Here is a 72,089-nt window from a genome sequence, read left to right as displayed (position 1 = left end):
GGCCACCAAATTTCTCCTTAGAGTCCAAAACTTTATTAAAATCACCTCCTAATAATCAAGGCATACCAAAAGTATTTTGTAAATTAATCAAGTTGTCCCAAAGCATATTTCTTAAATTATAGTGGTTACTAGCATACATGGCAGAGAACATCCAAGAGGGTTTATTGGAACATACTTGGACCATGCAGTGTATCTCTTGCTCAAAAATTCTCATCTCTGTCACCTTGATACCCTCCTCATTCCATAATACCACTAATCCATCTATCAGCCCCTTGGCAGCTACTTGCCACATGTTGGTAAAGTTGAAATCATCACGGAGTCTTGTGTGGTCATTCATGTGTGTTTCAAGTAGAATTGCTAACACAGGTCTGTGATTATCTAACAAAGACCTAAAGTGACGCCTAAACTCAGGATTATGTGATCCCCGACAATTCCAAACTAAGAAATTCATGTAGGAATTAGGATTATAGATCTGACCTATTGGAACTGGAGTCATCGGAGTGACAAGAGATGTCATCTGCTCCAGACTCCCTAACTGAGTAGTCTGATGAAGTGTGGGTATAATGACCATGGCATATTTCCCCACTTCTAGGTTTGTTGTTTGACGAAAGTTGAGGCTGCATGCTTCTAGATCGGGTGGACATTTCAGAACAAACTTTTTTTCGTACTGCTCTTTTAGATCGTAAAGTAAAATCCCCTTTAGCCACCAGAACTCTGTTCTTGTTTCCCTCATCTCCGCTAGTATTTCTAACAACTCTTGCCTTGTTGGACTGTCTAGTACATGTAGTGATGGTGGTGGTGTTTGTGGGTGACTCTCATGTAAGTTGAAGCTGTCTAGTGGACTTAGTGGGCTTGCATATGGGGAGAGTGGATTGAAAGAGTGGAGTTACTGAAACTAAGGAGCAAACACCCGGCCCATATCGTGTGGAGGGTAAAAGGGCAGCATGTTGATTACTGGGTTCCCATGCAGATTTGATGGGTTCATAGGATAGGCCCAGTGTTGAGTCGAAGATGAGGCTTGATTCTCTAACACTAGAGGTGTTTGGGTGGTGAATCACTGGTTCTGAGTATAGGCTTCCATTCCTAGACACATTCCCTCTATTACAATCTCTTCTAGGTGTATAGGATTCTGTATTAGGAGAACAACCTCCTGATCGTTCATCTCCATAGTGAAAATTAATGCATAGCCCTGTAAACCCATCTCCAACCCAGACTGAAGTGGCTGGTCCATTGTCATGATTTGAGAAGTGTAAATCATAGGGGTTGAGATGTGTGGCATTTGTGGCCCCTCTATCATTAGCCTGGGTAGATGAAAGAGCTGACTGTTGGTTTGAATGTTCTCCTGCAGAGACATATAGTGGATGGTGTTTGGAAAGAATGGCCTCTGTATCTTTGGAAATATTAAGAGTATTTTGTGGGTGATCCTGTATTTGAGAGGGAGTATGATATTGATCTAAAAAGGATTGAGTAGAAGTAGATTGTGAGGAAGATATCAACGTGTGAGTAGGGTGAGTGGAGTCATGTTGGTCCTCACATGGTTTGTAATGATTATGTTTGCATGGAGGTTGAGTGTGTTCTTGGTCTAAGATATCTGAGGCTACTGTAGCATGCATGATTGTTTGGTTTTGGCTTACTACTAGTAGGGACGTGTCCATTAGGGGTGAAGACAAGGAGGATTTGTCTAATAAGGATTGGTCTTGGGCGGTGACTAGAATACCACGTGGAAGAAGCTGCTGATATGGTTGTGTTGGGTTAAGTAACGTGTTAGTATTATCTAGACATGGTAAAGGGTGGTGTGGTAAATCTAAGTTAGTAATTATTTGTGTAGCAACTTGCTTATTTGAAATAGAAGGTGGTGAGCCTATGGTTGGCATGGATTGGTCATGAGGGTGTTTGCATTGGAGGTGGGGTTAGCTGTGAAATACTGACCATTTTTTGGTCCTTGTTGTTTGGGCTTGCACCAAATCTAGCTGGCCCTTCCCTACTTGGGTCCAAGTCAGTTAGACAAGCAAACTTATTTTGGCCGTCCTTATTGGGCTTACAACAACAACAACAACAACAACCTAGGAAAATCTCACAAGTGGGGTCTGGGGAGGGTAGTATGTACGCAGACCTTACCCCTACCCCAAAGGGGTAGAGAAGCTATTTCCGAAAGACTCTCGGCTCAAGATAATAAGAAAAACAAGAAAAACAAAAGGGGAGAATATTAGTTTCACCCTAGAGATCATAGGAAAAATAGGAACCTAAAATGCATAAGAAAAATACAAGGCAGAAATGATGGCTAGTAAATAGATCTAGCACCGAAATGAAAAAATATTAATACACGACAATGCCCCTAGTAATTTTCGATTAAAACCTTACCAAACTAGGCTCACAATGGAACAAAGTAACCCAAAACTCAACTAGCTCCTAGCCTACAACTGTAGTACTCGACCTCCATAAATTTCTATCATTGGCTTAGTAGGTAAGAATTTATCAATAGTCATCCAGCCCAAATGTGGCCTAGTAGGGTTAGGGTACGTACCTAGGCCAAGCTGCTGACGTGGTGGTGCTGCTACTGCAACCGCCTTGTCAATGGAGGCTGTGGAGTTCCTGGTAGTGTAGTTGTATTTTCTTGCAAAGTCGACGATTTTCCACTCACTTTCCTGTGTCCCATCTTTATGGAGTTTAGGAGATGATGGTGTTGCCTCCATAGATGAAGAAGCAACAAACATATGTTTTGCATGTCCAAAACGTCCGCAAATCATACAGAGTAGGTTTAGGCCCTCATATTGAATTGTTTGCCTATGGTGACCTATATTCACATGAGTTTTCAAAGGCTTTTCCAGAGGTACCTCAATATATATTCATGCATATCTTTTCCTAGTAGTAGACGAAGTGCATGAATCTATCTTTAGTAATTTTCCCAATTTGGAGAATTTCCAAATCATAAAATTCAGTCGAAAGTTCAGGAAGTCTCACCCATAAAGCCGAGTACGTAAGTTGTGTAGATGATGCTATGAATTTTGGTTCCCATCGACGAACAGACAGAAAATGGCTCAGTATGAACCGTGGACCACCATGAAGAGCCTTTATCATATTCTCTTCCTTTTGATATTTTATAAGAAAGAAATCTCATCCTAAATCAATAATAGGAAGTTCCTCAGTTGGCTTCCAAAGATCTAGGAGCATGGTTCTCAGAATATGATGGGCAATCTTTCTTCCAAACAACTTTATTATAACAGAATATTTCCAAGGTTCATATAAACGTGATTTGTCATTCGCACTAATTGGAATAAAATGTTCCTCATTGTCAGCATATAGGATGAGTTCATCAGTTAACTCAGTTGTAGGGATTGTGTTACTATGATTTTCTAGACTTGGTGAAAGGTGTTTATCAAGTAAAAAGGTTTGAAGGAAGGTTTTTGTTTGAGTAGATGTATTGGTATATCTATTTGCATAGATCCTATGTCAGGTGGTTCAGTGCTTTGTTGTTGATTTTGCAGTTGGGATTGAATTTGATTCATGTTGTGTTTAAGTATTTGATGCGCAGAAGGATGGTATCTAGGTATGGCAAGACAGTGAAACAAACGAAAACGAGAGTGTTTTTACATTACGAGAATTGTCTTTTTAATCTTCACATCTCGAATACCTTTGGCTATTGATTTGATGAAGTTGTGTTTGAAAAATAATTTTTAAAAGCTTGAAGTTGTTTTTGGACATATATTTTATCTGAAGAAAGTTAGAAATTTTGTTAGTGGGATAAAAATTTCCACCGAAAAATTGTCCTAAACCAGTTTTTGGGAACTTGAAAATTTTTGAAAATTTTCTCCCAAAATAGAATCATATTTCATAAACAAACATTGTTTTTAATTTTTTCTTTTGAAAAAAATGAAACCAAAATCTATGGCCAAATGGGAGCTAAATGTTTCAAGTTGAGCAAGATTAAAATAAAATACTTGAATTGCAAGTTTAGTGACATAATTCTAGAGGCTCACATGATAATGATACTGGATTTAAAAATTATCTCCAAGAGAGGAAGTTTTAGGTACCTTGAGTCAGTAATTCAAGGCAATGGGGAGATTGTGGGTGAATAAAATAGATGCTAGCATCTGGTGTCTTGTGTGATAAGAACGTGCCACCAAGACCTAAAAATAAGTTCTATAGAGTAGTGATTAGACTGACTATATTGTATAAGTAGAGTGTTGTCCAGTCAAGAACTCTCATCTTGGAGATGAAGATGCTGAGATGGATATGTAGGCATACTAGGAGAGATATGGTCAAGAATAGAGGTATTCGGGATAAGGTAGGCGTGGCCTCCGTGGTGGATAAGATACGCGAAGAAAAATTGAGATGGTTCATGCATGTGAAGCCCCAATGAGGAGGTATGAGAGATTGACCATGATGGATCTGAGGAGAGGTAAAGGTAGGCCGAAGAAGTACTAGAGAGAGTGATTATGCAAGACATGGTACATCTTCATATTACCAGGAAGATGACCCTTGATAGAAGGGTGTGGAGTAGGAATGTTCAAAACAGAACCATAGCCGATAACCGAACCGCAAAATTGGCTTATTAGCTTGTTGGTATCGTATTATTGAATCAACGGTTGGTGAATGGATTGAAATTTTATAATTAATGACTTATGGGCGAATTATTCAATTTTCTTATCGAATAAACTGTTAACCCATCAAGAATTATTATATTTACACCATTGAGTTTGCATCTTGATGCTGAATCCAAGACTTTGAAGTCATTTATTGAGGCAACTTCTAACATTGTTTTGAATTTTTTATATTGTTATATTTTTCTCCAACTACGAGGTTGAAGAGGTAGTCTCCTCCAATTGCTTTTAATAAATCAAATAGGCAGTCTTCAATTGCTTTTTATGAATCATATCATCCTGTTTCAAGTCTCCATCGAGATGGAGTACTAACCTTTGTCAATTGTCATTGTTTACATCTTATCTATATTTAATCTTTTTGATATTATCAATTATAAAATGTTTACATCTTGTCGCAAAAGGACTTGGCAGTTGGCACAAGCAGTTGTGCTAGTTATTAGTCTGCTGGTTGCTTTTTGACTTTTTCTATACAACATACAAAAGTTTTGTTGTTTCATCTTTGCAAAAGCAGTTGCGCAAAGAAGTGGAAGTTGCCTTGATTTTAATTCCACCGGTGGAAGTTGGACTACAAGTTGTGATTTTAATTTTTATTTCTCTTGCTTGATAATTGTTAATTTGATACCGAACCGACCGATTTCTTATAGATTGGCACACATTAGTATTTAATCAAAAAATAGGAATTTCGGTCAAAGTCTATTTTTAGAAGTACTTGGGTTACTGATAATCAAGAAAAGGAATATTTTTGCAATAAGAAAGGAAAATTAAAATATGAAATAGCAAAGTAATCGATATAAAGCAAAAGTAAATAATTGTATTTCAGTAATAAACAGAACGTGTCCATACAAATGACATTTCTATTCCTTATATAGTCATCTCTAAGTACAACGTCTTTCCCCTTTATGATTAATTCATTATGAGCATTTAATGATATTTGTTTGCAACAAATTTATGCAGAGAAAAATAAAACTGCAATGACAAACAAATATAAAGAAAAAAGGATTTTATTGATAAATATTGCAGGTTACAACTCTGTTTATCCCTTGATTCTTCTCTCCTGATTATCTCCGTGATTCGAGGGCTTAACCAGCATATTTCTCGAACGTAGGATGATGCGAACTTCCTTAGAATGTATTTAATCTCCATGAAAAGGAAGAACATCCATTGATCACTTTGGTGGCTTTGAGAAAGACAATATTTGATATCTTTGATCTCTTTGTGAATATTTCATGATTTTTAATGGAATTTCGAGATGCCTCTTCAAGGGAATATGTATCCCTTTATATAGGTGTACGTTAGGGTTTAGGGTAGAGTAACCTCCAAGAAACCCTGATAGACTCCTAGGATATCAAGAGTCTTGTAGTATCTTGATTTTAGGATTTAACTTAATCCTTTAAAATTTTGATGTCTACAAATGCCCCCTACTTCAACGCTTGTCGGCATGGACTTGCCGAAATGAGAGACAAGACTTGAAGTACCAGGGTGGTAAACTTCTTTTCATTGCGTCACTTCTTGTTCACGTAGACTTTTGTTGTCTTTGTGTTCAATGAAGAAGTTGTCTTTCTCCAAAATTGTATTTCAGTAATAACTCCATGATACAAATAATTTCCTTCCACGTAACACTAAATTGTAGGAACTTAATTCCTTGTTGTACATGGACTTTGCAAAATTCCTTATTGTACATGGACATTGCTACTTCCATCCATTTTGTTCCATGCAATAGAACTGCTCAATTTTATAATTTGGAAAATTAATGTGGCCAAGCACACATTAGAGCCCAATGATAATTGCACTGGAATTTTGACTCCAACAAAGTGAGGTTTCTAACCACCAATTTTACGTGGTAATTCTCACAAGACAGTACTTGACTTGCTTGGAACATCATTGCTCTTTCGGAAGGCGATCGTAGCAGTTGATTTTGAAACATATAGTTTTCGATTTGTAGGAGAAAGAGATGAAAGGTAGAAGTGGTCCCACTGGGCGTGCCAATTTGTTTGCAATAAATTTATGCATAGAAAAATAAAACTGCAATCACAAACAACTATAAAGAAAAAAAGGATTTTATTGATAAACATTGCAAGTGACAACTCTGTTTATCCCTTGATTCTTCTCTCCTGATTATCTCCGTGATTCGAGGGCTTAACCAGCATATTTCTCGAACGTAGGATGATGCGAACTTCCTTAGAATGTATTTAATCTCCATGAAAAGGAAGAACATCCATTGATCACTTCGGTGGCTTTGAGAAAGACAATATTTGATATCTTTGATCTCTTTGTGAATATTTCATGATTTTTAATGGAATTTCGAGATGCCTCTTCAAGGGAATATGTATCCCTTTATATAGGTGTACGTTAGGGTTTAGGGTAGAGTAACCTCCAAGAAACCCTGATAGACTCCTAGGATATCAAGAGTCTTGTAGTATCTTGATTTTAGGATTTAGCTTAATCCTTTAAAATTATGTCTACAACATTAATAAAACATTATAATTGGCAATCATAACTATTTCGTGAAGATTCTGTAACGTTTGTAATCATTCATGCTCATTAATTGAAGACCAATGAATCTATCCTTTTTACTGTCTTGGTTCATGCCACCAGTGTCTCTTCAAATTATTAAAGAGACTCGAGCAACTGTTTCTTCTCGTCTCTTAGACGTTTTGCTTGTACCTATTAAGACTCACGTCTTTTTAAGTACTCTTCTCCAGTTGTCACTTTTCTAATGATCCACGTGTCTTGCTTTGTCAGCCACATAATTAGTTCCATGTGTAATATTTATTTTTTCCAATACAGATAGTCCCCTCACTTGCCAATTATTCAACAATTGAATATTTGGGAAGTGGAACTCACTTAAAATGGGAATTTTTACCGTCGTTTCTCACATACCATTATACCTTCGTCAGACCCTAATCCTCGAAAAGTTCTTATTGTAGACGAATTCCCCCTTGCTCCTACTAGAAGTAGGAGAGGTGGTAGGTTGCGTAGTTTAGGGTCAGTTTCTATACGGGGTTCTTCTTCTCAACGTAATTCTACTCCTTCATCGTCTTTTAGAACTAGGGCTTCTTTTTCACATAGATCTTCTACTAGAAATAAAGATTCTAGTGAACCAATTCGTGAACCTTCGGTTGATGAGATCATCCCTGCTGAACTTTCCTTCTATTATGATAGAGAATCGATTAGGAATCAAGTCACTTCTATGACTTCTCATGATCGTGCTAATGTTTACCCTTCCCAAATTATTTAGGATTTGATTTCTATTATACATAGAGATTGTCATTGGAAATTTGATTTCCCAATTCTGGTCCCCAATGAAAACCAAAGGAGCACTTCCTTTAAAGCTGGTTTTTCTTTTGTGTATACATATCCCTTCACATTAGGTTTTAGTCCTCCTATTTACCCAGTCATCATTGAATTTTGCCGTTTCTTTGATGTGTGTTTAGGATAGATTGGCCCTATTGTATGGAGGGCTGTGGCATGCCTTAGGTATTTCGAAAATCTGGCTCAGTTACCCTTCACCTTTTACCATCTAATCCATATCTACTCTCCCAAGTTATTCCATCATGGGATTTTTACTCTCGTGGCGAGAAGTAAGAGAGTTTTGATTAACCCTAAGGATGATAAAGATCGTGGCTGGTATGTCCGATTCATTGCCGCTACCACAAGTGGGTTAGTAGGTGAAGAGAACATGCCCTTCCCTGAGAAGTGGAACTTTGCACGTAAGTTTTTTTTTCAATCTTTATTTATCCTCCTTTTTGTGAAGAGCTTATACTTCTCGTAACTGTTTTACTTTTCTCTTTCAACAACCATGGGAACTGTTGAGGAGATTCCTGATTTCCGTGGTTGGGTAGAAAAATTATTAACAATTGCTCTTATGGAAGTAAGGTCTTGGAAATACCTTTCAAATTGATTTGGATGGAAAGTTAAGACTCACGGTAACTTTCTCTTTCACTTTCTTCTTTATTTTCGTTCTTATCTTAGTACTTGTTAACCCTTTTCTTTATTAGGGTTTCCCATTCAGGGTGTGAGTGTTGAATCAATTACTGCTTCAAGGCTCTCTCTAGCAAAATATTAGGAAATAATTTTGAGTTCTTCATCAAAAAGAAAAGTTGATAGGCTACAAGATTCCGAAGATGAAGAGGAGGGAGATGAAGGCTCATTGGTTCGTAATCCATGGGCCAGAAGACCGGTCATTTCAGATGATGAAGCTACTTCTCCTCCCCGTCCTGTTTCTATGTTCGAGCCTGAAAGTGCTACTTTAGTGAGTTTTGATGAAGAGACACCTACATCACTTTGTGACTCTATTGAATGCCTCTTTTCTTATGGATTTGATGATGAAACTTTGGCTTAATTTCTGAGGAGGCGCCTCTTGCCTCTTTTCCTATGTTTGCTCCAATAGAACCTCAGTTGCTTGTTCCTACTGTTGCCGCTACTACTCCGCCCGTGGCTATTTTGTCTTCTTCGACTGTTCCTACTGTCACAACTTCTCGTGCTGAAATTGGTTCTTCTAATGGAGGTAGGGCAATGAAACAAGTTACCAATGAGATTCCTGCAGATGGTAACCTTTTGAAGAAATCAAGCTAGGCTGATGTGTGGTTGAAACCACTGATAGGCCTAGTTGAGAAGTCTAAACTGGAAAGCCATAACTCTCCAACTTGGATGAACGATATTGTGTATTCATCCTTGAAGGTATAAACCATGCCTTTTTATCTTATGTGATTTTTCTTTTATTAGGATCACATTCCTTTTTCTCACTATGTAGATCAATCTCATCGGTACGGAGATGATGAAAAGGATTGTCCATACAGAGCAGCTAATGCATGACTATCATACTGAGATAGATAATTGGAAAGAGTGGTACGAGAGTCTTCAACTTGAAATGGAGGTTTTAGAGGAAAACAAGTGTACCTTGGAGCAGCAAGTAAAGGTTATGGTAGCAAAACTAGCGGTTGAGAGGGCCTCTTCTAACCATGTGGGCAAAGACAAGAACCTTCTTGAGTCTTCATTTGCTGAACAACTTTCTAAAGACACTGAAGAGATCAGAGGTTTGAAGGACCTATTGAATCAGAAAGAAGTTTATGCTAGTGAGCTTGTTCAAATGCTCACCCAAGCTCAAGAAGATTTCCGAGTGTCTTCCGATAGAGTTCAATTTTTGGAGAACTCACTTGCCCCCTTACAGGCTTCTTATGATGTTGCCTTAACCGAGAAGGAAGAACTTAGGAATGAGGTTGAGCATTAGGAAAGAGATTACGAAGCTCTTGAAGATAAGACTTTCATTGAAGTAAGTTGGGCTTTCCTGAACACACGCCATGATACTTTAATGGAATCAAGCTGGGAAAGCTTTGACTTAGTTGCTGAGATTGCAAAGATCAAAGAAACCATTGAGAAAACCCAACAAAGTCAAACCTTTTCTTCACCCCGTGATTGATATTCCCGAGGGTGATAAAATTACTCCTGGTGAGGCTGCTATTCAATCTCCTTCATCTCATGTTACTCTTCCTGCTTCTGATGATGTCGTTATTCACTTTACTGGTTCAGATTCTGCCTCTTAGTAAAAGTTTAAGAAAATTTGAAGTGTTGTTTTGTTTTTTTTATTGGTGGAACATTTGGAGGTTTATCCCAGGTTCCATTTGGGATGATGTTTTGGAAGATCTTGCCCCTAGCCCGTTTCGAGGTTTTTTGTAAAGACAATTAGGTTGAAACTAAGTTCATACTTAGTTTTAACCAAGTTACTATGATATTATAAAGTTTTTGTCCAACTTTTATGACAACTTTATTTCGAGTTTCTGTTTTATTCTCTTAGTAACCCTTGCCTTTTTCTTTATAAGTTTGGGGCTTTATTTTTCACTTAACTTTAATGTTTGGGTTTTTATTTTACCCTTTTTACTTTAACTTTTGCATTTAAAAATGCTTTGTTAACTTCGTGATTTTTTGAACAAGCACGAATTATAAAAGAGGGCCATTTTATATACGACACTTAATGAAGAAGACGTCTCAACTTCATAATGGAGTAAAAATACGAAAGAAAAAATAGGAACACGCATGTTTCTTTGAACAACTTTGAGGAAAGTTTGATCTCATTTGAACTTTCAATAATATTTTACATATATTTAAGTATCATCTATAACTTTTTCGTTACTGTTTTCTTTACAAAAGATTTGTAAAAAATTCGAGGGTATATCTTGGCAACCCATGACTAAATATTGCCTTTAACCTATACATTCGTAAAATTTTGGAATTTGCATCCACGAGTGGATTCTTCATAGGTTTTTTGAATCAGGTTTGCATTTTTGGCTCATGACTTTGCTCTAAACTTTCGATTTGTTGGGTAGACTTTTAGGCTTGACTTGAATTCTGATTGTTCTAGTCTTCTTTGCCTTCCTTATATATATATAGTCCCCCAAGTGTTTGAGCTTTGAAGTATAAAATCTTGAGCACTTGATTATTCCTTCCATGCGGTCCTTTTTCTGAAAAGGAAAAACATACGGGACTTGGAGGTATAATTTAGATGATGACTGCTTAACCCTTTATATTCCCATCAGAAAGGTTATAACCCTAGACTGGGAATTATGTTACTTCCGCATGTCTTTCAGGTCTAATATCATCATTTGGTGTGGGCTAGCTTTTTGTTTATCATCTAAAATTGTTAGTATAATTTTAACTGTTCAAAAATAAAAATCATAATTAAGGGATACCTAACCGTGGGTATTTCCTTTCCTTAGAAATAATACTTTTTCAGATGAGCAACATTCCAACTCGAGGGTAGAACCTTGCCATCCATGGTTTCCAATTCATATGCACCTTTTCCAGCGATACCTCGAACCTTGTAAGGTCCTTCCCAATTTGGACTCAACTTTCCTGCATTGGCTGCTCTTGTGGATTGAAAAACTTTCTTGAGTACGTAGTCCCCAATCTTGAAGTAAATAAGATGAGATTTCTAATTGTAATATTGCTCAATAATTTGTTTCTGCACAGTCATCCTTATTAAAGTTGTTTCTATCATTTTTTCAAGCAATTCGAGATTTACTCGCATCTCCTCCTCATTTGACTCTTTGATTGCTTGGGTGTATCTCGTACTTAGCTCTCCTATTTCAACCGGAATTAAGGCTTCAGCACCGTACACAAGTGAAATGGTGTCTCTCCCGTACTTATTTTTGCTGTTGTTCGGTAAGCCCACAAGACTCTAGGTAGCACTTCCGTCCACTTACCTTTTGACTCCTCTAGTCTTTTCTTCAAGTTATTAATAATAAATTTATTTGTTGATTTAGGTTGTCCATCAGCCACAGGATGATAAGGTGTTGAAGTAATCCTTTTAATTTGCCAACTCTGAAAGAATTCTGTGATTTGCACACCTACGAACTATGGGCCATTATCACACACGATTTCTTTTGGAACCCCAAACTGACATATGATGTTTCACCAAATGAAGTCTCTGACCTCTTTTTCTCGTACCTATTTGAAGGCACTTGCTTCTACCCACTTAGTAAAATGATCAGTGAGTACCAATAAAAATTGTACATTTCCTTTGGCTTGTGGTAGTAGACCCACGATATCCATCTCCCACTTTATTAAAGGCCACGGTGCAACAACCGGAAGTAATAACTCTGCTGATCGATGCATGTTATTACCATATCTTTGGCACTTGTCACATTTGGCCACAAAAAATGTTCTGCCTCTTCTTCCACTTTTGGCCAATAATACCCTGCTATAATTAGAGTTTTTACCAGGGATCTTCCTCCGCCATGATTTCCACAATGTCCTTCATGTGCTTCTCTTATCACATACTCCATTGGAGAAGGTCCGAGACACCTTGATAAAGTACCACCGAATATTTTTTGATATAAATTACCTAAATCCAAACAATAACGAGCAGCCTTTCGACGAAGTGCCTAAGCCTTTTTCTTATATTCAGGTAGTATTTCGTACTGCAAAAAATTGACGATCTCGTTTCTCCAATCCTAGGTTAAATTATTGAAATTTACCTCGTTTTTATCTTGGTCGAGTACCAAATGAAACAAATGTATTACAGAATCATTCTCTTTATTTGTCACTTCTACAGCGGATGCAAGATTAGCCAACGTGTCTGCTTCGACATTCTCGTCTCTCGGTATCTGCACGATTTTCCATATTTGGAATTATCTAATCAAATCTCGTGCCTTTTCTAAATACTGCTGCATCCTCGCCTCTCTAGCTATATAAGTCCCCTGCATTTGATTAACTATGAGCTGCGAGTCGCTTTTGATTATGACTTGATCTATTTCGAGCTCTCGTGCCAATTCTAAACTTGCAATCACAACTTCATATTCTGCTTCATTATTAGTAATAGGATGACATTTTATGGCATGCCATATAGTCTCTCCCGCAGGTGGGATTAGGACAATGCCTAAACCCGCTCCTTTTACATTTGAAGAGCCATCGGTTAAACAGGGTCCAAGTACCTGGATTAGACATGTTAAATACCTGCAGTTCTTTTTCTACTTCTGTTACCATACCTGGGCTAAAGTCTGCCACGAAATCTGCTAAAACCTGTGATTTTATTGCAGTTCTAGGTTGATATGTGATGTTCTATTCAGTTAGTTCTATAGCCCATTTGGCTAACCTACATGATAACTCTTGCTTATGTAATATATTACGTAAGGGGTAGGCAGTCACTACAGAGATAGGGTGACATTGAAGTAAGGCCTTAATTTTCTAGATGCCATAATTAACACTAAAGCAAATTTTTCTAAATGAGGATATCGAGTTTCAGCATCCAATAAAGACTTGCTAACATAATAAATCAGAGATTGTTTACCTTTGTCCTCCTGAACTAATACGACGCTCACCGACACTTCTGAAACAGCAAGGTAGATGAGTAGCTTTTCTCTGTCCTTTGGTTTAGCCATCAACGGTGGGTTTGACAAGTATGCTTTTAAAATTTTGGGCGCTTGTTGACATTCTTCAGTCCATTCAAATTGACTTTGCTTTTTCAAAACTGAAAAGAACTTAAAGCTTTTCTCCGAGAATTTAGAAATAAATCTTCCTAATACTGCTATCCTACATGTTAACCCATGCACTTCTTTTTTGCTCATAAGTATATCCGGTATTTCTTCAATAGCTTTAATCTGCACAGGATTTATTTCAATTCCACGGTTAGAAACAAGAAAACCTAAGAACTTACCTAATGACACGCCAAATGCACATTTCTCGGGATTTAACTTCATATTGAATTTGTGGAGAATCCGAAACATATCTGACAGATGTTGAATATGATCCCCCGCCTGTTGTGATTTGACTAGCATATCATCGATAGAAACCTCCATGATTTTTCCTAGATGTTCTTGAAACATCTTAGTTACTAACCTCTGGTACGTGGCTCCATCATTCTTTAGGCCGAAAGGCATAACTTTATAACAATAATTCCCCGTGTCTATAATAAAGAAAGTTTTTTCTTCATCTGAAGGATCCATTTTTATTTGATTATATCCTAAATAGGCATTTAAAAAACTTAATAGTTGGTGTCCTGCAGTAGCATCAATTAGTTGATCTATGTGTGGTAATGGAGAAGAATCTTTAGGGCAAGCTTTCTTCAAATCGGTATAGTCTACACAAACTCACCACTTACCATTCTTTTTTGGCACCACTATAGAATTAGCTAGCCAATTAGGATACTTTACCTTGTGGATAGACCTCATTCTTAAGAGCTTTTGTACCTCATCCTGAATCACCTGGTTATTAAAAGATCCCTGCTTCCTTTTCTTCTGTTTGACAGGCGGATGCGTTGGATCTTCATTCAGCTTATGGGTCATCACCTCCAGTGCTATACCTATCATATCTGAATGCGACCAAGCAAAGCAATCTGCGTTAGCTTTTAAAAATTCAATTAACTTACATTCATCTCTGGGCTGAGGTTGGTTCCGATGTAGACTTTTTTGTCCGGCCAATGTACAAACAACACCACCGCTTCCAGTTCCTCAATTGTTGTTTTGATATTTTCATTCTCTTCTGGTTCTTGAATAGTATCAGGCCTTGAGTCTACATCTGTTTGTCCATCTACAGTTGAGGTTTGTGTTGCTAAATCCTCAACTAAATTTTGTAATTGCTATTTTTCATCTGCAGCATCATTTTTCACGCTTGAATCTACCACTGAGTTAATGCTTCGGGAAGCCTATTAATCACCACAGATTTGTCTTATTTCCCATTATGCAGGGAACTTGATAGCCTGATGTAAGGTAGATAGAACAACATCCATCTCGTGAATCCACGGTCTGCCAAGAATCATATTGTACGCCATGTCTATATCTATCACTTGAAATTTGGTATCTTTGACTACTCCTTCTGTGAATGTGGTGAGTATTATCTCCCCTTTTGTAACAACGCTCGAGTTTTCAAAACCAGATAAGGTACGTGCTTTGGGTACCAATTTATCATCGGCTTGCATCTCGTTTACCACTCTTAGAAGAATGATATTTACAAAGCTACCTGAATCGATTAAAACTCATTTTACATTAGTATCATGTACAAGTAAAGATATTACCAGGGCGTCATTGTGTGGGATCAATACGCCATCTGCGTCTGCATCATCAAATATTATACTGCCTTCTTCCAAAACTTGGCGAACTCGCTTCCCGTGGGTAACTGTGATTTTTGACACCTTCTTTGTTGTTGTATATGTTACGCCGTTGACCTCCTTCCCTCTGCTTATGACATTAACTGTTCTTTTTGGTGATGGAGGTTTTGGTGGCTCCTACCTATTCTTCATATATGCTTGCTTACCCTTCTCACTAAACAATTCGGTTAAGTAACCTTGTTTTAATAAGTGCTTTACTTCACCTTGTAGCAGTCTGCAATCTGCTATTTTGTGACCGTGATCGTTGTGAAACTCGCACCATAAATCAAGGTTTCTCCTATTTGGGTTCGTCTCATTTCTTTTAGCCACCGCACTTTATCTCCCATGCTTCTTAAAACATCTACCAACTCATACGTGCTAACATTGAAACTATAACCACCAATCTTTACTTTTGAACTTTTGTCGTTGTCTGGCGTTTCTCGCGTGTCTCACTCCTTTCCAAACCTGGACAACGAACCTGAATCTCTGTCCCTTGATCTAGAATCATACCTCAGGTTTTCTTGTTTTGAACGTGAATCCCTTCTTGTTGGTCCCATATAAGGTTCGTACCTGTTCTTGCCGGACCTTTTTTCAGTTTCTGGCCGCCTTGAACTTACCCTTTCATCTCTCCAGGACTGAGTGATAATGTCTTCTTCTATCCACAACTTTGTACTATACCTGTTGTAAACATCATTCCAAGTTGTTGCAAGGAATTCTCATAAGATTTTTTTGAGTCTCCTTGTGGCTTCTGAGCTTTTTTTTATTTAAATTACTGGCAAATGCCATAGACGCCCAATTGTCGGGTACATGTGGCAACATCATTCGTTCATGTTGGAATCTGTTTGCAAATTCCCTGAGTAGCTCCGTATCTCCCTGTTTTATTTTGAAAATGTATTCCATCCTTTTTCAACTTTTTGAGCTCCCGAGTATGCTTTTATAAATGAATCTGCAAGTTCAGCAAAAGAATCAATGGAGTTTTCAGGTAAAAGAAAATAACATGTTAGTGCTCCCTTCGTGAGTGTTTCACCGAACTTTTTGACTAGCACTGATTCAATCTCTTGCTTGGTCAAGTCGTTGCCCTTTACGCCAGTTGTAAATGCAGTTACATGATCTCATGGATCGTTTGTCCCATTGTACTTTGGGATATCGGGCATCTTAAACCTTTTTGGAATAGGCAAAGGAGCGACACTTGGCTTCCAAGGTTGTTAAGAGTATTTGTCTATAACCACTCCTTTGATTATAGGTGGAATACCAGGTATCTTTTCTATGCGATCGTTCTGCTCCTTGAGTTGTTTCTGCAAAGTTAGTACTAAACTTTGTAAATCAGAATTAACTAGGATACCTGACCCTGCATCACGAGATTCGCTGGGAGTTCCTCCGCTGCCTGAATTAGCGAGTCCTGAGCGTGGATTCTCTATAGTTGCGGTGTTGTTTAGAGGCGGAGTTGGTGGTACAGTTGGAAACCCACTAACAAAAGCTTGAAGAGCATCGTTGACCTATTCTGCGATTAATTGCTTCAATGCTGCATCAATAGCTCGATCGTCCTCATGTTGGTCATTCATATGCGATTCAAATCTGTCAGGTGTCCCTTCTCGAGATTGTCGAGGAGAGTTTCGTGGTGAGGGAATTGAAGTTAACTGATGTTGCTGATTTTGTTGGTTGTTGTCATTGACGTACGACATGATTTTTTGGCAGAAGAATGGATTTGGAATGTGAAAAGATTATCAGATTCCTGGCAACAGAACCAATTTATTTAACCAAAAAATAGGAATCTCGGTCAAAGCCTATTTTTAGAAGTACTCGGGTTGCTGATAATAAAGAAAAAGAATATTTTTGCAATAAGAAAGAAAAATTAAAATATGAAATAGCAAAGTAATCAATATAAAGCAAAAGTAAATAATTGTATTCCAGTAATAAACAGAACATTTCCATACAAATGACATTTCTATTATTTATATAGTCATCTCTAAGTACAACGTCTTCCCTTTATGATTAAGTCATTATGAGCATTTAATGACATTAATGAAACGTTATAATTGGCAATCGTAATTGTTTCGTGAAGATTCTGTAACGTTTGTAATCATTCATGCTCATTAATTGAAGACCAATGAATCTATTCTTTTTACGGTCTTGGTTCATTCCACCGGTGTCTCTTCAAATTATTAAAGAGACTCAAGCAACCGTTTCTTCTCGTCTCTTAGACGTTTTGCTCGTACCTATTAAGACTCACGTCTTTTTAAGTACTCTTCTCCAGCTGTCATTTTTCTAATGACACGTGTCTTGCCATGTCAGCCATATAATTAATTTCACGCGTAATATTTATTTTTTCCAGTACAATTAATATATTTAAAGTCGATAACCGATAAACCGAATAGTTAAGAGTAATTATCCGCGTGTTCCGCATGATAAGCAGCCCTAGTGTGGAGGTCGAAAATTAGGGTAGTAGGTAGCCAAACCTCTTTTCTTTCATTCCAGTAGTGGTAGTGTTTCTCTTGTATTTCCATATTTTTGGATTTCTGTTACGACCTGACGTTGCTTTTGTTTCAGTTTTACTCTTATCTTATTGTTGTTACTGTTTCTCTCCTTTCTCCGGTACTGCATTTCTTGCTCTATACTATTGTGGTTATGCATGGTTGCTTTGAGCCGAGGGTCTATCGGAAATAGCCTCTTTACCTACACAAGGTAGGGCTAAGGCTATATACTCTCTACCCTCTTCAGACCCCACTCTTTGAACTATTTTGAATATATTGTTGTTGTTGTTGTTTGTATTTTTGTGATATATTTTAGTTTGATTTGTAAGAAACAAAACTATGTTCTATAAATAATTTAGGTAGCATGATTTCACTTTGGTTTTACTTTTGTACTAGGTATTGAAAAATAAATTTGGAAAAAATCGTGGGTTTAGAGTACCTTTTTCAGAAAATGAAAGGACTTTTGTGTTAGTGTTTATAACAATCTACCTGTGGATTATTCTTAGTTTTATAAAATAAAATCTGCTTCTACAAACAGACAATGCTGTTTTCAATTTTCGAAAACTTTTCTAAACTATCCCTTCTTAGTGTTTCTCGTTGATGGCCAAAAATTTCTCCTTTTAAACATAGGCCTGAGTTCAATTATCACTGAGAGAATTCTATACAAATGTTTTTTTCAGTTTCTGCAATATATTTTCTAATTTGTCCTGGAAAGAGCTTGAGTGCATTACTATTAGTTTCAGATACGAATAAAAATCATCATCAATTGGTCATTCTCTATGACAACAAAAAACCCAGTGAAAATTTTAGAAGTGGGGTCTTGGAGGGTAGAGTGTACACAGATCTTACCTCTATCTTTGTGAAGAAAGAGAGGTTGTTTCAGATAGACCACCGGCACAAGAAAATATGAGAAAGAAGCAATAGCAGCAAGCCGTACCAACAACGATACTAGATAAACTAAAGCGAAAGAGACTATGAACTAGAAATTCATATATGTAAGTATAAGGAGCCTCTTTTGAATGAAGTAACAAGACATGGAAAAGACTAATATTAGTGACTGATCTTAGCTTAAAAGGATAATTTGAGGCTCTAGCACAAATACTGCTGATATTCATAATAGGAAGATTGCTGTAACGTCAACAGAATGATGTATAATTTCATTATGATGAATAAAAAGAACAAAACAAAAAGAAAAATTTAGGTTATCAGATTTTACACATGAGAGAAGGCCTATTGCTTATGAAGGAAACAACCAAACAAAACAGTCAAGGCATTTTTTTTTGACTAATAAGGTGGGAAGAACCTATTAAGTTTGCATGGTAATTTATAGAACTCATCACTTCTAACATCTTTAGCATATAACACAAACTTGTCCCACCAATGCGAACCATTATCTTTTCGAGCTTCATCGTTACTAAATGGGAGGGTTCTGTCCAAAAATACAGCAACTACAGCAGCTACCGTGGCGTGTGACATGACGATGACAGACATTATGTCATTAAACTGCAGTTCAACAAGAAGATCATTAGTACGAGGTTGTTTTGTAACGATAAGTCTTAATAGTAATCGTATTTAATTAATGGATATGATTACCCATCTTGAATGTGTATGAAGAGGACCAGATCCAGAACAAAGGTGATGCTCTCTGAAGTACTGAGGTAAGGAAAATCCAAGGAAAAGAGAGAATCCCAGTATGAACTTTGTTCTAAAGCTGTTAAGGTTACAGAATTGGAGAAATCCAATACCAGCAGATGCTGCATTTGTACAAATGATATTTGTCATTGGAGAAAGTTGCATTAGCAAAATAGTAAAAAATTTAGAGATACATACAGACATATCCAAAGAAAATACAATATATGGCAGCCATGATTGATGCAGGTATTGAAGCAAAAATTGCTCCAAATTTTCCTGTAAACAAAAAGGTAGGTCAGTCATTGAATCAATACACCAGTATTAGTATATAGAGAAAAGAGTTTACTTTTGGTAGAGTAAAAGAGTTCACTAGCTAGTGCTTGAATCAATACATTAGCATTAGCATACCTAAAATGGAGAAGAAAATCATAAAAGCAGCAGATATTTGTGCGACTCTTCGGCTTCCAACTCTTGTCATTGCCAAGAGACCAGCATTTTCCCTGTAAATACAGCCTAAGCTCAATTGAAGCAGCTTAGTTCTATGTGAATCATAGCTAATGGATTGCATGACACATAAAATGTTAAGCACGGACGAGACTGTTTGTAGCCATCCGTGCCTAAGTCATAAGTAGAAGGAAATTTAGATTGAAAAAACAGTAAAGAGATAAGAGATTGTTACGCTGTAGCAGTGCAACCAGTGACACAACCAAAAGCAGCATTTAGCAAAGTCCCTATCCCCTGCCAAGAATTTGAAGTTCACAATGTAAATAAAATTCGATACAGAGAGGATATATAGAAGAGAACATTTGATCTCACCAGCCAACCAACACCCCGACTAATGACAGAAGGTGGCACTGGTGTAGCGCTTCCATATCTTGCTGATGCAAGGAATACACCAGTTGACTACACAACAACAGGATTCAAATTTGAATCAAGACTAGATTTTACTATGAAAATAAAAGCTCAGTGCACCAAAATCAATTTAGAACATCATTTCTTGCATCCTATTTTTTCAACAACGTTAACTGTGAAGACTGTGTTACATATCAATAGCAAAGAGATAAGTAGAGGATCAGAGAGCAGACCTCAACTGAAGCAACAAAAGAAGCGAACATCATGGTTAAAGCATCTCCAAAGTTGAAGGTAGGAACCCCCCCATTGAAACGGATATGGTATATCTATCCTGCATAAAGTGATGCGAGTTGCATGATAAAAGTCTCCAGAATCCAAATTCAATAAACGAATTTTGAACAAATTTCCTGAACCCCCAATAGTTCAATGAACAAAATTTTCTTCAAACCAAACTCAGTAAGGTTACATCTAAACAAAGAAAATATAGGAATTTCCAACTTCATAACGTGAATATAAGTGAAAGAAATCTCACCAAGGAGATCCAGAAATGAGTCCAGAGCTATCAGTGCGACAAGTTGCTTCCTTTGCATTCTTGTATGCACCACTCCAGGTCAAGATTGCTGCATAAAACCATATAATTGCTATAGAGAAGAGCATTGCAAACCGGTCACATATGGGCCTCTTTAATTTGAGATATGTTGGTAGATACTGCAAGAACATTATTACGTTCAGGGAATCAATTCGAGTAGGAAGAGGATAAACGATATGAAGAATGCTATAAGTTAGAAGAAACTTATTTTTTAAACCTTGGACTCAATGCACAAAAATGAATTCATTAAAAGTGTTAGTTTTTCCAACAATTATGGTGATGTAGGGGAGAGGTAAGCAATGATGCAACTCTCCTTAGTGAGATAAGCAATGATGCAATGAGTGGTAGGTGAGATGAGAATATTGCAAATTGATCCTTCTTGGTAGGTGAGATTTGCACTTTTGGTCCCTATCTCAAAACTATAAATACCCCCTTCCATTTCATTGTATAACACACCAAAAAATATATCAAAACTCAAGAAGAAAGAGTTTGAGAGGGAGAGAGATATAGTTCCTTTAGGAATGTTTCCTAACAGGGGAGTGACAAAATAGTGAGTAGAAATACTAGTCGGGTATTTTTCGGGAAACACTTTTGTGTGCGCCACTATTTTGGGTAGAGCTCAGGAATTGTTGTACCTCCAAATTATTGAGGAAGTCTCTCTTTGTATGCCTGCTAAATGTTTTAGTGGAAGTTGGTGTCGGATTTGTGGACGTAGCCTAAACGTTTTAGGTGAACCACGTTAAATATTGTGTCATTTATTTTTGGTTTCGTTGATCATTTATTTTATTCCGCTGTGCAGTAGTGTTTAGTGCCACCGGGTCCTAACAAGTGGCATCAGAGCTTTGGTTAGAGTACTATTCATAAGTACGAGTACTATTCATCCATACGGGCACTATTCATATCCACGGTTACTATTCACCGTCGGATTTTTTTTAGATTGCAAAAGTCTGTCAAATTCTGATCTAAATGGAGGCGAGGACAAGCAAGATGGTCAACCTGAATGGCACAAATTATCACTTATGGAGAAACAAGATGAAGGATCTCCTGTTCGTGACAAAGATGCACCTGCCGGTGTTCAGTTCTCAGAAACCTGAAGATAAGTCAGACGAGGACTGGGAATTTGAGCACAACCAAGTGTGCGGCTACATACGGCAATTTGTTGAAGACAATGTGTACAACCACATTTCTGGTGTGACACATGCAAGGTCGTTATGGGACAAGCTCGAAGAGTTGTATGCCTCTAAAACAGGTAACAACAAATTATTTTACTTGACAAAATTAATGCAAGTAAAATATGTAGAAGGGACAACTGTGGCAGATCACCTTAATGAAATACAAGGGATTGTCGACCAGTTGTCGGGAATGGGCATAAAGTTCGATGACGAGGTACTTGCTCTTATGGTGCTGGCAACACTCCCAGAGTCATGGGAAACCTTGAAGGTTTCAATCACCAATTCTGCACCCAACGGTGTGGTAAACATGGAGACAGTCAAGAGTGGCATTTTGAATGAAGAAATGAGACGCCGATCACAAGGAACATCTTCTTCACAGTCAGAGGTGTTGGCTGTTACGACCAGGGGGAGAAGTCAAAATAAGAGCCAGAGTAACAGAGATAAGAGCAGAGGTAAATCCAACAAATTTGCAAATGTTGAGTGCCATTACTGCAAAAAGAAGGGGCATATCAAAAGATTTTGCCGACAGTTCCAGAATGACCAGAAGAAGAACAAAGGCAAAAAGGTGAAGCCCGAAGAAAGTAGTGATGATGAAACGAACTCCTTTGGTGAGTTCAACGTTGTCTACGATGACGACATTATCAATCTGACAACCCAAGAGATGACCTGGGTGATTGATAGTGGGGCTACCATTCATGCGACGCCACGGAGAGAACTCTTCTCATCTTACACACTTGGAGACTTTGGTCGTGTAAAGATGGGAAATGCCAATTTCTCAACAGTTGTAGGCAAAGGTGATGTTTGCCTAGAGACCATGAATGGGATGAAGCTACTTTTAAGAGATGTCAGGCATGTTCCAGATATGCGCCTGAATCTGATCTCCGTAGACAAGCTCGATGAGGAAGGTTACTGCAATACCTTCCATAATGGCCAATGGAAGCTCACGAAGGGCTCATTGGTGGTGGCGCGGGGCACGAAGCAGTCAAAGTTGTACGTGACCCAGGCGAGCATCTCCCAACAAGTTATAAATGTTGCGGAGAATGATAGCAATATCAAGTTGTGGCATAGACGTCTTGGCCACATGAGTGAGAAGTCAATGGCGCGTTTGGTAAAGAAGAACGCCTTACCAGGTCTAAACCAGATCCAGTTGAAGAAGTGTGCTGACTGTTTAGCTGGGAAACAAAACAGAGTTTCGTTCAAAAGATTCCCTCCTTCCAGAAGGCAAAATGTGTTGGATCTGGTACACTCAGATGTATGTGGACCTTTCAAGAAGTCCCTCGGTGGTGCCCGATATTTCGTGACCTTTATTGATGATCATTCACGAAAGACATGGGTATACACGCTGAAGACCAAGGATCAAGTGTTTCAAGTTTTCAAACAGTTTCTGACCTTGGTGGAAAGAGAGACTAGTAAGAAGTTGAAGTGCATCCGGACAGACAATGGCGGTGAATACCAGGGTCAATTTTATGCTTACTGTAAAGAGCATGGTATTCGACATCAGTTCACACCTCCTAAAACTCCCCAGTTGAATGGCTTGGCTGAAAGGATGAACAGAACTTTGATCGAGAGAACCAGATGTTTACTCTCTCATTCAAAGTTACCAAAGGCTTTCTGGGGTGAAGCTCTAGTTACAGCAGCCTATGTGCTGAACCATTCACCCTGTGTCCCTCTTCAGTACGAGGCTCCAGAAAAGATTTGGTCAGGAAGAGATATCTCTTATGATCAATTACGGGTATTTGGATGCAAAGCCTATGTCCATGTTCCGAAAGATGAAAGGAGCAAACTTGATGTCAAGACAAGGGAGTGTGGATTCATCGGCTATGGTCAAGACATGCTTGGCTATAAGTTCTATGATCCGGTGCAGAAGAAGCTCGTCAGGAGTCGAGATGTCGTGTTCGTTGAGGACCAAACAATTGAAGACATTGACAAAGTAGAGAAGTCCACTGATGATTCTGCTGAGTTTGAGTTGCCTCCAACAGTGGTGCCGAGACAAGTTGGAGATGATGTTCAGGATAATCAACCTGAAGCCCCTGATCTTCCTAATGAAGATGAACCAGCAGATACTGAAGGTAACGAGGACAATGGTGATGATGATGCAGACGAGGAGGATCAACCTCAACCACCAATCCTCAATAACCCTCCTTATCACACAAGATCTGGAAGAGTTGTGCAACAGTCTACCAGATATTCTCCACATGAGTATGTGTTACTCACTGACGGGGGAGAACCCGACAGCTTTGAAGAAGCTATTGATGATGAACATAAGGAGAAGTGGATAGAAGCCATGCAAGACGAGATGAAATCCTTGCATGAGAACAAGACGTTTGAGCTGGTGAAGTTGCCGAAAGGCAAGAGAGCTTTGAAGAATAAGTGGGTGTTCAAGATGAAGCATGATGAACACAATTCCCTTCCGAGATTCAAAGCAAGATTGGTCGTCAAAGGTTTCAATCAAAGGAAAGGCATTGACTTTGATGAAATATTCTCACCAGTTGTGAAAATGACCTCAATACGCACGGTGCTGGGATTAGCAGCAAGCCTCAACCTGGAGGTTGAGCAGATGGATGTAAAAACCGCCTTCCTACATGGTGATTTGGAAGAGGAGATATACATGGAGCAACCAGACGGTTTCTAGCAAAAGGGGAAAGAGGACTGCGTTTGTAGATTGAGGAAAAGCCTCTATGGCTTAAAACAGGCACCAAGGCAGTGGTACAAGAAGTTCGAGTCGGTGATGGGGCAACACGGCTACAAGAAGACAACTTCAGACCATTGTGTGTTCGCTCAGAAGTTTTCTGACGATGATTTCATCATCCTATTGCTCTATGTGGATGATATGTTGATTGTTGGCCGGAATGTTTCCAGAATTAATAGCTTAAAAGAACAGCTAAGCAAGTTCTTCGCCATGAAAGACTTGGGGCCAGCAAAACAGATCCTTGGGATGAGGATTATGCGAGACCGAGAAGCCAAGAAGTTATGGTTGTCTCAGGAGAAGTACATCGAGAAGGTACTTCAACGGTTCAACATGGAGAAAACTAAAGCAGTTAGCTGTCCTCTTGCTAACCACTTTAGATTGAGCACCAAGCAAAGCCCGTCAACAGATGATGAGAGAAGAAAGATGGAGCGGATTCCATATGCTTCAGCAGTAGGAAGTTTGATGTATGCCATGGTTTGTACACGGCCAGATATCGCTCACGCTGTAGGAGTGGTAAGTAGATTTCTTTCTAATCCAGGAAAGGAACATTGGGATGTTGTTAAGTGGATTCTCAGGTATCTTCGAGGAACCTCCAAACTATGCTTATGTTTTGGAGAAGACAACCCTGTGTTGGTTGGCTATACTGATGCAGATATGGCCGGAGATGTTGATTCTAGAAAATCAACTTCAGGATACTTGATTAACTTTTCAGGGGGAGCTGTGTCATGGCAATCAAAGTTGCAAAAATGTGTTGCATTATCAACTACTGAAGCTGAATTCATCGCAGCAACGGAGGCTTGCAAAGAATTGATATGGATGAAGAAGTTCTTAACTGAACTTGGATTTTCGCAAGACGGTTATCAGTTATTTTGTGATAGTCAAAGTGCTATCCACCTTGCGAAGAATGCCTCATTCCATTCCAGATCCAAACATATTGATGTGAGATATAATTGGATCAGGGATGTGTTGGAGAAGAGGATGTTGCGGCTTGAAAAGATCCATACAGACGAAAATGGATCGGACATGTTGACCAAGACTTTACCGAAAGGGAAGTTTGAGTTCTGTAGAGAAGTTGCAGGGATAGTGGATCCACCATATAGTTGGAAGGGGGAGAATTGTTAGTTTTTCCAACAATTATGGTGATGTAGGGGAGAGGTAAGCAATGATGCAACTCTCCTTAGTGAGATAAGCAATGATGCAATGAGTGGTAGGTGAGATGGGAATATTGCAAATTGATCCTTCTTGGTAGGTGAGATTTGCACTTTTGGTCCCTATCTCAAAACTATAAATACCCCCTTCCATTTCATTGTATAACACACCAAAAAATATATCAAAACTCAAGAAGAAAGAGTTTGAGAGAGAGAGAGATATAGTTCCTTTAGGAATGTTTCCTAACAGGGGAGTGACAAAATAGTGAGTAGAAATACTAGTCGGGTATTTTTCGGGAAACACTTTTGTGTGCGCCACTATTTTGGGTAGAGCTCAGGAATTGTTGTACCTCCAAATTATTGGGGAAGTCTCTCTTTGTATGCCTGCTAAATGTTTTAGTGGAAGTTGGTGTCGGATTTGTGGACGTAGCCTAAACGTTTTAGGTGAACCACGTTAAATATTGTGTCATTTATTTTTGGTTTCATTGATCATTTATTTTATTCCGCTGTGCAGTAGTGTTTAGTGCCACCGGGTCCTAACAAAAAGGACATAAATCCTCTTCGACAACTCCATGAAAGAGAACAAGGTACTCATAAAAAAGGACATAAATCCAAACTTAGATTCATTTAAAAGTGAATGGCATTACTTGCCTGTGTGATGACAACCATGAAAATCAACTGTGGTATCCCAACTTCGATACATTCTGCAATCTACAAAATAAAGTTTACAAAAAAGTAATTAGTGAACGTGTTTTCAGCAATCTGATGTTCTCATCTTTCCAGAGAGCATATTTTAATCCAAAGCATATATTATACGAGAAATCTAGGAAATTCTCACCAATGGGAAACCGAGATGGTAGAGCCCTAGTCCAGTCAAAGTAACAAGTGGTGTCACAGATAGAGGGCTAAGTAGCCTAAATTACAGAAGAAAAAGTAAGAAATGCAGAAGTTATGCAGCAAATAAAGTTGATGACCTAAAGTTGAATATTCCACATGCTCAAGCCTGATCAGATTACACACACCTTACAAGATTTCTCCACAGGCCAAGGAAGCCCATTATAATTTGGAAACCAGAAGTAACAATAAGAGCTCCCTGTATGCCTCTCATTGTATGCATAAAACTCTGTGAAAATCAGTCACAAAAACAAATTCAAGAAACATCAGCTGAATTGACAACCTTCCCACCAACCTCCCCCCAAAAAACCAAAACAATTCAAAATTCCATGCAGAGGCGGATGCAGCTTATAAGTAATAAGTATAATAAGTTCAACTGAACCAATATTTTTGACACGGAGCGTTTCAGCGTGTCAACAAATATCCAATTCAGATCCTCATAATGTGTTCAGTGCGAATAACCTTAAAGATTGAACCCAGCTAGTATAAATCTTGGATCCGCCTCTGGTCCCACACCCCTCCTACCCGAAAAGAGAGGAAGAGATGAAAATATTATACTACCAGCTCAGGATCCTGAAGAACTGAGGACCTATTAGCCTGGATAATTGAGGTAATTGGTATCAAGTATGCATATGAACCACCTATTACCAATGGCAATCTGGTCCCAAATAAGGATTGTAGTAATGTATTCACTCCTGAAATGAACAGCATTGTCTGTACTACTTTTGCCTTCTCATCCTACAATATAAAATCACTGACTTAAAATCAATTGAATCAATAAAAGGATAATACACAAGATCAATTAGCTAGCGTCAGCAATCCAAAAAAAAAATAAAAAAATAGTCATAATGTTAAGGAATTGAAGAAATTCTTACATTGCCACCTCCCATTTGAGGAACTAGGATGCTTGGAATTAAGACAATATTACCAAGACTCAATATGTAATGTTGAAACCCCAAGAATAATGCTTCTGCTGCATTTTTCCATAAAATAATCATAGTCAGTAAAATATCTTTTTTCGACGAAATTAACAATAATTGACAAAATGGTCTTGACTTAATTTTCACGTACACAAAGGTGGTGGGCTGTTAACACAGTATTGTACATTCTTAAGTTGCTCCATAACTGGATGAGCATGTAATTCCTCTGCTTTTTTAGCTCCACTCTCACCACCTCCACTAGACATTGTTGAAATTTAGAGATTGTTTGGTTTTAGAGAAAGTTCAAATTGGCGCTAAAGATTTTTTTCCTTTGTAGCAAAAAGGTGAACGTTACAAATTATTTGTTATAATTAGATATTGATATGGAACTAATGAGTACATTGCCGTTACTAATATTATGCCTTAGTTTTAAATAGTGAAATATATGTATTTAATATCTGATACCAAAATAACTCATCCTCATGGATGAAAAAATCCCTGTGCTTCAGTATCTTGTGCTGTGCCTCCTACAAAATAGTGGAGTAATAGTAATTTCAATGTTAAGTCCTCAAAATTCTCTGAAAAGGTTAAATGAGATCATTAATTGGATACGTATTCTTTCAGCCCTGATATCTGGAATCCAGATTCATTATTCAATACATTATCCCCATGAGATAACAACTTTATACTAATAGCAATTATATTAATGTGAAAAATCAAAGTAAGGCTCATACAACAACATACCCAGTATAATTCTACATAGTGGGGTGGAGGGTAGTGTACGCAGACATTACCCCTATCTTGTGGAAGTAAAAAGGTTGTTTCCAATAGACCCTTGGCTCAGGAAAGTATAAGCACCACAAATAAAGAGATAAACAAGAAGGGACAACACCGAAAAGCTATATAAAAGCAGCATAAACAACAACACGATAGCAAGATGATCGAAATGCAAGAAACGACAGGTAGTCATGAAAACTCAATACCAACAGAATACGAGAGTACGTACTAATACTACCGATATGATAATCCAGATGTCACGACCCAAACCGATGGGTCATGACGAGTGCCCGAGTCCTACATGTCGAACACCCCTAATCATGCGTCTAAGATATAAACATGGATAACATCTGCTGGATTACGAGAATAACATACGTGAGGAAACCTGTCCAAAAAATATATATACATACACGTGCGAAATACGTAGGGCGAGCCGACAAGGCTGCTATATAGACAACTACATATCCAAAACTGAAAGCCGTCAAGGCCACATACTACCCAACTATACATGACTGTCTACAGACCTCTAACAGAATATACAACTGTACAAGGACGGGACTGGGTTCCGTCATACCCATATATGTAAACAAACATATCATACCAAAATCCAAAACAGCCCCAGATCAAATGGAGCATACTAACTCTCACTGATCAAGGATCCTAAGAAGGGGGACCATCTGCCTGTCTACCTGTACTTGCGGGCATGAAACGCAGGCCCCGGGAAATAGGGTGTCAGTACAAATAATGTTCTGAGTATGTAAGACATGAAAATTAGTACATAAAAGACATATATGAAATATGGAATAAAGAATTCCGCTTGCAAGTCTAAATAACTTTGTAAATGATGAAATAGAAGACCAATTTTGGAGAATTTTCCTTTTCTATATATTCATTTGATCTTTTACTGTACAAGGACTGTGTATAAATACAAAAGGAAAAGAATTTGTGCATAACTAACTATCCTATGTGTCCTTATTGTATTGGCTAGTCTATAACAAACAAAGAATAAAATTTATAGCTATTGCTTTCTTCTATTCCCTTCTATTCTCTTCTATTGGGCTTGATATTGGGCAGACGGATAAAGAGGCCCAAAAGACTGAAGTGAGCTGAGTTGAGGAGGCCCAATGTTGAGCAGCCCATATCTGGAACTGAGGCGAACAAAACAAGGCAAACTTGTTGTCTTTTACAGATAACCTAAATTATATCAAACCCTATACTCAACTCAAACCCTTTTCTTTATCAAACACTATAGACGAATCTAAGATTCCTTCATCTCCAACAACCCTCCTCAAGTTGGAAGGGGACGCAAGAACACCCAACTTGCCCAAAAGTCTATGGTGAAGTGGCCCTGTGAGAGACTTTGTGAATATATCTGCCAATTGAGAAGAGGATCGAACAAAGGACAGAGAAATTAGACTGGCGAGAAATTGTTGAAGAACAAAGTGGCAATCGATTTCCACATGTTTCGTTCTCTCATGAAACACGGGGTTCTTTGCGATGTGGATTGCTGCTTGACTATCAGAGTGCAAAGGAACAGGAAGAGAAATTGGAACAACGAGGTCCTCAAAAAGATGCACAAGCCATATGAGCTCGACAACTACTCGCCTTATCAAGCTATACTCAGCTTCAGTAGAGCTTAGGGCGATGAAAGTCTGTTTCTTGGACTTCCAGGATACGGGAGACCCTCCAAGGGAAATGTAAAAGCCACTAATAGATTTATGAGATTTAGGACAAGTACCCCAGTCGGAATCACAAAAGGCGAGCAATTGAAAAGAGGGTGATAAAGACATAAACAATCCAAAACCAGGGTCCTTGAGCAAATATCAAAGAACACGAAGAGCCGCAAACATGTGAGGTTGCCGGGGATTCTGCATATATTGACTGAGGTGATGCACCGTAAAAGAAAGATCCGGCCTTGTATGGGATAAGTAGTTTAACTTACCTAACAAATGACGATAAAAGGTCGGATCTGGAAGAGGATCACCTTTGTTGGCCAAGAGTTTGATAGTTGGATCAAGTGGGGAGGAAACAAGAGCTTTGTGCAAGACATCAAACTCAGTGAGAAGATCCAGGGCAAATTTACGCTGGGACAGGATCAGACCTGAAGATTCTCGTAGTACTTCCATGCCCAAAAAATAATGTAAGGTCCCTAAGTCTTTGATTTTGGACTCTTGATTTAAGAATATCTTTAAAGCACGTAGTTCTTCAGCATTATTTCCTATGAATAGAACGTCATCCACGTAGACTGCAACTATGGATATTAAGGAATCCGGCTTCTTAAAAAATAGAGAGTAGTCATTCAATGAGTGTGAATACCCTTTAAAATTTATAGTTGCCATTAACTTAGCATACCACTGATGAGAAGCTTGACGTAAACCATTAAGTGATTTCTTCAAATGACAAACTTGAGTAGAAGAAGGTGGTGAAAAACCAATAGGAAACTTCATATAAACCTCTTCATTAAGATCACCATGTAAAAAGGCGTTGTTAACATCTAATTGGTAGATTCCCCAACCCTTCTTCATAGCTATAGCAAGAATGCATCTAATTGTAGTCATTTTCACTACAGGTGAAAATGTTTCAGTAAAATCCACTCCTTCCCTTTGAATATCACCTCTTACTACTAGCCGAGCCTTTAGCCTTTCCACACTACCATCTGAATGTTGTTTCACCTTATACACCCATTTGCAAGGTAGTGCTTTCCTACTAGGGATAGTTCCACTACTTTCCAGGTTTGATTCTGTTCAAGAGCTTCAATTTCCTTAGCCATGGATTCCTGCCAACCTGGGTGATGTGCTGCTTGACTGTAACTGGTAGGTTCTTGAATATTAGACAGGAAATTTAGTAAATGCCGATTTAAGGTAGAAAGCTCAGAGAAAGGAAAACTAGGAGGTGTAACAGGTGAGAGAAAACAGGAAGTGCTAACATTTGTAAGTTGAATAACATTGCAAATGTAATCTTTGAGATAGACTGGAGGGTTATGGGATCTAGATGACTTTCTGATCAAGTTGTCTATCATATGTTCAGATGTAGAAGGTGAGGTAGTGGGAATAGGAGAAAGGGAGGCAGTAGGGACAGGAGAATATTGAATTTGGGAAGGTGTGAGTGGGGGAGCAGGAATAGGAGAGAAAGGTATGGTAGAAGGAGATATAGGGTGAGAGATGAATGCAGGAGAGATGGGAGCTGTATTCTCATTAGCTGGTGATGGGGGTTGTACTGCTAGGATTGAGTAGTTTAGAAGTAGAGTGTTGAAGTAGTTTAGAAGAGAAAGGATAAACTTCCTCATGAAAAACAACATCTCTGGAAATAAAAGGCTTTAAAGTTTTGAGGTTTAGAACTTTATAACCTCTTTTACCATGTGGATATCCAGAAATACACATGGTATTGCCCTAGGTTGAAACTTTGTTCTATGGATGGAAAGGGTAGAGACAAAACACAGACATCCAAAACATTTTAACTTTGTGTAATCTGGTTTAGAATGAAAAAGAACCTCATAAGGTGTTTTAAAATGAAGAACCTTTTAGGGAAACCTATTAATGAGGTAAGTTATTGTTAAAATACAATCACCCCAAAAAGAAATAGGTAAACTAGATTGAAAGAATAGAGCTCTAGAAGTCTCCAACAAATATTTATGTTTTCTCTCCACAACTCTATTTTGTTGTGGAGAAGCAGTACTGGTAGTCTGATGTATAATTCCTTGGGAAAGAAAAAAATCTAACTGGGCAGTCCCACTCCTAACTCAAAGACATTATCTGATCTAATGGCCTTAACCTTTGCATGAAACTATCTTTCTTCCATAGCCAAGAATGATTTTAAGACTGAAAAAGCATTTGATTTGTTGCTCAATAAGTAGGTCCATGTACCTCTACTATAGTCTCCACAATAGTTAGAAAATACTTAAAGCCATCATAAATAGGTTTATTATAAGGGCCCCATGTATCAATATGAATTAATTCAAAGATGTGCTTTGAGGTAATGCTGCTTATGGGAAATGGGAATCTAGATTGTCTTGCCATAGGATAAACAACACAAGGAGTATAAGACTTTGATGAAATAGAAGTAAGAATAGTAGAAATGTTTTCATATTACTGAAAGGCATATGGACTAACCTATAGTGCCATAGCTTATCTTTTACATTGGAAATAGAACTAAAACAGGAATATAAAGTACGTACATATTGTCTTAGATTAAGCTTCCTGCTAGAAAGAAAACTATTGCTAGACTTGGATGAAATACTGGGAATGGCTACTATTTGCCTTGATTTAAGGATGTAGAGTCCTGCCTTCTCCTTACCAATCTCCAGAGGGCTCTTCAATGAAAGGCCCTACAGACAATATGAAGAAGAAGTAGAAAAGAGTGGATGTTTTAACTGCTTACACAACTTGTGAACAGATAAAAGATTATATTTGAAATAAGGGATATAGAGAACATTTAGAAGTATTAGATTAGAAAACAGAATGACTGAGCCATAGTGAGTTACCAGAACCTTTTGAGAATTTGGCAAGTTAACAATTCTAGGCTTGATTAAAGGTTTAAGGACACAGAAAAGTTTCCTATTGTAGGTCATATGTTCTGAGGCTCCACTGTCTAATATTCAAGACTGACTACTAATTTCAATGAAATAGGTAGGAGAATTAAAGAAGGAAGGTATACCAGCATAATTAGCATTTTCAAAAGCATCGGAGGAAGTTCCTGCCACTTGTTGTCCAAGCTTAACTTGCTAAAGGAGCTGGAGTAGTTGAACTACATTCTCTTGGGTGCGTGATTTTGTCTCTGAAACACTGATTGCCTGTTCATTTTCATCAACTGCATTAAGAGCATTGTTGGCTTGTATTGGACCTTGGAACTTATTCTGTCTTGTAAACTTAAAGTGTGTTGGAAAACCATGGATCCTATAACACTTGCCAATAGTATGTCCTGGCCTTTTACAGTAGCCACAAATGGTTGAAACCCTTTTATAATGATTCATACCCTTTTGATCTCTCTGCTCATTGTGTCTCTTCCCCCATCCTGGCTGATTAGCAACAATAAAAGAAGCAAAGTCTCCTAGATAAGCAGGAGTTGCATGAATCTCCCTCTGCTTTTTATCTTGGATCACTAAGGAGTATGCTTCTCCAATAGTGGGCAGAGAAGAAGATAACATAATGTTACTTATTACTCCTATGAAGCACTTATTTAAACCCATTAGAAATTGTAACAACCTTTCATCTTGATGAGCTTTATGGTTCTTTATTTTAGCTCCACAATCACAATCACACACACAAGCTGAAAAAGTGTTAAGAGCATCAAGCTCATCCCATAAGCTCTTCATCTTAGTAAAATAAGTTGTAACACTAGAATTTTCTTGCACCACATCACTTAGCTCCTTTTGCAGTTGAAAGAGTTTAGCTCCATTTATCTGACCAAATCTATCTTCTAGGTCAGCCCAAAGGTCTTTAGCACTTTGTGAATACAACACACTTTCTGCTATTTCTTTGGAGAGTGAGTTGAGAAGCCAAGAAAGAACCATATCATTGCAACGCGCCCACACTCTTTGAAGACCTGAATCAGCAGCAGGAACAACTAGGGTTCCATCAATGAACCCTAGATTGTTCTTAGTAGACTGAGCTATCACTACTGCTCTTCTCCATCCTCCATAACCTCTGCCATCAAACATAGAAGAAACAAAGCTCATACCAGGATAATCTGAAGGATGGAGGTAATAAGGATGTGCTGAATCAACAACACTAGAAACAACAGATCCTGCAACAATAGAAACTCCAGTAGCACGAGTAGATGAACTCAACAAATCGCTGGGCTGACTTTCAGTCGCCATTATAGTAAGGAAGAAAGAAAAGGAAAATGATGTAGTGTGAATCTAAAGCAGATCAAACCTGCTCTGATACCATGATGAAATAGAAGAACAATTTTGGAAAATTTTCCTTTTCTGTATATTCATCTGATCTTTTACAGTACAAGGACTGTGTATAAATACAAAAGGAAAAGAATTTGTGCATAACTAACTATCCTATGTGTCCTTATTATATTGGCTAGTCTATAACAAACAAAGAATAAAATTTACAGCTGTTATCTTTCTTCTATTCCCTTCTATTCTCTTCTATTGGGCTCGATATTGGGCAGACGGATAAAGAGGCCCAAAAGACTGAAGTGAGCTGAGTTGAGGAGGCCCAATGTTGAGCTACCCATATCTGGAACTGAGGCGAACAAAACAAGGCAAACTTGTTGTCTTTTACAGACAACCTACATTATATCAAACCCTATACTCAACTTAAACCCTTTTCTTTATCAAACATTATAGACGAATCTAAGATTCCTTCATCTGCAACAGTAAATCCTGAAACATTTATAATGTCATGCACATGCGTGTAAATATCGTGTCATGCATAGGTAGTAGGTGTACATAACATCATCAAGCCTTTGAGGCCCATCATATCATCTCGGTCACTGTGAGCAAAATCATCAACATATACTAGCTGATCAGGTAGTGGTGCATATATAATGCCATAACCTGTTCCCATATTCCATATACATATAATATACGCGTATATAATGTCATCTGATCATGGGTCAATGTACATGTATAAATGAATGAAATGCATAAAAAATATGTTAATAAGATCAATATACCTTTCAGATAAACTTTATCGACTACGTATTATTTTGAGACTCATGAATAGAAGATATAATAATATGTCACATGGGGAATCAAGAACATAGACACCCCTAGTACTTCTATGAATAGAGTTACTTACGAAAGCTGTGCGTTTGCTCGTTTCGTTTGCATCATTTGGATCATGCCAAAAAGAAAGAAGGGATAGCCTTAACATACCTGAGCTGGTTCTCTGGACAATCCTTCTAACACACGATAATTGTAACAAAACTCGTGACAGCAAGATCGGAGTAGGGAAAAATCCGTATGATATTCTTGAGAAAGATTATACCAGGCTTCTTTAGAATTGCAAAAATGTCACGTTGCTAAAATGCTTAAGGAATTTTTGCTTGAATTCTTGTTGAAGCAGAAATGTCACATTACTAAGTTGCCTACCATTTTGATATAAGCACCTCTCTTTCAAGTAGATAGGTCTTATGCTTTAAATGGTGTGGGCAGCACACGCTAGGTGACTAAGCCCCATAATCTACTTAAATGAGCCAACTTTCAATCATAATTTAAGAGTCATAATTAAGAATTATTTCAACTTACTTAAAATACTACTCACTTTTAACATACCTTATACACCTTACTATCATGATCATGTTGTACCTTGTATAACACTAGTCCATAAATACCGGTTACTATAGCTCGAATCGTATTTTATTCCAAATTGACAATCTTCAATGAAACTCATTTTTTATTCATTTACCCTTTATCCTTCATGGCACTTTACTTATCGCCTATTATAAATAGCATAAATGCTCATAACATTTTTTGAAAAGGGGAGTGAAGAAGAAAACAACAAAAAAAAAGAAGCTGAAGAAGACCATGAATAGTGATTTGGTCACTATTCATCGGCCATAACTCTTTCATCCGGAGAGGGAACACTACAAAATTGGTCTTAAAAGAACACCATTATCATCACAAACAACCTCCCTTTGTTTTTTCACTAATTTCTATATCAAGAAGTTACAGATCTTAAGTCTAGTTTTATTACTGTAGCAACACATCTCTCTTGTTGAATTATCTAGCAGATATTCGATCTAGATTTTGGCTACTATTAATGTAGCATCACGTTTCTTCAGTGTTTTACAACTTTCACGCAAAGTATCCAGATTTTGAAGAACTCCTTGTAGTATTAGAATCGTCCTTAGTGTTTTGGTAGAGTGCTGCCATGGCCAGTGGCCAGCCACCCTCTCACGTTGGGCCACCTCCACAACCACCCCCAACATCACCCAGCCTTCTAATGGCACAAAACCTATGGACTATGCAAATGCTGTAAAACCTACGAATAGCACTTCGACAATGCAAGAATGTGCAGATGTAGTTGAGCCAATTCCTCCAAGACAAGCCCATATATTTCAAGGACAACCAACTGTACGATTTTCTGAAGTAGAAGTTGAACGCATGAATTTAATGGAAGGTTTGCAACAGGCCGTTGTTTGCAAATTTTCATACCGATGGCCAGATATCAATGAAATACGTCGCATTGTTCCTTTACAGTGTGGTATCAAAGCTAAATGCAACATTGGATATCTACGTGATAGGCACATTTTGATTCGTTTTTCATTATGGCAAGATTATGTAGACTTCTCGTCAAAAGGTGTGTATTATGTAAAGGATAAGCTTGGAAATGAATATCAATTAAGAACCTTGATTTATGATGCTAAATTTAAAGTTGACGAAGAGACTCCTAAGGTAATAGCGTGGATCTCATTCCCTAATCTGCTGCCTACTTATTTTGTAAGAGAAAGCTTGTTCTCCCTAGCTTCTACAGTCGGTAAACCCCTCCATTTGGACTTGGCTATTGTCAAGAAAACTAGACCTAGTTGTGCTTGCGTGAAAGTATTGGTGGACCTGCTAACAGACCTGCCTAAGAAGGTTCGATTAGACATTGTTAATGAGCCTACTGGAGATATTAGAACTGAGTGGGTGATTATAAAATATGACTATCTACCAAAGTATTGTAAGGAATGTAAGCTTTAGGGCCATGATGTGTTCGAATGCTGGAAAATTCATCCTGAACTAATGGCCAGCAGAAATGATGAAAAGAAGGCTTCAACTGATGCTGTAGTGCAGCCTAACAAGGACAACAAAACAAACAATGCTCCAATAATGGTTCTTACAAGTGGGAAAGTTGTTGGCAATCAAGTTGCTCAATCGAAGGAGGTCAAAGATAGGAGAGTGCAAGCAAAAGAGAAGCAGGCAGCAGATTTAGCAAATACTGGACAAGAAATCGTGGCTGTAAACAATCAAAAAGGAATTACACAGCAAGTTCAGACAACAAATAGTTTTGCATGTTTAGAAGTGGAAAACAGTGAAGAACTTTGTACAAATCAGCTCATTGACAGTGTTGTCCGAAATGCCTCCAAGTCCATAATTCTTGTGACTGAAAATAATGCAGACCCCATTAATATTCATACAGTTGCGGAGAATGAGTCAGAAGAGATGCAATTTGATTTTTCGACTTGACAAATGGTACAAAAGGTAACTTCACCTAGTTCATCTAGGAGACCATTAGCTATGTTAGAACCAAAGAAACTGAACCATGCAACACCTACTTTCAATCCTACAACAATAAGAAATCATGCAACAAATAGGGAATCAACAGCAGATTGTGTACAACAAGATTTGGGGAATGAGCAACATTTTAACAATTACTCAACTGCCCAATGGGTGCAAGAAGCATTCAAAAATAATATAGTTCAGGCCAATACCTCATGTCAAGACATTCCTTCACAGGACACCAAAGTTGAACAACATTTAACAAACAATAAAGAGAATGACTTAATTGAAGATACAAATTTTGAGAAATTCAGGACCAATGAAAAAGATAAATGGGCAGGAGGGAGATTATGGATCAACCAAATAGAGGAAGTCTTAGCAGATGGGCAGATTCCAAATACAATGCATAGTGAAAAAGAATTTGGAGGAAATGAAGTGGAAGATGAGAATCAAAGTGTTAATTTTAATGCCAATGCAATCAATATTCAAACCATAAGTGAATGCACAAATGCAGCAGAAGAAAAGACAAAAGAGGGGAACATCAATATTATAGATCCAGAAGGGATTTTACATAATGATTTTAGTAATGTCTTGAAAGAAGCTAAAAATGCAGACAAGAACCAACAGAAAAATTCAGACAAGAACCAAGAGAAGACAATGCAAGTCTATGCAAAAAGTGTTGTACCATTGAGCACAGGGAAGGATGTAGCAGGAAGTGTTGTTCCATCGAACAATACACAGCTGTTGACAAATGAACTTGAAGAAAAATATGCTGAACTTACCAATCAGGAAAAAGATGCTAAACTTACCAATCAGGCATATGATGTTGTGACATCAAAAGAAGCAATAGAAGCACATGACCAAGTTGGCCACGCAGAACTTAAAGGTAGAGACATGGATGAGGAATCCACTACACAAAATTTCCTTAATGTTGCCAAGCAGGGTGATCTGTCGCCAAGGCTTATTGATAGAGTAAAATCTGTAACAAAAGGAAAAAAGAAATAGTCAAAACAGACATCTACTGTCCCAGCCAGTGGAGTACAAACAAGGAGAACACTGTCCAAACCCCAAAACATTTAATGGATGCAATTATATGGAATGTAAGGTCAGTAAATACAATGCAAGCATTTGAAAGGCTGATTACAATGCACAAAAAATATCACTTTGAGTTCATAGGAATCCTTGAGCCTATGCAATAGTCTCACAAAATGGAGAGGTATAAAGAAAGAATTGGTTTGGCACAGGCTGTGGTGAATGTATCAAACAAGATTTGGGCTTTTATTGATGAAATATTTGAGGTTACTATTCTGTATAACATGACTCAACAACTGACTTTGAGATTAACGCACACTGAAACACATGTTGAGCTCATCCTTACACTAGTTTATGCCAAATGTGATCGCATTGAAAGAATTGAACTATGGGATTCTTTGTATGCAATGACATCAGATATGACACTACCATGGCTAGTTGGAGGCGACTTTAGTGTGATATGGGATGAGGAAGAGAAATTTGGAGGCTTACCAGTTTCTCTCATTGAAGTAGATGACTTTAGGCATTGCATCAATACCTGCAACTTGACAAATTTGGGATTTAAAGGAAGCATATTTACATGGTGGAATGGAAGATCAGAGGAAGTCTGCATTTTTAAAAGATTGGACAGATGTTTTGGCAATCATGAATTGCAACAGACCTTTCCTGGATTGGAGGTAACTCACCTGTCCAAAATTGGGTCTGATCATTGCCCAATGCTGCTGAAATGTGATATAGAAACTCCTCCAATTAAGAAGTCATTCAGATTTCTTAACTTCTGGACTAAGCATGAAACCTTCATAGATTTAGTAAAGGAGAATTGGAATGCTGATTTTAGTGCTAACCCTTTCTGCATTTTTAACTACAAGTTAAAGAAGCTTAAGAAAGCACTATCTACCTGGAGCAGAGCTACATATGGGGATATATTCCAGAAGATTGCAAGCCTTGAGGAGGTGGTCTTGGTTCATGAAAGACAATTTGAAGTCAATCCTACACAGATGATTAGACAAAGATTACAACAGGTCCAAGCTGAAATGATTAAATATCTTGCATTAGAAGAAGAATTCTGGAGACAAAAAGCTGGCATGTTATGGTTCAAAGATGGTGATAGAAACACTAAATTCTTCCATGCTCAAGTTAATGGGAGAAGGAAGAGACTGAAATTATCAAGGATCCAGAATAGCCTTGGTAACTGGATTGAAGAAGATCACTTAATAGCAGAAGAAGCACTAAAGTTCTACAAGGATCAATTTACTGAGAGCGCAGTCCCAAATGATTTCGATATTCTAAATCATGTACCTTCAATGGTAGATAGTGATCATCATGAAAGATTGATGGCCTTGCCTTCCAATGAAGAAGTGAAGAGAGCAGTTATGGGGTTGAATGGAGACTCAGCTGGTGGACCGGATGGTTTCATTGGAGCCTTTTACCAAACATGCTGGGAAATTATTGAAGAAGATGTTGTCCAAATGGTCAAGGCTTTCTTTTGCAGTTAGCGGCTGCTAAAGAGTGTTGTGCACACAAACCTGGTTTTATTACCAAAGAAAAAAGAAGTTATGACCTTTGCAGATATGAGACCAATCAGTCTTAGTAACTTTGTTAACAAGATTTTCTCTAGGGTTATTCATGAGAGGTTGGTTGAATTATTACCAAACATAATCTTAGAGGAACATGCAGGTTTTGTGAAGGGCAGGAGCATAGTTGAGAATGTACTGTTAACTCAAGAAGTCATTACGGATATCAGGTTGAGAACAAAAGCAGGTCCAAACGTTGTGATTAAGCTTGATATGAAAAAAACTTACGACAGGCTATCATGGCTATTCCTGACCAAAATACTAAGGAAAATGGGATTTTCTGAAGCTTTTATTGGCTTGATCTTTAATTTGATTGGGAACAATTGGTACTTTGTGCTTATAATTGGCCAGCCTAATGGTTTCTTCAAATCATCGAGGGGAGTTAAACAGGGTGACCCTTTGTCACCAACTCTATTTATTCTAGCAGCAGAAGCACTTTCTCGGGGATTGAATTCACTACACACTAACCTGTATTTCTGTGGATTTGGAATGCCAAAATGGAGCCCAAAAATAAATCATCTATCATACGCTGATGATACAATCATTTTTTGTTCATCTGATGAAACTTCATTGAGACTTGTCATGGAGGTTCTGCAAGCTTATGAATCATCATCTGGTCAACTGGTGAACAAAACCAAATCAGCCACATACCTGCATCATTTAACGGATAATGAGGTGATTAACAAGGTGGAAATAATTATAGGTATATGAAGACAATATTTCCCTATGACCTATCTTGGTTGTCCTATTTTTTATGCAAGAAGAAGGGGAGACTATTACCAGGGATTAATCACCAAGGTTATGGACAAACTTCAGTCATGGAAGGGCAAACTCCTATCTGTATGAGGCAGAGCTGTTTTAATCGCAAATGTCCTGCAGAGTATCCCAATTCATATGCTGTCAGCAGCCAATCCTCCAAATTATGTGATCAACAAATTACATAGCATTTTTGCCAAGTTTTTCTCGAGCAGCAATGTCGGAGACAACACTAGACATTGGGCGTCTTGAACTAACCTTTGTATGACTTTTGACGAGGGAGGCATAGGCTTCAGGTCCCTGCATGACGTATCGAAGGCACTGTTCTGCAAATTGTGGTGGAATTTCAGGACTAAGCTCACTTTGTGGAGTGCATTTATTAGTCAAAAGTACTGCAAGAAACTAAATGCAGTAATTGTACCTTGGAAACGTGGATCCCGTGTGTGGAGAAAAGTGCTAGAATGTAGGGATTTGATTGAGCATCAAATCTACTGGAAACTGAGAATGGGATCAGCTCAATTCTGGTTCGATAATTAGACTGAGATGGGAGCCTTATATTTTCAGGTGCCTGCAGAGTTTGGTATCGATGAGGATATTCATAATGTCAACAATATGGTTGAAAATGGTATGTGGAATGTGGATAAAATGTTTGAGGGCCTACCTGAAGATTTGGCAAACCACATTGTGCAGAATATTAGACCACCAACTGAAAGTTCACAGCTAGATACTCCTTTCTGGATGCTTGAAACAAGGGGACATTTTACAGTAAAATCTGCATGGGATTACCTGCGAAGAAGAGCCAACCCAAAATTAGCTTACAAGATGATATGGGTAAAAGGTTTACCTTTCAAGATATCCTTCTTCCTGTGGAAGGTGTGGAAAGCCAAACTGCCACTTGATAATTTCTTGCGTAAAATATGATACTCCATGCCATCTAAATGTTGGTGCTGTGCTGATCCTAAGGAGGAGTCTTTAGTACATTTGTTCTTCACATCAAATGCAGCTAGAAGTATTTGGAGTTACTTCCTGAGGAGAGCAGGAATTGCATTAGATGGGTTGTCATTACATCAAGCAATTACAAAGTGTTGGACAGCACCAATAGTACCTAGATTGAAGCCAGTGTTACAAGCTTTACCTGCATTCATTGTATGGGAACTTTGGAAGAGAAGAAACAGTTTGAAATATGGAGAAGCAATGTCAGTGAGCAAAGTTATTTACCAGGTGTCATCTACTTTGCAATCACTGGTCCAACTGAAAAAGCCAGGACTACATGTGCCTCACAAGTGGCTGGACTTACTGACAATGATGGAGCAATACACACCTTGACTGAAATATGATAAAGTGTTATGGGAATTTCCTTCAAGAGGATGGATCAAAGTGAATACGGATGGAGCATGTAGAGGGACCCCAGGGAGGAGTTCAATTGGTTTCTGCATAAGGGATGAGGCAGGTGATTTGATATATGCAGAAGGAAGGGAGATTTCTGAAGGAACCAACAATGAATCAAAAGCTGTAACTATTGTGGAGGCATTGAAGATGTGCAAAAATCTTAATTATTGCCGGATATGGCTGCAGACAGATTCTATGCTATTAAAGAACATTATAGAGGAATCATGGAAGTCTCCATGGTATATTACTGAACATGTAGGGGAGATTTTAATATTGAAGGAACAAAGTACCATCAAGGTCACACACATTTTCAGAGAAGGGAATACATTAGCAGACCATCTTGCCAATTACGCTCTCGATGAAGGAAATACTGAATGCCATGGTTTCTGGGATCTGGACTCAAAAGGAAGGAGGATTATTAACGAAGATAAGATACAATGTCCTTACATAAGAGTGAAAGTTGCAAGGAATTAGAAGGAAAAGAGGATTCATTTTGTTATCACACTCGAATCATTCTGGAGGAGAGTTTGGATAGCAATTTTTTGGCTAACTTTGTTCACTTTTTTGCAGGTATTTCATCGAAGCTAAAGCCTAATCTTATAGTAGAATCTGAAATGGTGGTATTAATGCATTGCATTCAATCCACTGGGAGGACATTAAAGATGGGCTTTCGCACTTTTACAATATATTATACATGGAAACGACTCACGTCAAAGGGAAGTAATGCAATAGCATGGGAAATAAGCTGAGCACGTATTTTTTAAGAAGTTATGCACATTATCAGAAGCCAAATGGTTTAGAGTGTGCACCAACATGTAACGGATCTGAGCAAAGGACTGAAAGAAATCAATTCAGCATGCGAGTTGGAAACACAAGATACATATGCTTTCAGACAAGAACTGGAAGCTCACTTTTTCGATAATGCAAATGAACGAGTATTTTTTAATACAACTAACTGTGCATTGTGGCATTTACTGATTCATAAAAATCTTTTCATGTGCACACATGGGTTACTATGGAAGGCATGGCAGACAACACATGCTGTCGAGCAAAGGAATCACATGGAAAGGTGTAATACACATGGAAAGTTATCTAGGATACATAAAAGTATGCAATACTTTCGGATAATGGTACTATGGGATATAATTCTTTATGCTTCAGCTGTATGTGGAGCTCACGTGCTTCTGGATTCTACAGCACAAAGCTGTCTCTATTGGTTAGCTCAATCGAGGAATCAAAAGGATCGCAGCAATAGGGACAAAAGAGCCTCTAGATCGACATTGCATGTTTTCTGCAGATCACGCATGGCAGCAGATGCACGCATCATGCACGCTTTTTATGCTGTCCAATGTTATGCGATCAACATGTGGGAGAGACTATTGAGGAATATTGATACACGAACGGATGCTGGCAGCTTTATCCAAATCAGCTGGGGCGTGATTTTTTGGGAAGACATTGTAAATTCGAACAGGGATGCTCGGTAGTTTTCAAATGGAATTGCACGCCAAGAGTTACTCCTGAAAGTAACTTGAGTGTTATGGAGAGCATGTGAGTCTACTGAAAAGGGGAGCATGGGCCAAATCTCTTGGAATTAATACCAGCATGCTAGGGATTTTAGAGGAGCTCAGGTTTATATTTGTTTAATGATGGAGGATGAAGGGAACTCGATAAGATCTAGTCAAATGAGTGGAAACAAATTACAGCATGCGTGTTGGAAACAAAAGAGAAAACAGGTGTCGACAAAAGCTGGAATTGCTACAAATAACCGGGAATTTTTAATAGAAGGCACGTTGCATTGTGTGCTGTAAAAGCCTTTCACATGCACATTTTACATATGAAAGCCTGGAAGACAACAAATGCTGTCGAACAAAAATGGAATGTTATCTTGGATGCAGACTTGTATTTTACAAAGTTTAATAGAATTAATGTGATATCAATGTTGAGTGCAACACTCAATTTTGATAATAGGCTATTTGTTAAACTCAAATTTTATTCCTTTCATTTCGTAGGATATCATGACATTGTATTTTGTCTTTTATTTTGTTATAAATAAAACTAGCCCTAGGCGTTTGCCTAGCGGATTGACTAAAAAAATAAATAAATGCTCATAACCTGAAAAATAATCTCATCCCTGAGTCTACGTCGATTAACTTACGACGAAATTTTTACGTACGAAATGCGGGATATAACATCCTTCCCCCTTAGAAATATTTGTCCTCGAATGTTTAACTCCTCGGGATATATATAAATCTTGGCAGAGTTGCCTTTGTAACAGTACTGCTATCAACCGTTTCTGTAGATACTCAATAATTCAATGCCACATAGGACCATAATCATCAATCACGACAACGGCCTCACATGAATAGTGATAATAACTAACACAAGCATCCATACTCGTAACTTATGGCTATGATGTCTCAGCCGGATCTTGCTCTAGAAGAGGAAATAAGTGAGAATATCTAGACTTCATGTCTTCTTCGTCTTCCCAAGTCATTTCTTCCACATTGTTGTTTCTCCAAAGTACTTTCACCGAAGCTACGTCTTTAGTCCTCAATCTCCGAAATTGTCTATCTAGTATAGCAATGGGAGTTTCCTTATATGATAGCTGTTCTGTGACCTGAACATCATTAACTGACACAACTCTGGAAGGATTTCCGATACATTTACGGATCATAGACACATGAAAGACTGGATGTATAGATCCAAGTTAGAAGGCAAGTCTAACTCATATGCTACCTGGCCTACCTTACCTATGATCTTATATGGTCCAATGTACCGAGGGATAAATTTTCCTTTCTTTTCGAACCCCATAATGCCTTTCATCGGTGATATCTTTAGGAATACCCAGTCGCCAACCTAAAACTCCAAGTCTCATCGTCGATTATACGTATAAGACTTCTGATGGCTTTGAGCTGCTAATAGCCTTTCCTGTATAAGCTTAATTTTCTCGATTGACTGTTGTACAAATTCTGGTCCTACTAACTTAGTTTTCCCAACATTGAACCATTCTATAGGCGACCTAAACTTTCATCCGTAAAGAGCTTCATATGGAGCCATCTGAATACTAGAATGATAGCTATTATTATACGCGAACTTAATAAGCGGCAGATGATCATCCCAATTACCCTTGAAGTCTATCACACAAGCCCGTAACATATCCTCAAGTGTCTAAATAATATGCTCAGCATGTCCATCTGTTTGGGGATGAAATCTTGTACTGAGATTTACCTGAGTCCCCAATTCTTTTTGGAAGGACCTCCAGAAATTAGTTGTAAACTGAGCTCCCATATCCGACATAATAGATATAGGGACACCATGAAGTCGTACTATCTCCTTTATGTAAAGCCTTGCATAATCCACTATGGAATATATAGTTCTAGCAGGCAAAAAATGGGCTGATTTTGTGAGTCTATCAACAGTCATCCATATAGAATCGAACTTATGTTGGGTACAAGGTAAGCCTATGATGAAATTCATATTGATTACTTCCACTTCCAAGTCGGAATCTCTATAGCCTGCAATAATCCACCGGGTTTTTGATGTTCAATCTTAACATGCTGATAGTTAGGGCACTGAGCAACAAACTCTGCTATATCCTTTTTCATTCCGTCCCACCAATATATTTCCCTAATATCATGATACATATTTGTTGCTCCTGGATGGATAGAATAACGAGAATAGTGAGTTGCTCCCATAACCTGCCAGTGTAGCCCTGCAACATTAAGGACACATAATCGTCCTCGATATTTGAGGACCCCATCTTCTGTAATCTCAAATGATGTCTTCTCCTTTTGAGGGGTTGTTATCCCTTTAATGAACTAACACAGGATCCTCGTACTGGCGTTTCTTCACTTCAGTTACTAAAGAAGATGTTGTTGTGTTCTAAATAGTAATTTTGGTATCACCTAAATCCAATAATCGAACTCCAAGACTAGCTAGCTGATAAATCTCATGGGCTATTCCCCTCTTCTCTGGCTATGCATATGACAAGCTATCTATAGATCTACGGCTGAGGGCATCGGCTACTACATTCACTTTCCCCAGATGGTATAAAATATAAGTGTCATGGTCTTTCAGTAGCTCCAACCATCTCCTTTGACGTGAATTCAATTCCTTTTGCTTAAAGATATACTGAAGGCTCTTATGATCTATATAGATATTAACATGAATGCCATACAAGTAGTGCCTCCATATCTTTAGTGCATGAATCATTGCAGCTAACTCTAAATCATGGGTCAGGTAATTCTTCTCATGCCTTCTTAGTTGTCTAGAAGCATAAGCTACAACCTTACCATGCTGCATCAATACACAACCCAATCCAACACCCGAAGTGTCACAATAGATAACATAACCATTGGTCCCTTTTGTGAGCGTTAGAACCAGTGCTGAAGTTAATCTGTCTTTCAATGCCTAAAAACTTTATTCGCAAGCATTAGTCTATTGAAACTTAGCTCCATTCTAAGTCAACTTACATAGGTATTCTAGTCTTTTACAATTCATGAAAACCCCTCTTTCGAAGGCCCAAACATTATCCTTTATCTATCACAATTACGCCATTATTCCATTACCATGGCAACATTCCACCTCTTCTAAATGCTACTCGTCTTAGACTCATTTGAATTCATTCAGTCTATACTGAGATTTCTATAACTTAGAGAAACCATCAGCTCTCTTATTTTCATGGGCTTAATCCCGAGGACTTATCCATTCTCGTCACTTTTTCACTCACCTTGTCTTATCCTTACTCCTGTCTTCCTAAAACCTTGTCGCTCTACCATACTTTAGCTTGCGACCTACACCTATCTATTTATACTTATTCGCAACCTTCCTTCAACTTGCTTGTACCATAGATTTCCTTATTTTATTTTGGAACATTAAGCAAGACATCTCGTCGTCACACCACTTTTGTCAAAGATGCTGAAAGAGAAAAAAATCCCTCTACAAATTTCCTGTAATAACCTGCCAAATAGAGAAAACTACGAACCTCCATCGGTGTCGTGGGTCTAGGTCAAGTCTTTACTGCCTCAATATTTTGTGTATTACCCGGGATACCTTCACTTGAAATAATATTCCCAAGGAAAGCTACAGAATTCAACTACAATTCACATTTAGAGAATTTTGCATACAATTTTCTTTTTTGTAGAACTTTAAGCACAATATGTAAATGATCTATGTGCTCAGTCCCTTAACAAGAGTACACCAATATATCATCAAATAATACAATCACGAATAGATCAAAAAGGTTCTGAACACTCGGTTTATCAAGTCCATGAATACTTCTCGGGCATTAGTCAAACCGAATGACATGACACTAAACTCAAGGGGGCCATATATGGTCCTGAATGCTGTCTTCGGGATATATTTCTCCTTAACCCTTACCTGATGGTACTCGGGACTCACGTCTATCTTCGAAAAACACTTAGCACCTTGCAACTGATCAAATAAATCATCAATCCTCGGGAATGGGTACTTATTCTTGATCGTCACCTTATTCAACTATCTATAATCGATACACATCCGCAAGGAACCAACTTTCTTCTTCACAAATAACATAGGTGCTCCCCACGCTGATGTACTAGGCCTAATAAAGCTTTTTTCAAGCAAGTCCCTTAGTTGTTCCTTCAACCCTCTCAGTGCTGCAAGTGCCATTCTATAGGGAGGAATAGACATTAACTGAATCTGGTAATAGGTCAATAGCAAACTCAACCTCTCTAGAGGGAGACCCAGAAGCTTATCGGAAAAAAATATTGGGAAACTCATTAACCACATGGATAGATTGAACGGTTGGTGATTCTACCTTCACATCCTTTACCCGAACTAAGTGATAAATATAATCCTTTCTGATCATTTCCTTGCTTTGAGATAGGAAATAAGTCTACCTCTCGGCGATGCCATATTACCTTTCCACTCCGAAAAATGGCTCTCCTGGGAATTGAAATCGAACCATCTTTGATCTACACTCGATGTTAGCATAACAAAAAGCCAACTAATCCATACCTATTATAACATCAAGTTCTACCCAACCGAACACCACATACCTTATCCTTGTTTATTATCAAATCTATCATAGGCCACATTATATATAAGTAACAATATTAAGGCTTAACTCGTATAACTAATTTAGAAAAAGGTTTATATACATAGGGGTCGACAAGGCCATAGACATGTCATACCCAAAACTATACACGTGATAATATCTACAAAACCTCTAAGAAAACATAACCATAATATATATAAGATGGGATAGGGCTCCTTATGTGCTCATAAAATAACCTAACATATTCAGAACCCTGACTTGGTAATACTCCAAGAAGGAGTGGATCTCACCAACCAAAAGCTGACATTCGTAAGAAGTCTACAGTAGAGTGTCCTTACCTCATCCTATATGAGAGCCTCGATCAAACACACATTGAAGCAGAATCTTCATATTCTTAGTAGTTACTTTCCTCCTATTGGCCCGACCACTATCCTCTTCCTCTTCATGTCCCATGACATACACATACGAACCTTGGTTGACAGACTCCCAAGACTGTGAACTATCTGGAACCTCAGAAGAAGGTGTCTATAAATAACCTGACATAGTTTTGAGCCTAAGGGGAACATGGTTGTGTCAATCCGTGCACCACTCCCCATATACCCTGATCAACGGGACCTAATAATGAAACTAAGGGCCTTGGTGAGGTTCAAACTCTTCTCACCCCATTTGCTGCTAGCGAGATCGAAACTGCTCGAATAGATGACTCATATGGATCCTCGGAAAGATCCTCCTCAATAGAACCCATGATCTTCGATGGGTCTGACTCCATATTGTAACTTATATCTTTTTCTAACACTTTCATAGCCTTCTGAGCTGTGAAAGTGGCTTGAGCATGTCGTCTAGTAGTAATAGGCATCACTAAAAACATAAATAAGGCAAAGATTAGGAGTGGATACTTATGACTCAGTTCTATCGCACAATCTGGATTAGAAGGAAAAGTAACCATCCTAAATATCCTGTAGCCTCTTGTTTATAAGTGTGGTGCACAACACACCCATAAACAAAACTATACTAGACACGATCTGTAGACAACCCTAGGACAGAACTGCTCTGATACCACTTTTGTCACGACCCAAATCGATGGGCCATGATGAGTGCCCGAGTCCTACCTCTCGAACACCCCTAAGCATGTGTATAAGATATAAATATGGATAACATCTGCTGGATTACAAGATTAGAATATGTGAGGAAACCTATCCAAAAGACATATATACATACACATGCGAAATACGTAGGGTGAGCCGACAAGCCTGCTATAGACAACTACATATTCGAAACTGAAAGCCGACAAGACCACTTACTACCCAACTATGCATGACTATCTACAGACCTTTAACAGAATATACAACTGTACAAGGACAGGACTAGGCCCCGTCATACCCATATATGTAAACAAATATATCATACCAAAATCCAAAGCAGCTCCGGATCAAATGGAGCACACCAACTCTCGCTGATCAAGGATCCTAAGAAGGGGGACCATATGCTTGTCTACCTGCACATGCGGGCATGAAACACAGGCCCCGGGAAATAGGGCATCAGTAAGAATAATATACTGAGTATGTAAGGCATGAAAATCAGTACATAAAAGACATATATGAAACATGGAATAAAGAATTCCGCTTGTAAGTCTAAATAATTTTGTAAATCCTGAAAGATTTATAATGTCATGTACGTGCATATAAATGTCGTGTCATGCATAGGTATAAGTGTACATAACATCATCAAGAATCTGAGGGCATCTCATCATATCGTCTCGGCCACTGTAGGCAAAATCATCAACATATACCAGTTGATCAGGTAGTGGTGCATATATAATGCCATAACCTGTTCCCATATTCCATATACATATAATATACGCGTATATAATGACATCTATTCATGGTTCAATGTACATGTATAAATGAATTAAATGCATAAAAAATATGTTAATAAGATCAATATACCTTTCGGATAAACTTTATCGACTACGTATTATTTTGAGACCCATGAACAGAAGATATAATAATATGTCACATAGGGAATCAAGAACATAGACACCCCTACTACTTCTATGAATAGAGTTACTTACGAAAGCTGTGCGTTTGCTCGTTTCGCTTGCATCATTTGGATCATGCCAAAAAGAAAGAAGGGATAGCCTTAACATACCTGAGCCATTTCTCTGGAAAATCCTTCTAACACACGACAATTGCGACAAAACTCGTGATGGCAAGATCGTAGTAGGGAAAATCCATATAATTTTCTAAGAAAGATTATATCGGGCTTGATTGCAAAAATGTCACGTTGCTAAGATGCTTAAGGAATTTTTGCTAAAGAATTCCTCTTGTAAGTCTAAATCACTTTGTAAATCCTGAAATATTTTATAATGGCATGCACATGCGTGTAAATGTCATGTCATTCATAGGTATAAGTGTACATAACATCATCAAGCCTCTGAGGGCATCCCATCATATCATCTCGGCCACTGTGGGTAAAATCATCAACATGTACTAGCTGATCAGGTGGTGGTGTGTCTATAACGCACATAATCTTTTCCCATATCCCATATGCATATAATATACGCGTATATAACGCCATCTGGTCATGGGTCAATGTACATGTATAAATGAATGAAATGCATAAAAAAATATGTTAATAAGATCAATATATCTTTCAGATAAACTTTATCGACTACGTATATTTTGAGACCCATGAACAGAAGATATAATAATATGTCACATGGGGAATCAAGAACATAGACACCCCCTAGTACTTCTATGAATAGAGTTACTTACGAAAGTTGTGCGTTTGCTTGTTTCGCTTACATCATTTGGATCATGCCAAAAAAAAAGAAGGGATAGCCTTAATATACCTGAGCCGGTTCTCTGGAAAATCCTTCTAACACACGACAATTGCGACAAAACTCGTGACAGCAAGATCGGAGTAAGAAAAAATCCGTATGATTTTCTGAGAAAGATTATATCGGGCTTCTTTAGAATTGCAAAAATGTCACGTTGCTAAGATGCTTAAGGAATTTTTGCTTGAATTCTTGAATTCTTGTTGAAGTAGAAATGTCACGTTACTAAGTTGCCTACCATTTTGATATAAGCACCTCTCTTTGAATTACAGAGGTCTTATGCTTTAAATGGTGTGACCCCACATGCTAGGTGACTAAGCCCCATAATCTACTTAAATGAGCCACCTTTCAATCATATTTTTTCAGGTTTTAAAAAACGAAAATATTTCAATAAAAACATTTTTTCTATTTTTACAATTTTTTTAGTTTTTACAAAAAAAAATGCTTTAAAAAACTGAAAAACAGAATTTTTTTTTGTAAAAACTAAAAATAAAATAAAATAAGAAGACTTTACTAAATTAGTGGACTATTGGTGCATTAGTTTAAGAAAACGAAAATATTTTGCAAAATAAGTTTTTTTAAGTTTTACAAAAAGAATAATAATTATTTTTAACTTAGCATTAATCTAACGGTCTAAGGGCATAAGTGAACCAAAAAAGTGGTTGAAGGGATATATTTAGCCCAATATGTGGATGCAGAGGCGGATCCAGAATTTAAATCCTATGGATTCAATATTCAAGGTTTTTAGCATTGAACTTATTATATTTTTAAAGTTATGGGTTCATATCTACTGTTTTTGCAATTTTAATGAATTTTTACATACAAATTTTTACTCCGCATCAAAAGTTATGGGTTCAATTGAACCCGTTGGTTCAACGCTACATCCACTCCTGGGTGGATGAAGGGTATTTTTAAAACTTTTTCAATAGTTTAGGGGCATTTTGAACCCTTTTTTCGATTAAAATAAGCTAGAGTGATGGCTTCCTTTCACGTTTGATATGACAACCTGAATTCAATCTGAAAATACGACTACAACCAATCAGAAACAGTTTCTATTTGCTACTCCTTCCTTTGTGGATGACATTGCCTCTTTTTTTTTCCAGCAATGTCTTAATAAACGAGGTTTAGAGAAACTTTCATAAACCACTATGTTTTAGTGGTTAGCTTGTTGTAGTTACCATTTACTATATTACTTTTTATAGCTATGTTTTCAGGGGTTTTTACAGTGTATTCGATGTATTTAAGCTACTGTATTTATGAATACAGTAGCATTTCTCGGCGTGAAATAGAGGATTACAGCTAGATAGATTATTGTATTCGACTGTATTCACGGCGTGAAACAGGGGATTACAGCTAGACAGATTATTGTATTCGACTATATTCACGATATGTATTTGTGAATATAGTAACGTACATAGCGCAATTCATGGTCTATTCAGCTGTTTTTAAATGGAAAGTGAATCAATTAACACAATAGACTCCTAATATAACTCAACAAACATAATTATAAATCTGAAAACATAAAATACATAAATTATATTAATTAAAAAAACATATGAATACATTGATGGAATATAGCGAGACAATGAATACAATAAAATACATGGAATACAACAAGATACATTGAAATACATTGAAAATATATTAACAAAATCTTCAAGTTACTATTAACAAAATCTTTAAGTTGCTCAGCCCCAAACTCCGTCATCTTTGTTCAAGAACAACCCTAACGTCGTATCGTCGAGAGGGCCGCAATAAAATTTCTCTAAATAACTGTACCGATTCAACTTCCACCCGAAATCCTCACTTCGGAAGTTTTCTGCTTCAGAGTCTCAACAATGGCGGCTTTGTTACAATTCACTAAAACACCTCTCAACCAACTCCAATTTCATTCAAAAACGTTGCCCAAACACGCCGCTAAATTGGGTACTATTCGCTGTTTTGCGGCCTCACCCACCAAAAGCTACAACATTACTCTTCTCCCCGACGATGGGATTGGACCTGAAGTTATTTCGTGGTTGTATTCATGGAGAAAGACTGGCATTGAGAGAGAGGGTGGAGAAAAATCTTAAAGAATGAGAGAGAAAAATAATACAAAGCGTATTTTATGGCTTAAGGGTAGGAGGTGACCATAAATAGATATTTGGCTATAAAAATCAAAAGGTAGCTATGGAATATAATTTTTTAAAAGGATATTTATTTAAAATAAACAAGGTATTAACCTTTGCTATAGGAGGTAAAAATTCCTTAAAAAACAGTAAAGAATTCAATCCGATCCAAATGTTTATCTATAACCATCTGCTATCTTAAATTACTTGATCCAATTAATTCATTCTCATTACGTATGACCTATTAAAAAAATTATTTAAATTATTAGGAGTATTTTTATATCTGTAAGATACGAATTCAACACCCACAGTTAAGAATGGAAGAATCATATCTATAATATCATGTATTTCTTTTATTGATTGAAATGTGTCCTGTACTTTTATTTTTTTGGGTGTGTTTGGTAGGAAGGAAAATATTTTCTGAAAAATGGTTTTCTATTTTCCCGTGTTTGGTTGGCTTAAATGTTTTGGAAAATATTTTCTTCGTTAACTCATTTTCCTCCAATTGGAGGAAAATGTTTTCCCTATCAAGAGAAGGAAAAACATTTTCGAAAACTCTTCTTCAACCTTCCCCACCCTATTCCTCATCCCTACCAACCCCCCACCCCTACCCCACCTACCCCACCCACCCCCACCACACCCACACAACCCTCCCCCAACCCTGCCCTACCCCCACCCTAAATAAAAATATTATTAAGAATACTTTCTTTTTATATTGAAGATAGAGTGCTGTCTTTTTTCATTTCAACAAAATGAGTATTTGTTTTCATGATATAAAAAAGTATATTGTTTCATTTCAACAAAAAAAGTACTTTCTTGTTGGACTTCGCTAAGGCTTTTGGATTGGTGATTGCGAACTCTAGCTTTCCAAAGAGGGAGAAGCATTTGGTTACTTTTCAAAATGCGATAGCGAAGACTCAGATTGATTATCTCCTCCTCAGAAGGTATGACAGAGGGTTGTGTAAGGGTTGCAAGGTGATTCTAGGTGAGATACTCGCGAGCATCATAGGCTCTTGGTAATGGACGTGGGTATTATGTTAAAGAGGAGGAAAAGGTCTGCTCGAGGAAGACCAAGAATTAGGTAGGGAGCCTTAACTGAGGATAAAGCCCAAGAGCTGGAGGGGCGGTTGTCGGCTATGGGAGCTTGGAGGAGCAGTGGCGACGCAAGCACTATGTGGTCAGCGACATCCGAATGTATAAAGGAGGCTGCGAGAGAGGTGTTAGGGGTCTCGACGGGCATCTCTAGTGGGCACAAAGGAGATTGGTGGTGGAATGAAATGGTCCAAGGTAAAGTGGAAGCTAAGAAGGCGGCGTACCTGAAGTTAGTGGGGAGCATAGGTGAGGAGGAGAGGCGAGCATGAATGGAGAGGTATAAGGTAGCACGGAAGGAAGCTAAGCTGGCAGTCATGGAGGCTAAGACCGCAGCGCATGGTCGTATGTACGAGGAACTAGGGGAAAAAGGCGGGGAGAAGAAGTTACTCCGGCTAGCCAAGTTGAAAGAAAGGAAGGCTCGGGATTTGGACCAAGTGAGATGCATCAAGGACGAAGATGGTAGAGTATTGATGGAAGATGCCAAGATTAAGAGGAAATGGCAAACTTACTTTCAGAAACTCCTGAACGAAGAAGGGGAACGGGATATTGCGCTAGGAGAATTGGAGCATTCCGAGAGTCACTATGACTCTAGGTACTTGATAGATCTTAAATACTCTTGCCTTATGTTTTGATGATCTAACAAACTTACTGTTAAGAACCAGAAAGAGAACCTGACCTACTTGGATTGCTGCAAACATTAACCGATTCCATCTAAAGATGAACTGCTACAGCTGATAACTAGGGATTTTGATACATTTTATACATCTTCTTGCTTATGTTTTGATTAGAAATTTGTACAAAATAGTCCCAAAAGGCTCACAAGTTGTGCTTGATTGCAGGTTGATCAACAAAGTGACAAGATATCAAAGATCAACTCAAAAAGGAGTGAAACTTGCACAAATACCAAGATAAGACAAAGCTCAAGCAAAACAGGCCCAATGCGGCCACACACCATTCTGTGCGGTCCGCACAAGTGAGGTTCAGAGAGGTTGATTTCCAGGCCAACAGGCAATGCGGCCGTATAAGATTTAATGCGGTTTGCATTGGAGTCACTGAGACCACACTCGATTTAGTGCGGTCCGCAGAACCAAGGATTAGAGAAGTGCCACTTTGGAGATTAAAGCCAAAGCGGTCCGCGCTCCATTTCATGCGGACCGCACTAGAAGCCACTGCAGCCGCACTCAATTCTATGCGGTCCGCATTGCCCGACTTAAGAGAGTTGGATTTTCAAGTTCAGAGCCCTAGTGCGGCCGCACGTGATTTTGTGCGGTCCGCACTAGCCCCACATGGGTATTTTTGTCTAGATTTTTCAGCTTAGTATAAATAGCTTCTTTTTCCATTTTTAGGTCATCAAATAGATTTTGTACTGAGCTGCGCTCGTGACTTTGATAGTTTTGGCTATTTTGAGCAATTTTAGCTTCATTTCAATATTGAATCTTCTAGTTTATTTTAGCAATTAATTAATATGAGTTTTTCTTCATCTATTTCTTTGTTTTCTTCTCTAATTATGAGTAGCTAGACCCATAAGCTAGGGTTGTAGCTCAACCCTAGTGTGAGTAATTGATGGGTCTTGTGTTTTGATGCTTGATTATCTATGAGTGTTTGATATTTGGACTAATTTCATGTTTAATTGTTGAATTAGCGGTTGCAAACACTAGTTTGTGTTTAGTTGACTTTGGCTCTTCTTGAGAAAGAGAACCTAAGTATCTGAAATTGGTCCAACAAGGAATTGGATCATACTCAAGAGATTGATAGCCCCAATTAAAGGGTTAAACCTAGAGATAGTAATACCCGACTTGAACCTTGATTGCTTGTGTAAATTTGCATACCTAATTGGTCTTGAGAAAGTCAATTGGGGCAAAAATCACTCGAACCACCGAGAGGTATAGAGTGGGTAAAATCGTACAACGGTTATATCATACTCCCCAAATATGTCAATCATGCCTTAGACTCAAGTACCCATCAATTGACCACCTAGGCGAAAGTCACTACACTAGTGCCTTTTAACCATTTGAACAACTCACAATAGTTTACTCTTAGCTTCTTCTAGTTTAATTTAGTATTGTAGTTTGATAAAATTAGAAGTAAAACAAAAACCCAAAATATATTTAGAAGTGTAATTTGGAACACATACACAACTCTCAATTAGATAGAAACTCAACTACAATTTCTAGCTCCTTGTGAAAATCGATCCCGACCTTAATTTGGTAAACGCTACTTCGACCCTCTCTCGTACTCAATAGTAGTACAGGGTTGGCCTCGATCAACTTTTTGGTGTCGTTGCCGGGGAGGTAACGATTTTGGCTATCTATCTAACTAGTTTTGTGTATTATTCTTCTTTCCTTCTTTGTTACTAATTTGTGTGTGTCACAACTTCAGGTACCAAATGGCAGCAAACAATGCCAATGACCCTCCTGGAAATGTGATTGCGGGGGAGGAGGTAGATGACGTCGGAGATTATGAGGTGCCTCTGGTACCTCAAGGACAACGTAGAAGCCGCCGGGCCAATGCTAATGCAAATGACAATATTCCAGACCCTCCTCTGCCACCTTCAAGAGTGGCTCCTTGGCTAACCAAGGCTATGCAAGTGCTATTGTCCCACCCTGAATTCGGGCGGGCAATTTTCAAATAACCAATGTTATGTTGACCTTACTAGAGCAGTATGGATATTTCACGAGCGCTGCGAATCAAAATGCTTACAAACATCTCAATGGGTTCGTGGATACTTGTTGGGGGAGTAAGCAAACTAACGTGTCCGAGGATGCTCTTCGGTTGAGAATCTTCCCATTTTCACTTAGAGGGAAAGCACTTGATTGGTTTGAGCCACTTCCTAACCATTCCATCACTACTTGGGATGAGTTGGCGGATAAGTTCATTGCAAAATTTTTCACACCGGGGCATATGGCTACATTGAGAGATGAGATCTTGGCGTTCAAGCAAGAGCCCACGGAACCTTTGCATGAGATTTGGGAGCATTATAGAACAATGGTGAAGGAATACCCCAACAATGATATGACCGAGGCGATGATCCAACAGACTTTCTACTGGGGTATTAACACCACAAACCAATGTATAGTGAACTAACTTGCTGGGGGCAACGTCATGAAGCTGTCTTATGATGAGGATTGTGACATTCTTGATAAGATGGCTGACACTTCTTTCGCTTGGCAAAGTAGAGCCACTGTGCCCCAGAGTGACCCCACAGTTATTCATTTGCACAAGGAATTACATGATTATGGGCAGGGTATAGCTGAGTTGACAACTACAATGAACCAACTAGCAAAGACTCAGTTGCAACAAGTTTAAAATCCTCGCCAAGTGAATGCCATGAAGGGTGTTAACATGCTTGTCAACAAAAAAAGACAAATAGGTCAACAGAACTAAGGGAATTCGGAGCAATTTGATAGTGATTGTGGTGGATTTCAAAATGATGGTTATTATGAACAAAGTGAAGAGGTGCAATACGTGAATAATTATCAAGGCCAAAGAGGCAATTCTTCCAACCAACAACAATAGAGACCCCAAGGCAATTGGGGCAATCAATAACAAGGCAATGGTAATTGGGGGAACAACCAAAACAACAACTGGGGCAATCAGAACAATAATCAAAACAACCAAGGAAATTAGAATGGTAATAACAACAATTGGGGTAGTAATAACAATCAAGGTAGTTGGAACAATGGAAACCAAGGAAACTAGGGGCAAGGCTTTCAAAGGCCCCCAATGTACCAACAACCAAACAATCCACCCCCATTTTCATCTTAAGGTTCTAGTTATTCTAGAAATGATATGGGTAGAACTGAAATGATGTTCGAACAGATGATGAAGAAGAATGCGGACTCAGATGCTCAGTTGGCTTCCCACAATACCTCTATCAGAAACTTGGAGGTGTAGTTAGGCCAAATCTCACAGTCTTTAAATACTCACCCTAAGGGTGCTCTACCAAGTGATACGGTAGTGAACTCTTGGTAGTGAACCCGAAGGGTGGGAACAATCATGTTATAGCGGTAACAACAAGAAGTGGGAGAGGCGGTGATGTGCATGCCTCCAAACAAAATCAAATTGTGGATGATGATGTTGAGTTGCAAGAAGATGAAGTTCCTTTGGTGGTTGAAAATGTGATTGATGAAAATGTGAATGAAGAAGTGAGGATTGATATTCAAGATGTCGAGGTGGAAAACCAAAATGATGTGAACTCGTCTAAGGAACACATAATAGACATGCCAGAGTTGGTTGTGCCTAAAGCCAAGGCCACCTCCACCTTATCCTCAAAGGCTTGCGAAGCAGAAAATGAAAATAAGTTTAAAAAGTTCATTGACATGATGAAGAGCTTATCCATCAATGTGCCTTTGGTGGAGGCTCTTGAACAAATGCCGGGCTATGTTAAATTCATGAAGGACTTGGTAACAAAGAAACGGTCTATGGATTGTGAAACTATAAAGATGACTAACCAAGTTAGTGCAATAGTGCATTCAATGGCCCCGAAGCTTGAAGATCCCGGTGCTTTCACCATTCCTTGCACCATTAGGAGTGCGGATTTTGCTAAAGCTCTATGTGATTTGGGGGCTAGTATCAATTTGATGCCTTATTCCGTTTTTAAGAATTTGGGTATTGGAAATCCGAGGCCGACTTTCATGAGATTACAAATGGCAGATAGAACGATGAAGAGACAATTGGGTATTATTGATGATGTGCTTGTCTGGGTGGACAAATTTATCTTGCTAGCTGACTTTGTGATCTTGGATTGTGAGGTAGATTATGAAGTTCCTATCATTTTGGGGAGACCTTTCCTTGCTATGGGGAATGACTTAGTTGATGTGGAAGCAGGGGAACTCACCTTTCGGGCGGGTGACGAGAAAGTGGTTTTTCATGTGTGCAAATCAATGAAGCAGCCCAACAGTACCAAGGTGTGCTCTTTTGTGGACCTCGTCATAGCAGTGATAATTGATGACACCAGTGCAATGATCAATGTGGAGGTCCCATTGGAGGTCGTATTATTGAATCTTGATGTCAATGAGGATGCAAGCCGAGTGGAGTGCGTGAATGCTTTACATGGAATGAGCTCTTACTCTTATGAGCCTATGAAATTATCTTTGGACCTCGAGAATAGAAAGACTCCACCAACAAAACCTTCAATTGAGGAGCCTCCGGTGTTGGAGTTGAAACCACTGCCTTCACACCTCATGTATGAGTTCTTAGGCTCAAATTCTACTTTGCCAGTTATTCTTTCCTCCTGTCTTACTAACATACAGGTTAATGCCATATTGACAGTGCTTCAAAAGTGAAAAAAGGCAATTGGATGGACTTTAGCTAATATTCGAGGGATAAGCCCCGCATTCTATATGCATAAGATTATTCTGGAAGATGATGCAAAGCCCTCCTTACAGCATCAAAGGAGGTTGAACGAGGCAATGCAAGAAGTTGTGAAAAAGGAGGTGATCAGTTGGATGTCGGGGTTGTGTACCCTATCTCTGATAGCTCGTGGACTTTACCGGTGCAATGTGTACCGAAGAAGGGTGGCATGACCGTGGTTGAAAATTCACAAATGAGTTGATTCCTACCAGAACCGTCACCGGTTGGAGGGTATGCATGGATTAACGCAAGTTGAATAAAGTTACCCGTAAGGATCACTTTCCTTTGCCTTTTCTTGATTAGATGTTAGACCGACTTGCTGGGTGTGCCTTCTACTGTTTCTTGGATGGGTATTCTGGGTACAACCAAATCTTGATTGCTCCGAAAGATCAGGAGAAGACCACATTCACTTGTCTATATGGAACCTTTGCTTTCTCTAGAATGCCTTTTGGATTGTGTAATGCACCGACTACATTTTAGCGGTGTATGATGTCCATTTTCACTGATATGGTGGAAGACATTTTAGAGGTGTTCATGGACGACTTTAGTGTTGTGGGTGATTCATTTGATAAGTGCTTGAAGAATCTTGATAGAGTTTTGGCCCGTTGTGAAGAAACCAATCTTGTTCTCAATTGGGAGAAATGCCACTTTATGGTGGAAGAGGGCATAGTTTTTGGGCATAAAATTTCAAAGCATGGTATTGAGGTAGACAAAGCAAAAATTTATGTGATTTCAAGGCTCCCTCCCCCTACCTCTATCAAGGGAGTTCGAAGTTTTCTTGGGCATGCGGGGTTCTACCGGAGATTTATCAAAGACTTTTTGAATGTAGTGAATCCCTTGTGCAAGTTGTTGGAAAAAGATGCTAAGTTCGTGTTTGATGAAAAATGTATGCAAGCCTTTGAACTTCTCAAGCATAAATTTACCACCACTCCTATCATTACCGCACCTAATTGGAGCTTGCCCTTTGATCTCATATGTGATGTGAGCGATGTTGTGGTTGGGGCAGTTTTGGGTCAAAGAGTGAACAAAATGTTTCATCCGGTGTACTATGCGAGCAAGACAATGAATAATGCTTAAGTGAACTACACGGTGACCGAGAAAGAACTTTTGGCTATTGTGTTCACAATGGAAAAATTCCGGCCGTATCTTATGGGTGCTAAGGTTATTATTCATACTGACCATACCGCACTCTGGTACTTGATGACGAAAAAGGATTCCAAAGCTAGACTGATGTGATGGGTCTTGTTACTTCAAGAGGTTGATTTGGAGATTGTGGACCGGAAGGGTAGTGAGAACCAAGTCGCGGACCACTTGTCCCGCTTGGAGGAGGAGGGGAGGACTTGTGACAGCCTAGAAATCAATGATTCATTTCCCGACGAACAACTCCTTTTGGTGTCGATGAATAATATGCCATGGTTTGCCGATGTTGCTAATTTCCTTGTGACTAGTATAATCCCGTGTGAGCTCTCTTCTAACCAAAAGAAAGAAGCTCAAGCGGGATAGTTTTGATTTCTATTGGGATGAGCCGTACTTGTTCAAAATTTGCACGGATGGTGTGATCTGAAGGTTTGTCCCGAAGGAAGAGCAATTGAGTATCTTGGAGGCTTGTGATTCCTCTCCCTATGGTGGCCATAATGGCGGGGCGAGGACGGTTTCCAATGTTCTTAGTTGTGGGTTTTATTGGCCAACTTTGTAAAAAGATGCAAGTGAACTTGTGAAGAGGTGTGATGAATGTCAAAGAGCGGGTGGAGTTTCGAAGAAAGATGAGATGCCTCTCAATACCATTCTTGAGGTTGATATTTTTGATGTGTGGGGCATTGATTTTATGGGCCCGTTTGTTAGCTCGTATGAGAACACATACATTCTTGTGGCGGTGGACTATGTTTCAAAGTGGGTTAAAGCCGTGGCTTTGCCCAACAATCATGCCCAGAGTGTTGTTGCATTTCTCAAGAAGAGCATTTTTACAAGGTTTGGTACTCCTCGTGCAATCATAAGTGATGGGAGGGGTCTCATTTTTGTAATAGAGCTTTTGACACTTTGCTTGCAAAGTATGGTGTCAATCACAAAGTTTGTACTCCCTATCATCCTCAAGCAAGTGGTCAAGTTGAAGTCTCCAATAGGGAAATCAAAAGCATATTGTCAAAGACGGTCAATGCAAATAGGACCGACTGGTCAAAGAAGTTGGATGACGCTCTATGGGCTTATAGGACTGCTTACAAGACTCTGATTGGTATGTCTCAGTATCGGTTGGTGTTTGGGAAAGCTTTCCATCTATTGGTCGAGTTAGAGCACAAGGACGTGGGGGCTTTGAGGAAGCTAAATCTTGAATGTGATGTTGCAGCCAATCTTCATGTGGAGCAGCTCAATTAACTTGATGAATTCAGATTCCATGCCTACTCCAGTTCATCCTTGTACAAGGACAAGATGAAGTACCTTCATGATTAATATGCTTGTAGCAAGGAGTTCAAACTAGGTGATTTGGTTCTCTTGTTCAACTCTCGGTTACGTCTGTCAGCTTAAGTCTAAATGGAGTGGACCTTTTAAAGTGGTGTGTGTGACCCCGTTTGGTGCACTTGATTTAAAGAACAAAAATGGGGAAGTTTTCAGAGTGAATGGGCATAGGGTCAAGCACTACTTGGAAAAATTGATGATAGCCACGTGGTGGCACTTCTTCATCTCAAATGATTTGATGGTAACCTGCGTCGTGCCGCGACGTTAAATCAGGCGCTTCTTGGGAGGCAACCCATGTGTTTTTCTTCTTGATTTTATTTGATTTTCATTGTAGTATAGGATTTATTTTGGGACTAACTGGTTGTGAGATGCTACAGGATTGTGTTGATGCAGTGCAGGACATAGTGGAAAGAGTGTTCAGGCCTCTGAAGTTTTCAATGCGGATGCACTACATTTAGTGCGGACCGCACTGATGAAGGACGAAAAGTCTAGCTCTCTGAAGTTTGCCACCGCGACCGCATTATATTTTGTGCGGTCCGCAATGGACCACTGCGGCCGCACGACATTTTGTGCGGACCACAGTAGGTTGCCTTCTCAAACTTGAAAAATGCTATGCGGTGCAGATCGCAATCCATTTTGTGTAGTCCGCATTGGGTTGGTAAGCTGGGCCCCAGGTCCTTTTCTATAACTAGGTCATGAGGTCCTCCTTTTACACTTTTCGATTCTTTGCTCTCAGAACTCATAAAAGCACTGTTCATCTTTGCTTTTGCTCGTAATTCACTGCTTGGACTCGTTTACCTTTAGTTCATCTCACATCTGGTACAATTAACTTCTTTTTAATTGTTTAATTTTGTTAATTCTTTTAATTTTTATTTTTCTTGCTTCCCTTCTGTTCTGCCCGTACTTCTTTGATTTGGTAAAATTAGATTAGTTAATTTCTTGATTAAAGTAGGATTAGGTAGTTAGAAACACTAGGCAAACACATAGGAACCTTTCTTAGGTGTAAAATTGGACTTAAAATGAAAATACATTGAATCCTAAGTTAGTGTTGCTTCTGGGCACTCAGTGCGAACCGCGGTCGATTCTGTGCGGTCTGCGTTGCTTTAGTGCGGTCAACAATGGCATTTTGTGCGGACAACATTGATGAGTGTCTGTAATTTGATCTTCAGGGACTGCGGCTGCACTACATTTTATATGGTCCACATTGGTCCTTGTGCGACCGCACTACATTTTGTGCGGTCCGCATTGCCTAGATAAAGAGAGTGGGTAGTCTGATCCCCACCTCTGTGCAGACCGCATTGCCATTTTATGCGGTCCGCATTGGCCTCTGTGCGGCCGCACTCCATTTTGTGTGGTCCGCACTGTGTGATTTCTGCATCTGTCTGCAACCTTTTCTGCAACTCTGATCTTACTTATTGTACTAATACTAACAAGCCTAATGGATGTTGTTTGCAGATAATGGTGAAACAAAGAGGCAAGGGCTGTAAACAACCAGGCAGAGGAGAATCCTCTCAGGGAGGAAAACAGAAAATGATAAGACTGACTCCTCAAGCCCGGCAAAAAATTAAAAACATGAGGAAGATGATAAAAGCTCCTGATAGGGCCATTGACATGCCTGGGAGTGAGTACGAGCCCTCCCGGGAGATATATTTAGACTCTGTGCCAGAATACATCCCTGACTGGTCGGAGAGGAACACGCTAAGAGACACTCTTCCCCCTTTCCCCGCTACCCAAGCGTCAGTAAATGTATCTTCAAGGTCGTCTGAGGGCTCACCTGAAGGCAGTGGGGATGAATACTCCACCTCTCCCATAGCTTCATTATCCAGAGAGGTGCAGTAGGAGAAGAAGAGGTAGTAGGAGAAGGCGGTGAGCCCCAGGTTGGCAGGGTAGAACAAACTAGAAACCCGGAGGTTTGGCAAGACCGGTTTGTGAGCGAGGTAGCTTATCAAAAATTTAGGGAATGGTGGTCGGTGAGGAAGTTGATCCCGGAGAGGAGCTTTGTTGATAGAGACTTATTACCTCACAACCCCAATGCTAGAAGGTAGTTTAGAGAGAGAGTGGGCTGGGAGTATTTCTTAAATAACTGTGAGGATGCAAACGATCACCTGATCAAAAAATTCTATACCAATGTTACCCACATCAAAATGGGCACAAAAGTGACCAAGGTGCGAAATCTGAAGGTGATTTTTGACGGGAAAACAATAAATGATTACCTCGGCTTTGATGAGGAGGATGAGGCACTGTATATGGAAAAGATGGAATTGGGCGAGGAGTTCTGTCCCTAGTTGGCACAGTATCTGGCAATCCCAGGTACCACCCCCGATTAGCTAAATGCGGGAGTGAAAATTTTGAGGAGAAGTCTGAATTTTGAAGCCACGGGGTAGGAAACATTTGTGTGCACCAGATTGGACCCCACTACTCATGACAACTCCTTCCCTCTTCATCGGGCAGTTTTAGTGGCATCTATCATGGCGGAGTACCCGATTAATGTCGGGAAGGTAATGTCTCAAGTAATCATGCAGGTAGTTAGTGAGGGTGACAGAAACTACGCCTTCCCCAACTTTTTAACCATGTACTTCAGGGACCTCAAAGTTGAAAAGAGGCCGTTTGATATCAAAGTGAAAGCAAAGGCCCCGTTTTCATGGTATAGTATGCAGGGTGATGACAACCCAAAGAGCAAGAACTTCAAGGGAACAACTACTGCTCCAACTGGCCAGTCTGAAAAGCCAGTTGTGGTAGTGGCTCCTACTCAGCCTGCTTCCACCTCCGCAGACATTCCTCCTGGTCCATCCACTTCAACAGATCTCGAGATACCCTCTTCTCGAACCTACCCAGTGACTGCACACCAACTGAGCTAGCCTCTTCTCAGCATCAACAACTGGATGTAGACAGTTTCATCCAAGTTGTCTATCCTCACTACTATAGTGGAAGCTCAGTCGGCACCTCCGCCTCTGCCTCCGCAGGTCTCGCAGTCTATCAAGGATGCCCTCAAGGAGATTCTGGCCAACCAGAAGAAAATACTTGACACCTAGAAAGTGCTCACGGATGTTGTTGATACACACAACAAGGCTCTCAAGGAGCACAAGAAGTTGAGGAAGACGCGGGCTTCCAAGGAATCCGTAAAGGAGCTGAGGTTGACAGGATGAAGGCAGATCATCTGCCTTTGGACTTATTGCTATAGGACCTGGTACCAGCAGCTCATCCTCAGCCAGAGCAGTCCCAGAGGCCTTCCAAGAGGAAGATGATGATTCCCCGAGTAGACGATGTAGTCATCCAGTTGGCAGACCCACCGGAGACCTCCTCCAGTCAGCCACATGATGCACCTTAGGAGCCTGCCCAGGTCCAGGCCCAAGTCCCAGCAGCAGGCCATAGGGAACTAGTCTGAGGTTCCCAAGCATATTGAGGACCCAAGGACCACTTAGAAGCCCATGCAGATAGACGGGCCATAGGGAGGTTTTATATCCTTTTTCCCTTTTCTTTTTGGTGCTTATTTGGTTTAATTGGCATTGGGGACAATGCTAGCTTTCATTTGAGGGGGTAGACCCTACTTTTATGGATTTGGATTATTGTATATGTGTGATAGTTTTTATGCTTTCTTTATTTTTCATCTTTGGTTTGTATATAATTTTAATATTTTGTTACATTTCTCGTACTTTTATTTTACTTTGGGTCTGTATATAAAGGTATGTTACATTGTACATATTCATCCCATCTATTGTATATTCGATTAAATCCCATCTTGTAAATATTCATTTTACTTTCCGCATTTTTTCCCTTTCCGTAGCTCATTATTTATGTTCGTAGATTCTTGTTTTGAACATTTGCAATAAGCCTTTGGTTTTCTTAATGTCACGGTTCTTTCCAAAGGTGGAGTTTGTGTGAACCGGGTGGCTCTTCCCAATGATGGATGGCGTGACAACCTTCTTAAGGGTTTGAGTTCGACTTTCTTTTCGCTTTTAGTAGTTAGTAGTTAAGGGTACCTCAAGCACAACTTCACTTGGGCCTAGCACATTTGCCTTTGATCTCATGGTCAAAAACAAATTGTTGTATTTAGGATGGTGAAAGTGGTGACCTTGAGACTCTTGTGTTGACCGATAATCATCAAGTGGTTTTTCGGGACCATTGTGTGCTCAAATATTATCTAAGGTCGTTGTGGGCCCCCGACTCTGTGTCTTTAGTGATCCCGTAGCTTGTGTGGTGAGAAATCGCATTGCAAGTCCAAGTCCCGAGCCATTGGTCTAGAACTTGCCCTGAATGTTTGTTGAGGCGAAATCCTAAGTGAATTTTGACTTGAGACATGATTATAGGCTCTCCTTGGTCCAAATGATAGCTTGATTACTTCCATAACCTACCAATGATAAGATCCCTAGTAAACCCTTTTGATCCTTAGACCTTTTCCTTTAAAGAACCATGATACAAGTCTTTACCCGTTCTAAAAGATACCCTCTCTTGGTACCCCGATCTTTTTTTTAGCACATGGCAAAAGTATAAGTTTGGGGGGAGATACAAGGATGACAACAAAGTGGTAAAAAGGTACAAAATAAAGAAAAGGAAAGGCAATGAAAAAAAGAAAGAAAAGCAAAAAGACAAAAAGAATGCTCAAAGTAGAATTGAATAAAAAGGGATTCAAGAAAAGCAAAGAATGAAAGGTGTGGAAAGTTGAGAAAGGAGAAAAGATTTGAAATGCATAAGAAAGAGTGACAGTGTGTCTCTCTAACCCCTTAGAAAGAAGTGAAAAGACTAACAAAGTCAAATGAATTTGAGCCAAAATGAAACAAAAGAAGTGCTTAAGGGAAGTTGAAACCTACTAAGACCAAACATTACCTACCCTAAACCAAAAGCCTTCACTATGTCTCTACAAAATCCCTATATGATATTGAGTTGAATGAAACTTACATTAGTGGTGACTCACATAAGGGGCAAGCATATGGTACTTAGAGTCGGACTTGTGACTTTTCCTTGAGAGAGATGAGTAATTTTCCATTAACCTCGTTCTGAGTGCTACTATTCTAAAGGTGAGGTTTGCTTAGGGAGAGCATAGGATGTGTGAGTTTGGGTTTCATGATGACCAAAGTAATAGAAAGAGTTTTTTGATGTGTTGAGTCAACTCTGATGCTCTTGTGTCGCACTTAATCCATGGTGTTTAAAAGGGTAAATGTTGTTAATGATTCATTTGTATTGAGGGCAATTATTAGTCCCAATTGATGCTAGATGAGGTCACTTTAGGACAACTGAATTTTCTTGGATTTTCCCTTAAAGGGTTGAGTCTTATTTTGTTTGCTCGAGGACAAGCAAAAGCTTAAGTTTGGGGGAGTTGATAACTAGGGATTTTGATACATTTTATACTCCTTTTTGCTTATGTTTTGATTAGAAATTTGTACAAAATAGTCCCAAAAGGCTCACAAGTTGTGCTTGATTGCAAGTTTGATCAACAAAGTGACAAGATGTCAAATATCAGCTCAAAAAGGAGTGAAACTTGAACAAGTACCAAGACAAGACAAAGCTCACACAAAACAGGCCCAATGCGGCCGCACAGGTGAAGTTCTGAGTGGTTGATTTCCAAGACAACAGGCAATGCGTCCGCATGAGATTTAATGCAGTCCGCATTGGAGTCATTGCATCCGCACTCGATTTAGTGCGGTCCGCAGAACCAAGGATTAGAGATTTGGAGATTAAAGGCGCTCGATTCATGCGGACTGCACTAAAAGCCACCGCGGCCGCACTCGATTCTGTGCAGTCTGCATTGCCCGAGATAAGAAAGTTGGATTCTCAAGTTCAGATACCTAGTACGGTCGCACGTGATTTTGTGCAGTCCACACTAGCCCCCACAGGGGTATTTTTGTCCAGATTTTTCAGCTTAGTATAAATAGCTTCTTTTCCCATTTTTAGGTTATCAGATAGATTTTGTACTGAGTTGCGCTCGTGACTTCGATGGTTTTGGCTATTTTGAGCAATTTTAGCATCATTTCTACATTGAATCTTCTAGTTTAACTTAGCAATTAATTAATATGAGTTTTTCTTTATCTATTTCTTTGTTTTCTTCTCTAATTATTAGTAGCTAGACCCATAAGCTAGGGTTGTGGCTCAACCCTAGTGTGAAAAATTGATGGGTCTTGTGTTTTGATGCTTGATTATCTATGGGTGTTTGATATTTGGACTAATTTCATGTTTAATTGTTGAATTAGTGGTTGCAAACACTAGTTTGTGTTTAGTTGACTTTGGCTCTTCTTGAGAAAGCGAACCTAAGTCTCTGAAATTGGTTCAACAAGGAATTGGGGTGTACTCAAGAGATTGATAGCCCCAATTAAAGGGTTAAACCTAGAGATAGTAATACCCGACTTGAACCTTGATTGCTTGTGCAAATTTGCATACCCAATTGGTCTTGAGAAAGTCAATTCGGGCAAAAATCACTCGAACCACCAACAGGTGTAGAGTGGGTAAAATCGTGCAACAGTTATATCATACTCCCCAAATATGTCAATCATGCCTTAGACTCAAGTACCCGTCAATTGACCACCTAGGCAAATGTCACTACACTAGTGCCTTTTAACTATTTGAACAACTCGCAATAGTTTATTCTTCGCTTCTTCTAGTTTAATTTAGCATTGTAGTTTGATATAATTAGAAGTAAAACAAAAAACCAAAAAATGGTTTGAAGTGTAGTTTGGAACACATACGCAACTCTTAATTAGATAGAAACTCAACTCCAATTTCTAGCTCCTTGTGAAAATCGATCCCGACCTTACTCTGGTAAACACTACTTCGACCCTCTCTCGTACTCAATAGTTGTGCAGGGTTGGCCTCGATCAACTACTTCAAGAGCTAGGAACCATACAAGGACCTGATGAAAATGAAGTGACTGACGACACTGTTTCTGCCGTACTACACTACACTGTCAGCCCACTCATTCTCTAACCAAACAAAGTACTCACATTATTTTAAGTGATGTGATCAGGATGTGCCCAATGAGCTTTATACAAAAACATCACTGGAAGGGTTCTGTTTCTCATTCAAGCCCCTTGCAAAAAAAAAACAGAGAAATCATCCTCACAAGCTTGAAGAACAAGGTTGAACGCCACTGCGGACCAGTTCCTAAACGATTGATTGTCAATGTCCTAGTTGAGTTGTAACCTTGTTATTGTACTTACTGTATCTCCTAAACAGCTTACCTAGAAGCATTTTGATCAGGAATCCTCTTGTAAATCCGTAAACTCGTCGAGTTTATGTTGTGACTAGATTTAGTCATAAGGAAAAGTCTTTGTAATCGTAGAGTTACAAAGTAGCTTGTGGTGATAGCATCACAAGTTAGAAAAAGCCTTTGTAACTAGGCTATTCACAAAGTAGCTTGTGGTAAAGGTACCACAAGTTAGTTGAGTAAATCCTTTGCAATAAGAATTATTGTAAAGTGGCTTGTAATAGGTAAGATTACAAGTTAGTGAAGCTAAAAGCCTATAGGTGTAGGTCGTGGTTTTTTTATCCCCTTGTGTGGGATTTTTCCACGTAAAAATCCTCTGTCTCATTTATTTACTGCTTTATTAAGTGCTCTCAGCAGAATCTTGTAGAGGACCAAGTACTCTACGATTTGTTGGACCCATACAAACTAACAATTGGTATCATAGCAAGTTCCTCATATCAGGCTAACACCTAGGAAGGATCCTCATGGTGGATCCACTAAAATTTGAAGAAGGTCAATCCATAAACTCACCCCCCCAAGTTTGATGGAAAATGCTATTGGTGGTAAAAAGCTAGAATGCACGATTTCATCATGGCTGAAGACTGTGCGCTATGGGATATCATTTGCAATGGTCCTTATGTTTCAATCAAGGTACTAGATGAATTCCCATTTTCAGTGGAAAAAACCAACAAAGAATACACTGAAGTAGACAAGAAAGCAATGGAAAAGAATTTTCATGCCAAGAAAATTCTAGTATATGGATTGGGACCTAAAGAGTACCACAGAATCAAAACCTGTGACACTGCAAAGGAAATATGGGATGCTTTGCAAACAGCTCATGAGGGAACTACACAAGTAAAACAAGATAAACCTAATACTGGTGATAGTTCCATGATAGCAGTTGAAGGCGAGGAGATTGGATATGACTCAACGTTTACTTTGATGGCTCAATCAGATGATGATGATGAAGACAATGGCGATAAAGGGGGTAAACTTCAGGGATGTTCATAGAAATCTGAAATCTTATTCTCCAAAAAAACTCATGTGTTTAGCTGATGTTTTAATTACTGCATTTTGTAGTCTTGCGTAGGATAGGGATTTGTTGATCTTAGAACTAGAAGAATCTGAACATACTTGAGAAGACTTAGTGGCTGCATTTACTGATCATAAGAAAACCATTGAAACTCTTAGAAAAGAAAAGAGTGATCTGTTGGCAGAAATTGCAAACCAAAGGGAAACAATAGTAAAACTATGGACTAAGTCAAAACCTGAAAGTTTTGAAAGAGGAAAGGAGATAGCTAGTGAGGAATATCGTAGGCTTGAAGATAAGGTGAAGGCTATGAGATGTAGGATATGTGCTGAAATTGAGAAAAACAAGCTCCTCCAAGCCAATCTAGAAAAAAATAATGAATGATCTTAAAAGGTCTCTAAAGTGGACCTGGTCCTCAGAAGCTACCACTGCCTTGCTACCTAATAATAGTGAAAAAAAGGCAGAGAGTAGGATCCCAAAGGGAGAAAACTCCTCACAACAAGAGCGTCACTGTATCTGATAATTAGCCTCATACCCAATGTGGGAACACTGGGCGCTTCAAGGAAGGTGTCCAGGCCAAGAATCAATCAGCTCAGAAAGATAAAGTGGCTGCTGAAACCGTGACCACAAAAGAGGGACTAGGTTCCACTCACAAAAAACGTACATTACTGCATGGATCAGACTAAGAGAGCTCTTATTCATCCTCTTGTTTACTACAAGGGACCCAAACTTGTTTGGGTTCCAAAAACTAACTCCTAATCTCTTGTGCAGGGAACAGTGAAAGGAAGCGGTCAACAATGATTCATGGATAGTGGATGTTCGAATCACATGACTGGGAACACCACAAACTTTCTTTCGCTAAAAGCCCTGCAAGGAGAGAGTGTATCCTTTGGCAACGGTAAAAATGAGTACATTCTTGGAGTTGGAAAAGTTGGGAAGTCACTCACTCATTCTATTGAAAATGTGTACTATGTCAATGGACTTAAGTACAGCCTCCCGAGTGTCTCTCAAATTTGTGATAAAGGAAACAAGGTGGAATTTTTGTCCAAAATATGTACAGTCACTAACCTTGTGACCGGTGAAATAGTTCTGGTGGCCAAAAGATACAAGAACATCTATGTTGCTGATTTCTAATCTTTACAGAGTGGTGATCTGAGTTTTCTGAAGGCGGTTGACAATGATGTCGAACTATGGTACAGAAGACTGGGCCATGCAAGCTTTTCCCTTCTGAACAAAATAATTCAGAAGGACCTGGTCCATGGTCTGCCTATGTCACAATTCAAAACTCAAAAAGTCTGTGATGCATGTGCTAGAGGAAAACATGTAAAGTCATTTAAGTCAAAAAGAGATGTGAGCACATCAAAGCCGCTTGAGCTCCTGTATATGGATCTGTGTGGACCTATGAGGGTGCAAAGCAGAGGAGGAAAGAGATACATTTTCGTAATCGTGGATGACTACTCCAGATTCACATGGACTTTGTTTCTCAGAACAAAAGATGAAACTGTTGAAGTATTTGTGGCCTTTGTGAAGAAAATCCTGGTGAATATGGAGTCTAGAGTTGTATGCATTAGATCAGATTATGGGACAGAATTCGACAATGTCAAATTTGATGAATTTTGCTCTGAAAATGGGATCACTCATAACTTCTCAGCTCCCAGAACTCCATAGTAAAATGGATTAGTAGAAAGGAAGAATAGAACTCTGGAAGAAATGGCAAGAACAATGTTGATTGATAATGGACTTGCAAAGAACTTTTGGGCTAAAGCTGTCAACACTG

General features: G+C 38.9%; 4 protein-coding genes and 1 pseudogene across 4 annotated transcripts; 2 read left to right on the top strand and 3 right to left on the bottom strand.

Moving 5' to 3' along the window:
* Window positions 1-18,782: 18,782 nt before the first annotated feature.
* On the bottom strand, window positions 18,783-20,939 carry LOC107805990 (nucleobase-ascorbate transporter 7-like; annotated as a pseudogene).
* A 5,421-nt stretch (window positions 20,940-26,360) lies between these two features.
* LOC142170172 (putative nucleobase-ascorbate transporter 10) lies at window positions 26,361-27,813 on the bottom strand. Its single transcript, XM_075232007.1, has 6 exons — window positions 27,699-27,813; window positions 27,503-27,600; window positions 27,189-27,365; window positions 26,756-26,856; window positions 26,572-26,647; window positions 26,361-26,444 (listed from the first exon to the last, which is right to left on the bottom strand). The coding sequence occupies exons 1-6, from the start codon at window positions 27,811-27,813 to the stop codon at window positions 26,361-26,363; spliced, it is 651 nt and encodes a 216-aa protein (XP_075088108.1).
* A 5,231-nt stretch (window positions 27,814-33,044) lies between these two features.
* Window positions 33,045-34,139, bottom strand: LOC107805989 (uncharacterized). The gene has a single exon (XM_016630106.2). It carries the CDS (start codon window positions 34,137-34,139, stop codon window positions 33,045-33,047), a length of 1,095 nt encoding a protein of 364 aa, XP_016485592.2.
* Window positions 34,140-38,689: 4,550 nt separating this feature from the next.
* LOC142170171 (uncharacterized) lies at window positions 38,690-40,009 on the top strand. The gene has a single exon (XM_075232006.1). It carries the CDS (start codon window positions 38,690-38,692, stop codon window positions 40,007-40,009), a length of 1,320 nt encoding a protein of 439 aa, XP_075088107.1.
* Window positions 40,010-40,069: 60 nt separating this feature from the next.
* Window positions 40,070-42,981, top strand: LOC142170170 (uncharacterized). Its single transcript, XM_075232005.1, has 6 exons — window positions 40,070-40,762; window positions 40,849-40,986; window positions 41,408-41,716; window positions 41,807-42,126; window positions 42,208-42,671; window positions 42,803-42,981. The coding sequence occupies exons 1-6, from the start codon at window positions 40,070-40,072 to the stop codon at window positions 42,979-42,981; spliced, it is 2,103 nt and encodes a 700-aa protein (XP_075088106.1).
* The last annotated feature ends 29,108 nt before the right edge of the window (window positions 42,982-72,089 follow it).

Source organism: Nicotiana tabacum, chromosome 16 (assembly GCF_000715075.1).
Source record: "Nicotiana tabacum cultivar K326 chromosome 16, ASM71507v2, whole genome shotgun sequence".
Classification (NCBI taxonomy): domain Eukaryota; kingdom Viridiplantae; phylum Streptophyta; class Magnoliopsida; order Solanales; family Solanaceae; genus Nicotiana; species Nicotiana tabacum.
The sequence above is the reverse complement of the archived record's forward strand: the minus strand, read 5'-3'. Positions and strand labels throughout refer to the sequence as shown.

Coding starts and splice junctions, on each gene's coding strand:
- LOC142170172 (XM_075232007.1), bottom strand. CDS start 27,813: ATGTCTAGTGGAGGTGGTGAGAGTGGAGCTAAAAAAGCAGAGGAATTA. Junction 27,601..27,698: donor TAACAGCCCACCACCTTTGT/GTACGTGAAAAT, acceptor GGAAAAATGCAG/CAGAAGCATTATTCTTGGGG. Junction 26,857..27,188: donor TTCTTCAGGATCCTGAGCTG/GTAGTATAATAT, acceptor TGATTTTCACAG/AGTTTTATGCATACAATGAG.
- LOC107805989 (XM_016630106.2), bottom strand. CDS start 34,139: ATGGCGACTGAAAGTCAGCCCAGCGATTTGTTGAGTTCATCTACTCGT.
- LOC142170171 (XM_075232006.1), top strand. CDS start 38,690: ATGGAGAGGTATAAAGAAAGAATTGGTTTGGCACAGGCTGTGGTGAAT.
- LOC142170170 (XM_075232005.1), top strand. CDS start 40,070: ATGACCTTTGCAGATATGAGACCAATCAGTCTTAGTAACTTTGTTAAC. Junction 40,763..40,848: donor ATCATTTAACGGATAATGAG/GTGATTAACAAG, acceptor TTTTTATGCAAG/AAGAAGGGGAGACTATTACC. Junction 42,127..42,207: donor GGACTACATGTGCCTCACAA/GTGGCTGGACTT, acceptor ATTTCCTTCAAG/AGGATGGATCAAAGTGAATA.